The sequence below is a fragment of the Syzygium oleosum genome, unplaced genomic scaffold (assembly GCF_021117445.2).
Source record: "Syzygium oleosum isolate NSW1041296 unplaced genomic scaffold, Sole_v2.1 Sole_v2.15, whole genome shotgun sequence".
Taxonomy (NCBI): Eukaryota; Viridiplantae; Streptophyta; class Magnoliopsida; order Myrtales; family Myrtaceae; genus Syzygium; species Syzygium oleosum.
Window position 1 is genome coordinate 8,524,574 of NW_026607499.1, and position 60,949 is coordinate 8,585,522.

The 60,949-nt window shown below is 40.4% G+C and overlaps 7 protein-coding genes across 20 annotated transcripts in view; 3 read left to right on the top strand and 4 right to left on the bottom strand.

Annotated features, from left to right (window-relative positions):
• The window catches only part of LOC115675516 (probable methyltransferase PMT21), a 4,995-nt gene extending 4,061 nt beyond the window's left edge, over positions 1-934 (top strand). For all 4 annotated transcript variants that reach the window (XM_030598222.2, XM_056318404.1, XM_056318406.1 and 1 more), the window contains exon 8: positions 261-934. In XM_030598222.2, the coding sequence (XP_030454082.2) occupies positions 261-483 (223 nt within the window). In that variant the 3' untranslated portion in view covers positions 484-934. The remainder of the gene's footprint in view (positions 1-260) is intronic.
• Positions 935-3,454: 2,520 nt separating this feature from the next.
• On the bottom strand, positions 3,455-12,244 carry LOC115675517 (cyclin-dependent kinase F-4). Of its 6 annotated transcripts, none has more exons than XM_030598226.2 (19): positions 12,097-12,244; positions 9,804-10,059; positions 9,683-9,733; positions 9,020-9,584; positions 8,861-8,939; positions 8,702-8,770; positions 8,528-8,617; positions 8,297-8,435; positions 7,013-7,115; positions 6,848-6,900; positions 6,678-6,744; positions 6,346-6,454; positions 6,196-6,261; positions 5,964-6,032; positions 5,790-5,853; positions 5,571-5,681; positions 4,673-4,704; positions 4,132-4,210; positions 3,455-3,814 (listed from the first exon to the last, which is right to left on the bottom strand). In XM_030598226.2, the coding sequence occupies exons 4-19, from the start codon at positions 9,025-9,027 to the stop codon at positions 3,600-3,602; spliced, it is 1,353 nt and encodes a 450-aa protein (XP_030454086.2). In that variant the 5' UTR covers positions 9,028-9,584; positions 9,683-9,733; positions 9,804-10,059; positions 12,097-12,244; the 3' UTR covers positions 3,455-3,599. The 6 variants fall into 6 exon arrangements, with proteins under 6 accessions (XP_030454086.2, XP_056174278.1, XP_056174277.1 ...); XM_056318303.1 differs by having other exon boundaries at positions 5,559-5,681; XM_056318302.1 differs by having other exon boundaries at positions 4,132-4,207; positions 8,528-8,770.
• Positions 12,245-24,466: 12,222 nt separating this feature from the next.
• Positions 24,467-30,114, top strand: LOC115675574 (uncharacterized). Its single transcript, XM_030598298.2, has 5 exons — positions 24,467-25,329; positions 25,418-25,743; positions 25,975-26,124; positions 26,558-26,743; positions 29,560-30,114. The coding sequence occupies exons 1-5, from the start codon at positions 24,639-24,641 to the stop codon at positions 29,638-29,640; spliced, it is 1,434 nt and encodes a 477-aa protein (XP_030454158.2). The 5' UTR covers positions 24,467-24,638; the 3' UTR covers positions 29,641-30,114.
• An 878-nt stretch (positions 30,115-30,992) lies between these two features.
• Positions 30,993-37,288, bottom strand: LOC115675518 (protein BREVIS RADIX-like). Its single transcript, XM_030598227.2, has 7 exons — positions 36,863-37,288; positions 36,446-36,597; positions 34,624-34,780; positions 32,487-32,884; positions 32,182-32,311; positions 31,586-31,965; positions 30,993-31,425 (listed from the first exon to the last, which is right to left on the bottom strand). The coding sequence occupies exons 3-7, from the start codon at positions 34,747-34,749 to the stop codon at positions 31,347-31,349; spliced, it is 1,113 nt and encodes a 370-aa protein (XP_030454087.1). The 5' UTR covers positions 34,750-34,780; positions 36,446-36,597; positions 36,863-37,288; the 3' UTR covers positions 30,993-31,346.
• An 8,885-nt stretch (positions 37,289-46,173) lies between these two features.
• Positions 46,174-48,660, bottom strand: LOC115675651 (protein PAM68, chloroplastic). Its single transcript, XM_030598400.2, has 2 exons — positions 48,501-48,660; positions 46,174-47,086 (listed from the first exon to the last, which is right to left on the bottom strand). The coding sequence occupies exons 1-2, from the start codon at positions 48,531-48,533 to the stop codon at positions 46,454-46,456; spliced, it is 666 nt and encodes a 221-aa protein (XP_030454260.2). The 5' UTR covers positions 48,534-48,660; the 3' UTR covers positions 46,174-46,453.
• A 611-nt stretch (positions 48,661-49,271) lies between these two features.
• On the bottom strand, positions 49,272-51,699 carry LOC115675638 (uncharacterized). The gene is made up of 4 exons (XM_030598379.2): positions 51,288-51,699; positions 50,282-50,377; positions 50,137-50,185; positions 49,272-49,703 (listed from the first exon to the last, which is right to left on the bottom strand). The coding sequence occupies exons 1-4, from the start codon at positions 51,639-51,641 to the stop codon at positions 49,615-49,617; spliced, it is 588 nt and encodes a 195-aa protein (XP_030454239.2). The 5' UTR covers positions 51,642-51,699; the 3' UTR covers positions 49,272-49,614.
• A 4,138-nt stretch (positions 51,700-55,837) lies between these two features.
• Positions 55,838-60,360, top strand: LOC115675636 (cadmium-induced protein AS8). 6 transcript variants are annotated; one of them, XR_008818058.1, is made up of 6 exons: positions 55,838-55,967; positions 57,894-58,140; positions 58,369-58,635; positions 58,712-58,922; positions 59,015-59,294; positions 59,622-60,360. XR_008818058.1 is itself a non-coding variant. In XM_030598376.2 (5 exons), the coding sequence occupies exons 1-4, from the start codon at positions 55,965-55,967 to the stop codon at positions 59,246-59,248; spliced, it is 531 nt and encodes a 176-aa protein (XP_030454236.2). In that variant the 5' UTR covers positions 55,838-55,964; the 3' UTR covers positions 59,249-59,294; positions 59,622-60,360. The 6 variants fall into 6 exon arrangements, 1 of the variants encoding a protein (XP_030454236.2); XR_008818059.1 differs by having other exon boundaries at positions 58,712-59,307; XR_008818057.1 differs by having other exon boundaries at positions 58,712-59,294.
• The last annotated feature ends 589 nt before the right edge of the window (positions 60,361-60,949 follow it).

A 60,949-nucleotide genomic window follows, 5' to 3' on the forward strand; every position in this document is an offset into this window, starting at 1 on the left:
TCTTTCTGAAATTAATAAATTTTGTTGTTCATCGCTTAACCAGGCTGATCAGCTATAACTACAACAATTTAATCTATCAGCATTTCAAAATGGTCTGCGAAATATGATGAACAAATGATCTGTAGGATCTTGTCATTTCACAGTCTTGAGAATCTGTCAAACATTTAACTCGACATGACATATCTCTTCCTGCCAAAGCTATGCAGAGAGCTGATGAGCACTGTTTATCTTTTATGCGCTTACACCCCATACTTTTGCAGATGTGAGATGAAGTATGTGCTTCTGGAGATGGATCGGATCCTGCGTCCAGACGGTTATGCGATCATTCGGGAATCCAGCTACTTTGTGGATGGTATTGCGACACTAGCAAAGGGAATGAGATGGAGTTGCCGCAAAGAAGACACCGAATATGGAGTCGAGAAAGAGAAACTACTAATATGCCAAAAGAAACTCTGGTATTCATCTGACTCCAATTCAAGGTGAAGGTATCATGAAGTTTGATTGGAAGCAAATTGGCAATACTTCAATTAGGAGGGCCTGAGCGTTCTCACAAGGTTGAAGTGTTGAGGATATGAATCAATGCCATACACAGTATACAGTACACAGAGATTTAGATTATTCTTCTCACCGGTGAAGAACCCTTAACAGTCAAATTTTAAAGTCCAATAAATAGTCAACAAATCAATATTGTGATTTTGTTAATCTATAGTTGGCCCTTTACTATGGGAAATATATTTAAGAGGAATTTCGGCTTGTGTTTTTTGTCTTGCTAATTTTGCTCCCTTTTTATTTTCCCATCTTTTGATTCGCCGGTGAATAAATTTCCGTCCGCAATCGGAGGATAGTATAAACATGTGTAAAGGTTGAGAAATTCAACCTTATATAGCCTGTATGTTTTCAAGTACAATCAGTCATAAAATTTTATATTCCTTCATGAATTATGTTTATGTTGTCTATTTTGTTATGCTCTTCTTTATTGTAATACATCTCCTGGCTAGTTGATCTTCTGCCCCCTTTTTTCTCCCTTTTGTTTGGATGAGGAGTGTCTCAGTTTGTATATCCTTGAGATATTGTACCCCATCTTTACATAACTTAATATTCTTCCTCTTCCTCTTTCCTCTTTACCATCCTTTGATACACTATTTTAGATACATGGGATGTGAGGATAAGTAAAATTAGAAAAGGAAGTATGATGAATATCTTTTAGTTAAGGGTTGACTAATGGGTCGACCCAATTACAATTCCGTTCAAACCTAACTCAATCCACTCACTTATTGCCTGCTAGTGCATATATAAAATAGAGGAAGCAGGTCCCAAGGTGGTAGGGTATTCGCTCTATCCTCGAACTAGGGCTGTCAAATGGGGTAGGTCAGGTCGAAAACAGTCCAACCCATATTGACCCATTTATATGCTATACAAATTTAGTGACTTGTGCCCGACCCGACCCATTTACTAAAAAACTTTCATATTTAATCTAACCTATGAATAGCCGTATTCACCTAGTTAATCCACTTAAGATGTTAAAGAACTGACTTTCAACATTGCATAGATTTTTTTCATTTTTTAATATTGATTCACAATGAATAATAAGAGAAAGTTAGTACTTGGTAGTAAATTTATAAAAATTACAGCAACAAATAACGTGGATGAATTGAAATTTTAATTAAATGGAATGTGAGATATTGAAGAAGATGATTTATGTTGACCGTGGATTGCAATGACAAGAACTAATATTAGATAACAACGCCAAATGCAATCAAGGAAAGATATACTCAAATAACTAACAAAAGAAACTTATAAGATTAATAAAAACAAAAAAAAAGTAATGAGGGGCGGTCTTAATATTTTGAGATTGACCGGTATATGCCCCTGGTCAATGCTGAGACAGTGGGATAAGAGAAGCACTCGGTCGTATCTGCCCCAAAAAAGTGAAGCACTCATCAGATGAAAGGCAAAAGGCAAACATCATGTGCGGACAGTATGGTTTGATCTCTCGCTGTGATTGTAACGAGGTTTCAAAAAAAAAAACAGAATGGCAGATGAGGATGTTTTTTGAGCCTCTGGAATGTGTGTTACATTAGGTCATGCGCTTCATGCCAATCGTCTTCTAAGTGAATGGGTACAGAAGAGACTAATCTTCGGTATTAGCTCTTCTCAATTATCGAAATATCTTTGTGTAATGCCTTTTCTTTCTCATGTACCAGCTTTAGAAATTAATGGTTAAAGGATGGGAGTATTGATTGGCTTCATCATAGTTTGTATGAGGAGACAGGTGAAAGTTTTGGAATGATGATGTTGCATGCCAGAAAACTTCCCAGCACTGTGTACATCGTTTTTGACTTTCAATGATTCATAACATAGAATTTGAGGCTTCAATAAGAAGCTCCAACTTAGTATCCATTTTAACCCAGATACCACCATCTTTAGTACTGTCATTCTCATCTTGTCTGCTAAAAACCCAAATTGGAAGTGGAAGGTATATCAAGGCCATGTCTAGTTCCTCTATTTTGGGATTTTTGTCCCCTATCTCGCATCAAAGTTGATTATAGGAGACTACTAATCTCTGTTGCTAATAACATTATGGGCAAATCGACGCGTTATACTATGCCTTTGGGTTGTGGCAAACGAAAATTAGCGACGGAAACATCACATTCCTTGATGGATTAAAGAAATATGCATTGAAATACAAGGATGGCGAATCTGAGAATGGCTGCAGCGATAGACTTTCAATTAGTTAATACAATATAAGTACATGTCCAAGTCTCTATAGTTAATATCGACGGTTTTATCAGAAAAATTGGGGAAATTTGTTTAAAAGCCACTTGAAATTCAAGGGTTGAGATGAATAGGAAGAATTCCCGGTCACTGCTATAATATTTCGCCTTTTAGATGGTGGGTTAAAGTTATGGTTTAAATTATTCAAATACTTTCAACGATTTTCCATAACTAGCCCTTGATACGTCCATGACGTTAAAATGGGGTTGCCATAGATGCCATTAATTGAATAAGTGCAATTAATCTCAATGGGATGCGACTATAATTGGGCACACTCGTAAATATAGGAATCACTGATTAATAGTCGGCCACATTGTGGATAAAAATGTGATAAAAGCAATTAAGTTTTTGTTAAAAATAATATAGGGACTTAGTTTCGTGACAGCCATGTACTAAAATTAATTGTTCCCAAAAAGCAATAAGCATAATTCACTTTAGAAGCTTGTACATGTAGAAGCCACGTGTTAATAGCCAGTGAAAATCGAATCACCTGGAATCAATCAAAAACCCTAACCACATCCCCAGAGATCACCCCTTATCGTCGCATCGGTACATAATGGAATTAAGTTAACATAGATATGAACAGCTTATCACCCCCTCGTTGTTAGAAACACAATGGAAACTCGACAATAAACACTGGTGGTTAAGATACCCGGCCAGGCGAGAGAACATGCCAACATAAAGCAAGCGCAGTCAATTCATATATTATATAACCGAAGAAGCATTTGGTCAAATCATCAAACTCACAGAGCACAACCAGCGAAACATCTTTACTTTATTTGGATACCATCCACTGTTGAACACCCTAAAAAGAGCTAACCATCTTATCCTGTGACCTTCCGCGAAAAGGCACGCCCAGGTGGAATCTCGTTTGGCTTCCTGCGAAACATATCGCCAGGCTCACCACGCCATCCTCCGGCCTTCATAGGGTGCGGCACACGCGGTATGGCACCATCCTTTCGGGAACTGAGAGACATGTTTGCCATCTTTTGTGCTGCACCCACAACTGCACTTGCTGTTCCACCCTTGTTTATAGAGGCTGACATTTCAAGCGGCATCCAAAGTCAAGACTCAAAAAAAAAAACACCCGTTTATGGCAAGGCAACCTCACATCCATGTCATCATAGACAGCATGTCAAAGAAAACATCAGCATTTATTAGTTTATCGGTGATTATTGGACATACAACACCGTGCATTCTCAATAGCATGTCCGCCTATATTGATAAAACTCATGCTCACTCCTTACTGGACTAGCAAATGAAAAATACCAAGCAAAAGAAATCAAGTTTGCCTCTGAAAAATGCATGATAAGCGAAAGAACCAAAGAAGGAAAGGGCACCAAGAAAAATACTTACAAGGGCTGTTCTTCCCTGGTGGTCGATATTTTTGCTGTTTGATGAAGGTACTTGATGACTTGTTGTGATTTGCATCCTTCTAAACAAAAAAAAATAAAAGATGCTCAGATTTAAGTACAAATGAATCTGACTGACCAATATTCTTGGGACAATGTCTTTTTTAATATCGTAATTATCTACGTGTATCTTATGTTACAAAAGGGGGGAGAGAGAGAGAGAGAGAGAGAGAACATGGTTCAAAATTAACTTAAATATAACGAATGAACAAGAGCTACTTCTTCTTTACATTTTTCAGTGATCAGGCCTAGCTAAATGAAGCAAGTCTTAGTGGTCTCTTTAAGGTTGTCTGTACACACGTAGACTAAAAAAGGCCGTGCAGAACCCATGAATAAACCCCACAGGTAAAACTTAATAAGAGAGAGCCAAAGCATTTATCATCTCATAAGACTGCCTTTCCACTTCAGGAACTCTCAACCAGGGACACCGCCTTTAGCTTGATTGATTCTACATAAAAATTAAAACACAGGTAACAGACTCGCACCTCACTGCCCATGTTTAACTTCCTTTCAACACCTGCAATAACAAAGGCAATGAAATCAGATAATATATACTGTATCAGATCTAAACTAAAACAGAAGTGCATATTCATCTACATGAAAGATTGTTTATTCAAAACCGTTACGAGCAAAAATTCAGAGAACAAGCCTCCTAGAAATCAACTTTTTGTCCCTCTTTTATGGTAAGATAATAAACAACTACACGGATGGAAAGGAAAAAATAGATGAAACTGCCAGCATGTAAAAGGAGTTTTACATGACTTGAACAAGAGTCTTACATCAACACGGCTGATAATTGAAGCACAAGGATATTACCAAGTCCTACCATTCGAACAATTCACTGACAATGCCAAGCATCAAGCTATGCACGAACAGCTATGAGATTTAACTTTACATACCAAATGCACTAGAACCCCCTTGAGGCACTACTACCTAGTGGAACAAATATACGGAAGGCCAATTGCAGCTTTAAATTTGTTTCAAGTTCATGTTGTGTCAATAAATCCCATTGTTCAGTACCTACCTCACAGAACTCCATTTCGACTACAAAAATAGGAAAAGTTTCCCTCTAACATTTGAATGTCATTGAGAGATCTTGTATGAGTTCTAGTTTTTACCCTAATCTCCTGCATAAAAACTTATCATAGGGCCGTGAAACTAGAAAACCACAAAGATGGGCAAAGAAACAATAACAATCTTAGGTGGCAAAAATGCAATTTCTTTAAGCTTCATATATTTGAAAATCATAGCATTAACACACTGTTCTCTTCTGAGCCTGAATCAACACATAATATCATATGCAGGTGAACTGCAGTTGCTATACTCTATCTCATCATAACATTCCAGTCAAGAGGGCTAAATATAACTGACAAGTTATGCGACCTCTGATCACAGGCTGTTGTTTTGGTGATGAAAGGTTGCCAGAGAGCTTTGAATTGGCTACAACAGCTGTTCTTCTAGTATTTTGCTGCTGCAAAGGTGCTCTAGCTCCAACTGTGCCCATACAAGTAAATAACTCATGTACGGTGACAAAAGAGATATCCAAAGAGAACTTTCCTATCATGTCCAGTAAAATGATATTTTAGACAAAATAAAGAAAACCTGAAGGAGGTGTCCTCGGAACAGCTGCTCTCACACGAAGAGATGGTGGAACATAAAAGCAACTCTGGTACAAATACAAGTACACATAACAAAGAAGCCATAAGTTCAAAGATTGAAATTAATGCACATTATCTGATTTTTTTGAAGGAAAAAAAGGAAAAAAACAACTGTCACCTGAAAGAAAGGATGCTGCAATGCTTCAGCTGCTGTTGGCCTCTTGCAGGGATCCCATGAACAAAGTGACTGTCAATGAAACAAAAGCATGTTAAAGCGAATAGCAAACTAGATCAGTGACCAGTAAGGCTGCAAACTGTATTCTCTTCATAAAATACACACCGAAGGATAAACCAGCCAACTTCAGCTATTTAAAGCCATAATGCATTTCCGTAGTTTACAATTTGCTTACCTTTATAAGACTAATAGCATGTTCACTTGCAGGTGGTATCACCATAGAAAGATCAACACCAGAAAACTGCATCACAAAACTAATCCACCTCATAAATGCACACAAGAGAATATGATTATAAAAGGAAGCAGTAATCTAAAAACTTATTACCTGGGGGAACTGATAATTAATGGCCTTTGCAAGATGAAGACCTTCTGTCCAAGAGTCTCGGGTAGGACTACCTAATACACTGCATATTTTGTATATCTCATCTGCTTCACTGAAAGCATCACAGGTGAAGTGTCAATTACTTCTGCACTCGATACCAACTAGCGAGCAGAATCTAAAAGAGAGCAGTTGAGAAAGCTACAAAGCATACTAGTATGAACTATGTATAAATGGGCTCCATATACATCGTAATGAAGGAAGCAGAAAATTTTCAGACCAGAATAAATCCAATTGCATAGAGTTTTAAGAAGAAAGACCTACACAAGGACACATACCTGCTGCCTGGAAAAAGTGGACGCAGGTTGAACATTTCAGCCATGATGGCACCCATCGCCCACATATCTACACAAGCAAAGCAAAAAGAAAAGTTCGCCAATAATTATTACTCATAAGAACGTGTCTTTAAATAATCTAAGTAGACAGTTCATCGCCATTACACACTCACCAACTTTAGGACCATATGCAAATGACTGAAGCAAGACTTCGGGAGCTCGATACCTGTTTTTCATTTTATTAATTTTCGGGTAAAGACAACACAGCAGATTACAAAAAGAATGCTGATAATTGCTGAAATAATTTGAATTATAATAAGAGAGTTCATATCACTCACCAGCGTGTTGAGACATATTCAGTGTATGGTGGCCGTGAATTTACTTCACGAGCAAGGCCAAAATCAGCTATTTTAATTGTTTCTTTCGTAACTAACAAGTTTTCTGCAAGAGAGAGAGAGAGAGAGAGAGAGAGAGAGAGACTTAAAAGCTTAGGGATACCGAAAGATAAGATAGCAGGAAAAAACTATGTTATGGACCAGACATCTGCAACTCCATAAAATAAACCCCATTGCAGGTCATAATGATAGATGCACTAGACTTGTACATGTGCTGGAGATACAACAGAACATACAAAGGTAATTTAGCAAGCATCTCTTGCAGAAGGGGTTGGGAGGGAATGGGAGGGGCTATATTTTAGATGTAAGCCCAAATCTCAAGAAACTGTATCATAGACTTGGTAGACAAAGTAGGAAACCAACTTTTAGTGTCATGCTACTAACAGCTATAAAAAATAATCTACAAAATAGGAAAAGAACTATAAACGAAAGAAAAGCAATAAGGCAAAGAACTATATATGAAAGAAAAGCAGATGATTCCAAACTAGATTGAAAAGGTAACTCCCTAGGTACTAGCAAGTAGTTGCTCATGGTTCAGCAACTAGTTCTAAAGCTGATGTAGAACGTTTAGGGATGGTTAAGGGTTGAGGGAGATTTTCAATACATTGCATAGTTTCTGGGAAAGGCTGGTGTACTGCTTTATGTTAAACTATATAGACATAAGAAAATTTCTTCCGACATAAAAGTCCAGCTTGCCAAGATTATGCTGGTCTATACTTGTTTAGTTTTCCTCAGCGTGATTTAGTGTCTCCGCCCCAAATCCTTGTGAGTTACATATGAATTATTGCCACCCAACAAAGCCACATTAAAGAGTTTTTCCCTTAAAAGGAAAAAAGAACAACTTGCCTAGCTACTGAGCGATAGCACAGAATCATCAAGCTAACAATTCGACAGAAGATCTAGAGAGCATCTCCTGAAGTCAGAACACAGGGCATGTATTGAATATATGCTGATGAGAAGGCAACTACATCTATCTACAATACTAAAATACCAGGGATTCAGGACGATTCGACTCAAAGAAAGGTATGAATAGAATGACAACTACAAAGAGAGGTTCAGGGAATCAGTAATTAAATATCTAAAACTAGAATAATTTAATTTCTCAAACTAGAATTAGCCACCTTCCCTCGTTTGGCCATAAACCATGGGCTTTCTCTAATCATCATAAAGCTGATACTGAATCAAACATTAAATTTATGTTCTTAACTCAAGATTTGAAAAAATTACCTGGTTTAAGGTCACGGTGAAAGTACCCGCGCCGATGCATGTATGCAAGACCTTGAAATACTTGAAAGCACCAATTTCGGATTTCTGTTTCAGAAAAAAATATTTCTCTGTCTTTCATGAGCTGGTATAAGTTGAACTCCTGAAGCAGGAAGAATTAGTCAGCAATTATCTCGCAATTATGCCTAAAGTAGGACAAGCACTCACTCAATGAGAAGAAACACAAAAATGTACCATGTACTCAAACACGAAATATAAGATATCATTTTCCCGGATGACTTCCTTAAGCTTCACGATGTTTGGATGGTTCAACTTCCTCAATGACTGCCATAAAAAAGATATTCCAATTAATAACGGCATAGAAGTGTTGGATGAGTGGGTCAAAAGACAAGTACTATGCTGTAACACCTTCACTTCTCTCAAGTTTATGCACTCCTCCCATGAATAATATTTCTTCTTCATTTTCTTCACTGCAACCTGCATAAAGGAAATGGCGTGCTATACTGATTAGATAGCAGATCTCCAAACTACGTCTGCTATCAAAAAATACATTATAAACACACTTACAACTTCACCAGACAGCTTATTTATAGCTCGCCAAACACTTCCAAATGTTCCATCACCAACTTCTTTTATTAATTTGTACCTACAGCAACCGAAAACACATCATAAACAATCCACACATACAAGCATGTCAAAAATGAAGTGCGTGAAGAATGAAATTACCTCTCCATTCTTCCAGATGCGAAGCAACCGAAATAGATTAAGGCTCTTTCTTTATTCCAGAACGCAAAAATTAAACGAACTTCCCAGGAAGTATAACAATTACAAGCAGATGACACTTGATTAACTCTATATACTACAGATAAACACTGTTGCTCATCTAGCTGAATCCACCATTCGTACTGGAAGGCACAAGCCACAATTGTGCCACCTGAAGTACTCTGTCAGACAGATTTCCCAGCTTTATTAATTATTGAGCTGAAATGCTTGATACCCGTGACAATGCAATGGCAGAAAAGGACAGACACCTTCGAACATGCTGAACCGATGACACCCAACTAAAAGGATTGCCTCTCAATTGAGGGATACTGCATCTGGAAGTAGTATCCAAGAGCTCAACCACAGCGAGAGCTATCTCATCCACACAACCCCTTTGCAGATGTTCAATGACAAGTATCTGGTCAAACAAACCATCCTGCACTCTATAGGACTATCTTCTGTTCCAATACACCAACTTCCAGAAACGTTGCTCCCAAGAAGATATAGATTTTAGGTGCTGGATTCAGCCCTGTAAAGAAGAAATGGTGTTGCAAATGCAAAATGAGCACAGAATTCTACGAGGATATAGAATTAATATTTAGTATACAGAAGTGTCATGTCGTTCACCTATCATGACTTCTCTCAGAAATTTTCACATGAAGCTGAAATGGAAATGCACTGTCCAAATCAAAGTTGGTTAGAGAATATTTTCAGTCAGCACAATGGAAAAGAAGGAAGCGCCCCTTACCTGGTACAATGCACTGATGATCCGCCTCCTACGCTATAAAAACCTCGCATTATTCCTCTTCTACTATTCATCCAAAAAGCTGACAACTATGTGCAATTCACAAAGGATACCAGAAGAAAATCTCCAAGTACAAAAAACCGCCAATCAAGCATTTCCTGGAAAGAGAGAATCCAACACTTTGGGCGATTCAACCAAAACCGCAGCTGCTCCATATCTTATGAAATGAACACTGTTTTCAAATCCTATTGAGTGTAAACTGACACAAAGATTACAATGTTAGACCTTGAACCAAAGAAGTAGGACACATATTGTTAAATCAAGCTAGGTTGCATGATCTGTGGCAATAAGACAATATGCAAACAAGTACTAACATATACATTTTGAGAAGGTGATTCTCATCAAAGACTAGCTTAAACAAACTGATGCTACTGCCATTTTTTAAGTATGTGCCCAAATATTGACCCAAAAATGACGAAACAAGATCATCATTTCTTAAGCATATTAACAAGTTTCTTTTTATGGGGTCACAATATGTTAAATAAGGACAAAAAGAGAAACAGAGATCATAAACAACACTAGAAATTGGCATCCTATCAATTGCCAGGTCCCATGATTTCTTAAACAAGTCGCCATCCGATTCTGAAGCAAAAGTTTGTGTAATGTGTTTGCACCGGTGGGTATGCATGTGCAAACGTGCACACGTACATGCATTATTTTGTGATTCGAGAAAGTCAAGTGCTTTTACTTAAAATGGAAGCAGCAATAAAAGGTTGCAGCATCCCTGACGGCAAACAGAGAAAAACTCGCTTGCCACTTTTGCTACTTTTATGAGTCAAGATATTCCGAGCTGATCTACAACAATGACCCACTATTCTAAGCACAAAAAAGATGAAAATATACATAAAAGAGATAACTTCGGTTAAGCACCACGCGGAAACATGTTGTGTTAATATCAACAAAAAGATGTACACAAATGCGATCCAATTCCAAATGCTACGAATCAATACCAAATATCACAGCTTAAAGAAACTATTCGGAATCATCACTAGAAAACCTCTGCTAGTTTTCTTTGATCGTTAAAGAAAATGGTATTATCAGCACATACAAAACCATTAGGAACTAACGATATGTTCGGAGACAATTTTGAGGTGGAACGGAAAATGGGGGATTGAATTTGAGGATAATGAAATTGAAGGTAGAGATCGCTACTTTCTCTTTTGTTGCTTGGGAGAGATAAAATTTGGAAATGAAGAAAATGCGAGAGGAGTGCTCAACTTGTATAGAAAACCAAAGAAAATGGACGAAAGAAACTTTTCTTAGATGAAATAAGAATTAAGGACAACTATTTACAGCAACGAGAGTGTAGGGTCAAGTTGTAGGGTCAATTTGGTATTCTCAAAAAAGAGATTCGTAACTTGTTAGTACACAATCTTGTGTTGGATTGGGCTCAACTGAAACTCCAGCTGAAGCTCGAGCTGTCAAGGTGCAATGGAACAAAATATTAAGTTGTTCCGATCACACGCTCGCAAATCAGTCAATCGCGATTGCATGAAACTAAAACTTGAACTGTTTCGATACCCAAGCAACGCAAAGTCGCTCGGGCATTCGGCGAGTCAAGCTCGACTTTGAACTGATTTACCCTTAATAATCACTTAAAAGGGAGGAAAAGAATAAAAAAAAATGGAGTGACATGCAAACAGATGCAAACCAAAAGCAAACGCAGGTGATTCGAATTATGCATTTACAAAGCCCACAAAGCACGGCGACGGCACCAAACTAAAGAAATCGGGCAGAGCATTAACCATTGGCCCACATCCAAAACCCAAAGGATGTGAACCGATTCACTTCACATCAAAACCTTCAGGATTAGAAAATTTCCCAGGGGCATTACAGGCAAAGCCATCGATCTTAACCGCCAAATTCCTCTTAAGCAATTAGCAAGCCACCAAATCAGACCTCCACCCAATAGCTCGACCGGAGCGAAAATCCCGTCGCATCAATCGCCAACAAACGGAACCCTAGACCGCAGCAGGCCTTCCCCCAAACACCAATCCCGCACGAACGAAAACAAATATCCTCGGATCCGATCCGAGATCTCGCCGGATCTAACAAGGAAAGGCGCTCAATCGCCGGAAGCAGACCTCAAAAGGCACGGAGATCCGGCGATCCATCCTCCAGCCACACACACACATTTCCACATCGACGCGTGAACGCGACAAACTCCACGAGCTGCGATCGCCCGTATAGACAGACAGAGATAGAGATAGAGATAGAGAGAGATGGAGAGGGAGACCTGAGAGCCAAACGGCATGAATGACCGTCGCCGAGGACGGGAAAAGAGACGAGAGATGCTTCCTTCCCCGTCGCTCGAGCAATGTTTCGAGAGGGCAATCCGGTCGCCGTCCGATCTGGCCTGCGTGCGAGAAGCGAACACGAGAGGGGGTCGCTTCGCTGGTGCGCGTGCGTTTATATAGCCTTTATTACCCCATTTTGATTTCTCCCCTTTTTTTTTTGTTTTTTTTTTTTCGGGGTACTGGTGGCGGGACCGGTGGAGGGACGGAACGGAACCCCATATGATGCCTTCATTATTTTCCTGGGGGCATTTATTCTCCCCCCTCACAACAAATGAAAAGCAGTAAACGTGGGAGTTGGGATTTTGATGCCCCGTGCCGGTGCCTAAAGTAAAAGGCAAGATATCATCCGTCCATCGATTCCGTTGGCCCGATACCGTCGGACCGAAAGAAAGGAATGATTAGATTAGATTAGATTAGATTAGATTAGATTGTTGCGTGGATTATTACTCTAACGTACGCTTAAAGGATTCCGTTAACAAGTATCCTCAAAATGACCGTTCACGGTAAGACTGCAATCGTATGTATAATCAATACCTTGAAAATAGAAATATATCGATGGCGTTCAATAAATGCTTCAGGAACCATATGGAAACAAGAACCGTTTTTCTTTCAATTCCACCGTTCGCAACCGGTGCCGGTGGCGATGGAGCTTCAGGGAAAATCGCTTTTTGTAGTTGAGTTTTGATAGGTGAATTCTGTATTTTCTTAAAGAGAGAAGCAAAGTGGCTTGATTGCGATATGTAAGCGAAGCGGCGCTCGATTTCTCTTTATGAATCTATTTGTTTCGTGGGAAATAAATGATTTAGAAAGTATATTACAAAAAATGATCGCTTGTATGCTATAAATAATTAGTTAATCAAACATGTTTTCATTATCGACGGTAATTTATATTTAAACAATTTCGTGTACTGTTAAAATATTTCTCATTTATTCATATTTGTATGCAATTAAGGCTACAAATTATTTATTTTTCGCGAAATAAATGAAATCTAAATTCCGCCATTTTAGTTCTCAAATGACACGCCATTTGAATTACAAGGTTTGAAAAGACTAGACTTGGAAATTCGGAGCGCAAAACCATTTTAAAAGGGCAAATACGGAAAATTAGAGGGTGAAATGTGTAGCTTTTTTTGTAAGTCATTTTTATAAATCGTTGGATCTTAAAAATTAGATAACATAAAAAGGGTAGATTTAAAGGCAAAGAGAGAGGGAGAGACTCGTGAATCTTGGGATTCGCAAAAAGAACAATAAAAATAGCCGAGAAAAATCAATGCCTCCTTCAATTCGCACGATATATACTCGAAAAAATCCATAGAAAATATTTATTTACGATATGGCCTCAATGGGGGCAGCCTCTTCTAGGCTCGAATTGAATATGTCTATTTGATAACATTATCGGTTACAATTCAACACATGCCACGTAATAAATCAAATTTATAGACTTGTATTAACCTCAAATGGGGTAAAATGAAATCGAGTGGGGCGGTGATTTATTAACCTGGCAATGTATGGTTTACACTTTGATGATGGTGATAACGGGCGGTCGTGAGCCGATGGTGGGGCCGAGGGTGGGTCCATCCATCACGTGGCCACTTGGCAGCTAGTATGGAGGCCCATGACCTAATTTGTAATGCCTGCTTGCGTACCAAATCCGGGCCACCCGTCCTCTTTCACCGATTCTTCGTACGCTTCGATGATGGTTGCGCCCCCCCACCCCACCACCCACAAATCATTGACCGCAATAATACAGACCATCTAGAGTTACTTTTGAATCAAATGCTATGATGTGTTGTGCTTGTACGTCGCCTATTAAAATCGGGGCAAAAACCACCAAAAACCCTAATTGATATCCAATACGATACTATCATAAACTTTTTCTTATGACATAAAAACTCAAATTTGTGATTGTATGACACATTTAGCTTCGGTCAAAGTTATGTTTTAAAACAACTCGTGATTCTACTAGTGGTCAAAGTTCTATTAAAAATCTGCTCCTGTGAATGTCATAAAGCAAACGGTGCTAACATAACTTTAGTGAAATAAAACGACGCTGTTGTAGCTGAAAAATCATCTAACATTACCTTGACGGAGGAGAGTAAATGTGTACCATAGATACAAGTTTAGGGTCAATATGTCATAATGAGTATAATTTGTGATTTTATAGCTTTTTCGATTAAAACTACGACTCTATTTGTTTCGCGAATAATGTATGATTTTGAGCACATTTTCCTTAAGATGATCGCTGGTATCATTGAAATAATTAGTTAATGAATAATGTCTTCATTATCGATAACAATTTATGTCTAAACATTTTCATGGACAATGAAAATTTGTCCATCCGTTCATTTTTTTTAAACAATACAAGCGATTATTTTTTAGAAAGTGTTTTTTAAATCATTTACTTTTCGTAAAACAAACGCACCCTACATTATTGGTCTAAAATGGTTTGTGTCCATGTCGCAGCCAATTGTTTACAGAACCTGTTTACTCTCTACAAAAGCTCCTTTTCTTTTTTTCGGTATTTATTCTATACTATGTGTATTTTGGTGTTGAGAAATTCACTTATTAAGTTCAAATTGGATAGACTGTGATGATATATGATATGTATGATGTTGCAGTTCGAACTCGAATTCGGGACAAAATATACGAATAATAAAATAAACATATATAGATAGGGACGCATATAAATGAGATTTTTATTTTCGGAAGGCTTTTTCCAACTATAGTGTTTTAGGCAACCAACCAAATAATTGCTAGAAAGGGCGAATTTCCAATTGTTGTTGTGTCGCCATCTAAATGATGATATATATCCTTTGAAGGTACGAATTGTGCAGGTTGTGGGATATCACACTGTAATAATTAACTAGCCAACCCCTGGATCGATCCCAGTTATATATCGTGCTTGAGTTGACGTGGGATTGATCTCGGTTTCAATGTCGTGTTATTCCTTATTGATCATATTATCATTTACTGATGTGAAGCTTTTAGACAAGAAATTGTAATTATAAATGGTGCTCCCTCGCCGTGTTTTAATGTATGTCCGATGTTACGATTCTGTAAATAACACGTAATATACGGATGCATCTTGAGTATTTGTCATTGTACGATGTCTCGTGATACATTAAGTAAATCGAGTCGTTTCCCTTCTATTTCATGTTACTTCAAACGTGCCGTGATCTCTTGGTGAATGCATAGCTGTGCAGATCCTTGAATCGGGCTGCAATATTTCGTGCGAAGGTATGTCATCTTTGCACCTTATTGTGTAATCTAGGTAACGCATGATAAGTAATGCGTTTCTCACCGGGGGCATATTCATTGGCTGCGTATGTCTATTTTGCACATTTACGTAGTTGTTGTCATTTACTTTTATGTAACATGGATTGATTAAAATTATTTTAGTCTAGATATACAAGTTTGTTCTTTAATGCTTGTTTGTTTCACCGAAAACTTTGACATTTTTAGAAAAATATTTTCTAAAAAATCATTTTCTAGGAAAATGACGATATTATATGGTATAGAGCTGAGATCTTAAAATGAATTGAAAATTATTTTCCTTCGTTTGGAAAGAAAAATCTACTTTTATTTCAATAAAATAAACATGCGCTATTCTAGCGGTAGTCATTAGTAGTAGGGAAATCGGGCATGGGCACTAAGGCCTCTATAAACCGAGGCTCGAATCCATCATAGTTGGCCCTAGTTCATGGAGATCGGGCCGAGAATCCCGGTGCCTGTGCTCGGATCCATTGCGGCCAAGCCTAGGACACCGACACCTAGGCCCCAATTCATGGAGGCCAAGCCCGGGACCTGTAGTGCACGTGCTCAAGTTCGTGACGCCCGAGCCCATGTCCATCGAGGCATGGCCCAATCCTCATCAATGGACCCAGGCTCGAGCACCGAGGACACGAGTCTGAGCGTCAAAAACCCGGGCACGAGTATTGGGGACCTAGCTCGGTCTCCATAAACCCTAGCCCTAGCATCAGGGCATGGGCACCAACGTCATGGACCTGCCCTTGATGGATCTAGGCCTAGGCATCGGAGAGCCGAGTATGGGCACTGAAGTCCCGAGCTCAGCCTCTATGGATATGGATAAGGGCACTGAAGTGAGGAGCCCAATCTCCTTAAACCTAAGCCTAGTCTCGTTGGACTCGGGCCTAGCACTGGCCTTTAAACCCGTACTCGCTGCCAAGAATTCGGAGAGGGGCATTAGGGTTCCTACGCCCAAGCGCAGAGTTTGGGATCCAAGTGTTATCTAGTAATATTTTGGAAAAGTGATTCTTGATTTTAGAAAGAGAAAATCGTTTTCTTAAAAAAAAATTTGTCGTACATTTTCTTAAAATTAAGTATAGATTTTTTGTTGATCAGAATAAATTTTTTTCCGTTGACTCATTTTCCCAAGCATAAAAAAAAATTTGCGAAACCAATGAAACCTAAATTTATACTAGAATTAGGATGCTTTTGGCAATCATTCTGTTCTCGAAAACTGATTCTACTAAAAAATGATTCTTTTTTATTCCGTGCCCGGGAACAAATTCTAAGCATTTGAAGGCGTTTGGTAACTGTCCAAAATTTATATTATTGGAATAGAAAAAGAATAAAAATGTGTTTGATAACTGCACAAAATTTCTTTTTATTAATAATATTTTAAATTTTTTAATATTTCTTTCTTTTTTTTTCTTCCCCTTCCCCTTCCCCTTCCTTGGCCATGGCCGGGTCCCCGGCGCCGGCGACTGGCCACAGGCCAGGGTCGACAAGGGCGTCGCGGCCCTCGTCGCCTGGGCAAGGGTCGTGTGATATCCGGAAATTTCGTAATAATAAGTAATTGACGTTGGGAATTTTCTATGTTCGAAGATGATATTTGGATTATAAAGCTAAGTATTATTTAACTTAATATTCGTGTGGACGCGTAAAAATCGTTGTTGGATTGTAAATCGCGAAGCGCGGATTCGGAAACGTACTCGCCCCGAGCTCGTCGTAATTAATATCTTAAACGTTGTTGTGTGCGATAATCGTAGTACGGTATTAATTAATTTACCGTTGTTTTGGGAATTTAGTGAGCATTATTATTATTGGTTAATTTTGGATAAGTAGTGTTAGTCTTTTATTCTAATTTGCCGTTAAGGAAAGGGGGGAGATATTCTATCAAAAATATCTCTTTTGGACTCTTCTTCTCTCACGTGACTATTGAAGGAAAGGTTGACCGAATGCCATTTGTCCCCTAGAGCTAGACACCTAGCCTAAGTAATCATTTTCCTTGGCCAATACTCCTACGATTAAGCCGTTGATTTCTTTCACCTGGCCATGATGAAGAGATAAGGTGCCACATGTGAATACAATGAATTTACCCACCCCTTCGTATACTTCTCAATTTTCATCTTCGTCTGGGTAATTACCGAAGACAGTTTCACACAAACCTACACTCTCTCCTTCATTTTCTACTCTCACCACCACCGATCCAAAAATCTGTGGAAGAGTTTTAACCTTCTGGGTGTTCAGATTCTGCACAAGGTAAGTGAAAACTCTAGGTTTAAGCTAAGTAAGGCTGCGCATGACAACTTGCCAAACAGTGTTTGATTCTGTTCTTTTGTTCCTAGAATCAGTTTGGGAACAGAAATGCGTTTGTTTAATTTTTTGATTCTTGGCACAATTTTATCAAAAATTGTTCCCAGAATCAATTTTCAAGAATAAAAAAAAAGTAGCTTCTTGATTCTGGGAACAATTTTGAGAAATCAATTTTTTTTTTCTTCTTCCTTTTCTTGGTTTTTAATGTAGCTTTTAATGTCCGGCTCGAGGACCACCCTCGCTGGATCTGACGAGAATAAAATATTTTAATAAAAAATATTATTAAAATAAAAAATATTTTACCGGCCATGGTCGGCAACCAGACCATGGCCAAAAAAAAGAAAAAAATATATTTTTAAAAAAAATATTTTAATAAAAAAAATATTTTACCTGCCATGGCCGGTGACCAGGCCATGGCAAAAATATATATATATATATATATATATATATATATATATTAATAAAAAAATATTTTACCGGCCATGGCCAGCGACCAGGCCATGGCCAAAAAAAATAAAAATGTATATTTTTAATAAAAATATTTTAATAAAAAATATTATTAATAAAAAAAATATTTTACAGGCCATGGCCGGCGATCAGGCCATGGCCAAAAAAAGAAAAATATATATTTTTAATAAAAAAAAATATTTTACCAGCCATGACCGGCGACCAGGCCATGGCAAAAAAAAATAAAAATATATATTTTTAATAAAAAATATTATTAATAAAAAAAAAATTACGGCCATGGCCGACAGAACTATGGCCAAAAAATAAAAATGTATATTTTTAAAAATAAAAAAATATTATTAATATAAAAAAATATTTTCTGGCCATGGCCAAAAAAATAAAAATACATATTTTTAATAAAAATATTATTAATAAAAAAAATATTTTACCGGTCATGGCCGGCGACCAGGCCATGGCAAAAAAAAAGAAAAAATACTTTTAATAAAAATATTATTAATAAAAAAATAATTAACCGGTCACGGCCGGCGAGCAGGCCATGGCCAAGAAGGAGGAAAAGAAAAAAAGAAAATAAAGAAATATTAAAATATTTAAAAATATTATTAATAAAAAGAAATTTTGTGGCGTTACCAAACGCATTTCTGTTCTTTTTTTATTCCAGGGATGGAATTTTGGGCCGTTAACAAACGCCTTAAAATGCTCAGAATCAATTCCGGGCATAGAATAAAAAAGAATCATTTCTGAGCAGAATCTGTTCCCGAACACAGAATCGTTGTCATGCGCAGCCTAAATCTACTGATACTTTTAACTTGGTTGCTAGAGAAAGGTTATTTTGATGTGCAATAGTGAGGTTGTGATGATGGTTGAATCTGTTTTGCTAGTTCTGTGCATATTCAAATGGATGTGATTTGTTTCCTTAAAGTATGGTGAAAATCGGCAAGTGAAACGATTAAATTTGATCGTGTAAGTGTTATCTTTGAGGTGATTGTTGGATTCTTCTTATTGATTTATGTATGTTTAGAAAGGGTAGAAAATCGTTTTACCGAAAGTGGAGTATATTATGTGAGTATGAATGATGATTCTGTATATCTTTGAAACTGCTTAGATTTTACTGTCAAAATCTGGTTTTGTGTATCTTTGAAACTGCTTAGACTTTACTGTCAAAATCTGGTTTTGTGTACCTTTGAAACTCCTCAGACTTTACTATAAAAAATCTAGTTCTGTATACTTTTTAAACTGTTCAGACTTTACCTTCGTACTTTACCGCTCAAACTTTACTTCAGAGTTTACTGCCCAGACTTTACTGCTCGGACTTTTCGTTCAAACTTTACCTTTAGACTTTAGCCTTGTGAGTCTAAACTTGCTTGTGAGTCTGAACTCACTTCTGAGTCTGAACCCGCTTCTACGAGTCCGATGCAGATTCCGAGTCCGACGCCCGAGTGCGAACTCACTTTTGAGTCTGATTAAACCTCGAGTCCGAACCCGTTCCGAATCCGGAAATCGCTTACGAGTTTGAACCTGCTTTTGAGTCTGAATTCGCTTCTGATTCTGAACCCGCTTCTGCTTCTGAACTTCCTTCTGAGTCTGAACTTGCTTCTGATGACTCGAATTTTCTTCTGATGACCAATCCGATTTTGCTTCTGATGATCCGAACTTACCTCCAATGACCGAATTTGCTTCTGAACCCGAATTTACTTATGAGCTGAGTTTGCTTCTGAGTTTGAAATGTATTGCTTCATATTTAATTGCTCGGATGATGCATTTCATGGCTTTAAAGTACAAAACCGTGATGGCTCGGTATGGGACGGGCCAAAGCGGACTTTTGCATACAAATACTTGGTTGTCATGACTTGCATGAGAATAATATTAATTCCGTCGCCCATTTAGTGGTGTGTGACGATGCCCCGTGTGTCGGGATGCCCCGGGGAGTGTTTCAGGATGCCTCGGGAGTCGAGATGCCCCGTAGGTCGGGATGCCCCAGGTGTGTGCCGGGATGCCTCGGAATTGGGATGCCCCGTTGGTCGGGATGCCCCGGGAGTGTTCGGGAGGATAAAGTAATGAACCTAATCGCATGAGCATAAATGTTTTACATCATGCTTGCGTCTGAGTGAAAATATTATGATATGTTGCATTATTCAGATTTTGCGGCACATCCAGACGGAAAAGGTATAACTTGCATTCAAGTTCTATGCATATTGTTTGCTATGCATGCATATGTGTTTATGCCAGGTGAAGTGGTAAGCTGATTTTCCTAACTTAAAACTAGAGATTTCATTTACTGGGCTTCGGCTCATCCCATTATTTTTCAGACATGTAGGAATGGACAACTTGCTACCAATGCTTACTGGTTTTTCCCTAAATACTATGAATGCCAGTACGTTGATATCCTTGTCCCGAGGGCGGATATAGTTTGTACAAGATGTAGATCTACTATATGGGTTGATGCGGGATTTTGGTTGATATGAAGGCGACGACATCTACGACTCGTTGTAAAGTCTACTTTTGTGGTGGCCGTCTTTGGAGTAAATTGTAGTATGGAGATAGGCAACCTCGACCTATCTAGATGTTTGTTCTTTGTGATTTTATGATGTATTGTCTGGACTTGTAATTCTCACAAGTGTTGTTAATGAGAAGCAATAGTATTTTTGACAAAATTTGTTCAGACTTTGACTTCCGCTGGCCATTTTTTTAATAATATTAATTGGTACGTGTTGCGCGTGACATTCTAGGGCGTCACAGGTCGCCCACGTCAGATCCGGCGAGGGCCGCCCTCGCCTGTCATAGGCCAAGAAGAAGAATAAGAAGAAAAAGAAAAAAAAAATTCTTTTCCATTTCTGATTCTTGTTTCCAGAATCAAGAAGCAACTTTTTTTTTTTTATTCTGTTCCAAAACTGATTCAGGGAACAAATTTTTGTAAATTTGTGCTCGGGAACAAAAAATTTATTAAACAAATTTCTGTTCCAAAATTGATTTTTGAAACAAAATAATAGAATCAGTCGCTATTTGGCAAGTTGTCAAACGCAGCCTTAATGTGAGCTATACGCATGGTGTGCATTTTGAATATGAGTTTTTTAGGCGGCGAAAACTTTTTGATTTAAAAAAGAGCGGGGTATTTTTTTGTTTTCCACTCTTTTACAATTTTAGCGTTAGAAAAAATTTATTCTTAGAGAAAAGTGAAGAAATGTGGAGACAAAAATAGCTTTTCTTTGTCGATAGTCACTACCATAGCTACGCATTTTTTATCGTGAAGATAAAGGTATAGACAAAGACATTTCGATTTTCGAAACTTGCCCTCTTAAAAGAGTCATCTAAGGCTACGGGTCGTGATTACTTGCGGAGACTATGATATAAACTCGCCATATCAAAAAGGATTCTGAGCTACATATGCTTGCTAAACGTACTAATGATTTGAAATGCCTAATGCTTTTCACACGGGATTTGAAATGCCTACCTAAGGTTTTTTACTTAGAGCTTGAATGTCTAAAGTTTTTAACTAAGGTTTTGGAATGCCTAAGGTTTTCCACTTAAGGCTTGAATGTCTAAGGTATTTCACATCAAGCTTAAAATGACTAAAATTCCTTGTCTAGGATTTAGGACGCCTACGTTTACGAACCTATGACTTTAAAATGCCTAAGGTTCCATACTTAAGACTTGATATGCCTAAGATTACCCACCTAGAACTTCAAAATGCCTATGGTTCCATACCTAGGACTCGAGATACCTAAGGTTTCTCACTCATATCTTGAAATTTCTAAGATTTTTCACTTAGGGTTTGGAATACTTAGACTGCGTTTGGTTGTCCGGATTTCTAAATAGGATAGGACTGGATATGATAGGATAAGAAATCCTGGGATTTCTTCATATCATATCCACTGTTTGGTGGACTACGGATTTAAAGTCGGATAGGATAATTTTTTTTTTTGCTATTCACGGGTCCAGAGGAGTCGGTGAAGGAAAAAAAGCCGAGAAATTTTTTTGGTGAAAGCGCACAAGGTGTGGGGATGAAGATGACGGCGAGTGGAGCGTAGGGTTTCTGAAAAAATATGCATTAAAAATCCTATCCAGGTCTATCCCACCCCCCTCGGATTTTTTTATCCGGGCTATATCCGGTCTATATCCGACCTTGTCCTATCCTGGACCACCACCAAACACAGGATAGGATAAAACATATCCTATCCTGGCATTTATCCGGTCGACCAAACGCAGCCTTAAGGTTTTCACTTGGGTTTTGAAATGCCCAAGGTTTTTCACTTAGGTATGTAGGTTAAAAATACTCGGTGGTGGATGAGAGAGAGGTGTACAGATTAAAGAGTGACATTTGACTTAACTATATTGTTCCAAAGTAGATTTGATAATTTATCAAAATATTTAGTAAATCAGTATATAAACAAAGAAATTAATGTCCATTCTAAACATTGATAAATCTAAAAAATATTTCGCACCCACTAAAATGTTCCACGAAAGTTACCAACGATAGGAGAAACTCAACTTAGTAATTTTCTAACCTACCACTTATCCAATACGTAATCTCGAAGCATAACAAACTCCATTAACAACTAATGTGGCCATACATGTTTCATTACCACTCTAAATAGTCGACCCAATAGCAAATATTTACTAATTTAACCATAATGGAATCACTTTTCGAAAACTATGGACAAGGAGAATACAATTCAGACCTTCCTCTACTATAACGTTAATAATCCAACTTGAATTTCCACTCGTGACATTTGTCATCTTCATTTCCCACATATTATTAACTGATGTAAAAATTCTGGATGTCACATAGGACATTGACACCCAAGCCCCAATTCATGGAAGCCGAGCCACGAACCCCAGTGCCATGCCCAAGCCCACGATGGACCTAGGTTTAGGCATTGGGATCCCAAGCCTACCTTCGATGGATCCAAGCTCGAGCTTTGAGGACCGAAGTCTAAGCGTCAAAAACCTGGGCACAAGCACTAAAGACTCGGGCATCAGGGCATGGTTACGAGCGTTGTGGACCCGACCTTGATAGACCCATGCCCAGGCACCGGAGAACGAGGCAGGGGCTCTAAAAAGTTTCAAACTCAACCTCTATGGACCCCAGATACGGGCACTGAGGTCCCCGACCCAGTCTCTTTAGACCTAGGTCTGGCCTCGATGCACCCGGGCCTAGCCCCAATCTCTAGACCCAAGCGTAGAGTCTAGGATCTATGCTAATATCTAGTTGATTCCAAATTTTCGAAAGAGAAAATCATTTTTTTGAATTTAAGCATAGATTTTTCGTTAACTACAAAAAGATTTTTCCGTTGAATTTAAGCTAAAATATTTTTCATTTAAACGATTATATTTTATAAATAAATCATTCATTTTTTACGAACAAATGAGCCTAAAGAAAAGCATGAATCTATATCGAAGTGGAAAATATAAACATAGAATCTCATACCATCTAGGAGTGTACAAAATGGATCGCCCAAACCGGGAGCTGCCCGGACCGGACCGAACTGGCCGGCCGGTGCGGTTCCTGAGAGTGTTGATCTGGTTCACGTAGTCATGGCCATGGTTCGGAACCGGCGGTTCGGTTCGTGGCCACATATGAGCCGGCCGCGGTTCGGGCGGTTCCGATTAGGTCAGTGGTTCGATTCCGGTTCTGGTTAGGTTGTCTTTTTAATTTTAATTTTTAATTTATTTATTTATTTTTGCCTGTTGCCAAGGCTGCCTGAAGCCACGCAACGGCACGCAAGAGGCTGTAGACGTGCGAGGCCCTGCTGCAGTTTTCTGTTTTTTTTAAAAAAATTATTTATTTAAAAAATTTGGGCAGACCGTTGGCGGTTCCAAAATTGCTGGAGCCGGAATCGGGCCGTAGGCCACGGGCCAATTCTAGTTCGGCTGCTGGCACGTCACGGGCCGGGCCGGGTTTGCCGGCCGGGGTTTGCGGCAAACTAGCCCGTGGCCATGACTAGGTTCACGGACTCTAAAAGTGTAACCGGTATCCGGGCGGTCCGGCTTCTGGTTCTAGACTACATATATATATTTTTTATTTCTTCAAACAAATTTGTAATATATGAATTGAATCTTAAGTGAACTTCATTAAAAATATAGATTAATCCCTAAGTGATCGGTTTCATTGGACTGCAAAAGCGTCCAATCCGATTCACGGTCCTAGGATCAACCGGTCCGATTCTCGATTCCCAAAAATCAGGAACTATTTCGATTCCCAATTTTCGATTATACTTTGGGACTGGATCGGACTGGGAACCGATCACCCGTTATGCCACCCATAAAATATGGGTCGGATCGTTCTTGATGCTGGAAGCAGTGGTGTCTTTGGTGAGAGTCCCCGAAAGTACCCCAGAAACCGAACAGAGAGACTTATGAATGAATTATGAAACAATGATTCTTGCCGCTGCTCCCTGCTAAGCCCAGCAGCCCCGGCCAGATCCAAAGCCATTTTCTTTTCTTCTCCAATCTCCAAATGAGAGGAGCCATTGGAAGAAAGCTTCCTAACTCCTTCACCCCCTCCTCCTCCTCCTCCTCCTCCTCCCGACACTCCCTCATTCCCTTCTCCACCTCCTCCCCCTTCGGCGGCGGCGGCGGCGGCGGCGGAGGGAGAGGCCGTGGCCGCGGGAGTGGCGCCGACGGCGGCCCGTCGCCTTTCGACTCCGCTCCCGGCAGGCCCGCTTCTGGCGAGACGCCCGAGGCCGCGGAGCCCCCGCCGCCCCAGCCCCAGCCGCCTTCCTCTGGGCTCGGCCGCGGCCGGGGCAAGCCGCTCCCTTCGTCTCCGATCCTCCCCTCGTTCAACGCCTTCGTGTCGTCCATCGGCCGCGGCAGAGTCCCGTCGGCCTCGCCGCCCCCGCCGCCACCGGATTCGACCCGTCCCGGGAAGCCCATCTTCTTCCGGAAGGAAGACGGTCCTCCCCAGTGGGACCCCCCAAAACCTAGGTCGCCTTCTGAGTTTGCTGAGGCGGCGGGCGGCGGAAGTGGTGCCAGCGATCTCCCTTCCAGTATAAGGTCGGTTCTGCAGGGTGCCGGCCGCGGGAAGCCTGTGCCGAAGCCGGGCCCTCAATCCCCACCAGTGCAGGAAGAGAACCGGCACATCCGCGCACGGCCGCCCTCGCCCCCGTCCCCAAGGATGGGTCGGGAGGAGGCCGAGAGGAGGGCTTCAGGTGTCGCAATCATGTCATCCTCATGATTTGGCGATGACTAAACCTGTAGTCGTTAATTGTTTGCTAACTTGTGTTTTGGAAACTTCAGGCAGAGGAGACGGCGGTGGTCGCAGTGGAGGCAGAGGCGGCCGAGGCAGAGGGAGAGGGTTCCGGGGCGGCCGAGGCAGGGGCAGCTTCGGTGGAAGGGGATTTTTCAGGGACCGAGCAGAGAGAGGGCAGTTCCAGAAGGACTCCGACTCGGGCCACGGAGCTGGGCTTTATCTCGGGGACAATGCGGATGGAGAGAAGCTGGCCAATAGAATCGGCGCTGAGAACATGAACAAGCTGGTTGAGGCGTTCGAGGAAATGAGCGAGAGAGTGCTGCCTTCCCCAGCTCATGACATCTATTTGGATGCTTTCCATACCAATTTGTTGGTCTGTCACTTCTCTTTGCCCGATAGTTTCTTTGTTCTTAAATGCATTTTACAGAACACATATAACATTCCAGCTATATGTGCCCGTGGAAGTCAATTGTAATTGGAATGTTTGTGGCGGAAGTCTGCTACATGCGTTCACAAGAATTGCGAGCAACTCGTATGGACTGGAACTGAACTGGAACCGGTGTATCACTACTCATAACTCCTACCCTTTTGTTCTGGATTTCAGATTGAGTGTGAGCCAGAATACTTGATGGAAGAATTCGGTACAAACCCGGATATTGATGAGAAGCCGCCTATTCCTCTTAGAGATGCTCTTGAGAAGATGAAGCCATTCTTGATGTTATACGAGGGAATTCGGAGTCAAGAAGAGTGGGAGGTAATGGTGTTCTCCCTGTAATGGATATTTCTAAGTTGTATTGTGCATTATCGATGTTTGGATTTGCTGTTAGAGATGGGTTGTGCTGAGTTTTAGGAACTCAAGAGTTTCGAAGCTATTGGTTTTCAATATATGATCATAGACTATATGACAACTCTAAATAGGACGTGGACATAGGCTTGTGCTTTTGGTGATAAAGTTGGCTGTAAGATGCTTCAAGACAACAGATCTGCTTGGAACAAACCGGATAATGAATGTGGAGACTGAAGGTTGACTTGATACATTGTTTCAAACCCTGCATTATATTACCTACCTGCTGTCTGCATCCTTCTCTTCCTCATTGGTATCCGTTCACACAGCTCTCGATACTCTGAGAAAGGAAATGACTTATAAATTTATCGGCATCCTCAGTTTTTTTTTCTCTTGTTTGTAGGAAGTTATGAAGGAATTAATGGACCGAGTCCCATTGATGAAGGAGATCGTTGATTACTACAGTGGACCTGACAGGGTAACTGCCAAGAAACAGCAAGAAGAGTTAGAAAGAGTGGCCAAAACTCTTCCTCAGAGCGCTCCTGATTCTGTGAAACGGTTTACTGATCGTGCTGTTCGCTCTCTCCAGGTCAGGCTTTGCCATTGGTCATAATTCTATTTATGCCGCTGTACTGTGTTAATTACCATCTTGAATGCGTAGTCTTTTTCTCTTTTGTCAAGAATTTTGTGCTTGTTAGCCTTTTTATTCCAACAAAGCGAAATCATAGTGAATATTTCACAAAGTCCCCGAGCTTTGGGGGTTTTGCACATTTGTCCCTGAATTTTCGACCGTTGCATGTTACCCCCTAAACTTTCATTTTGTGTAGCGCTTAACCTCATCAATTTTTCTGCTTTTTCCAAGGGTAAAAATGTACTTTTCTTATGCTATGTGTGATGGTCTCACAAGATAGATTGAGTCGAGAATAAGAACAAAAGGAAATTAGATGAGAATAGAGTAGTTCATAGAGTAGAGTTGAGAAGAGAATTAGCTTGTCGCTATTTCATTCATCAGGTTGTGGAAAACAGATAGCCAAAGACAAGGACATAGGTTTGTCGAGCATTAGATCCCAAGTGTTATTTTTCTTCTGGAAGAGGTAACTTCTGGTATGTACAAAAAAAGCATATTTGCAGAAACTGAGTTAGGTGAAAATTCCATCGCAATGGAGATAGCAGCTAAAGAAACCATATATTGGATGAATTGAATGTGAATTTCTTGGGTTCTGTCTCCAGTCTTCATGTATGAGATGCTAGTTCTTCTACGATGTCAGATGTCTTTGGATTCCTTCGTACTTTCTTTATTTTTTTGACTTTGTTTAGATAGGATTGCGCTTTTAATTGATCTAGATTTTCTTTTTCCGGTTTTGCTGGTGCTCAAACCTTTAGACCCCTAGAACTAAGCCCCACTCCACCAATTACCACCAGGCTCACTGCCGTAATGTCTTGATTGTGATCCAATTGAAGTCTGCAAGTTCCTTACTAGTTTTTTACTTCAGATGTCTGAAAATCAATTTGACAAAGAAGATGATGTATATACATCAGATGGTGCACCTGCATGACGATAGACTCCTACAAAGGTCATTTTATGATCTTCAAAGCAGAAAGTGTTATGAGCTACATTCATAAAGGACATGTATCACGGCACCCTTGGCTTATGAGGAGATATGGAGGAATGCTTATTTAGTTTACAATGAATAGGCTTTAGCCAAAATACAGTGTTGTGCTGTACCTATATGACCTAGAAATGGATGAGCTCACTAGGCAGTGAATATTGTTCGATTTGTGCTTCTTTGGGATGATGTTGTCTTTGGATAAGACTGAAATTAAAATATAAACAAGAAGATTAAGTTGTGTTAGGATTTGTAATTACTAATTGCTTTACGCAAGGTGAAAGCCAAGAAACTAGATGCCAGCAGAGAAATAGGCAAGAATAAAGTAACTGTGAAAATTAAGGAGAAGATATTAGTATTTTAGCAATCTAGTATCTCAAGTTCATCTACAGATAGAGATGGAAGGTGATGGTTAACTTGGGTTGGTTATTAAGTTGAGGGACAGATAACGGAGTCGTGCCAGTAATTATGATTTTCTCATAAGACTGATTAAGTGTACCAAAATTTAAAAGGGACAGTATGATTACATCTTGCTTTCAGTTTCAGAGGACAAGTAAAATATTTAGGGTTTTCTCACTGAGCCGAAAATCTTATAAGTTCCAAGTTCTAAATGGAACCTACGGAACCTCACTTGATAAAGAGGGCTTCTTGGATCCTCCAATGTCTTTAACTCCAAAAGGCCCTATTGGAGACCAAGCGTACCAAAAAGGAGAGCACACCAGCCTGGCACTGCTGGATTCTTTTTGATCAAAGCGATAGTAAGAATATGAGGTGTGTGCTCCGAAGAATAATGAGATTGTGATTGGGAAAATTGGCTTCACCACATTTCAACGATGTCAGGGGAGTGTTTTGAGTTTTTTGGGCATGTAAACAATGAATGGCAGGAATTTCTGGTAAGGATGTGGCTGTCTGGTGGAGATCCAAATGAAAATAAGAAGAGCATACTTTGAAATGCTAATCCTGTCAAGATTTTCAGGAAGTCTAAGGACTTTATAATCTGAACTTTAAATGCATACCTTGAAATACCGTTCTTACAGATTATATGTTTCTTTAAGGTGTAAATTGGTGCTTATGAGGTGCAGTATCTTTAGCGCTGCCATATCTGTCCATCCAACACATTGTGCTACTCATATCGACAGTGCTCCTAAAACTGGCTAACTGGTCCTACCAAGAACCAAGCATTGGGCCGTTTCAGTTTTTTCACCATCTGAGCAGTCTCTTTGTTGAAAACGGTTCAGTCAGTTTTGAGTGCTATCTGTTCTAAATGGTGTTATAAGAGAAGGACTTAGATGATTATTCAATCCAAAACAAAGCTGAAATGTGGGCTTGGATCTGAATGTCTGACTAAGACTATTGTTTGGATCTTATGCATTTTACCAATTAATATTCTTTGGTTGGCAGCACGATTGTTGGGATCTAGAATGTAAATTAAATGCACATTTTTCCAAACACATGCATAACGTAACAGTGTGGAGTCACAGATGCACATATTTGACTGTGTGGTTCATGATTCTCGAAATAGAAGCTGTTTGCTGGTTTAGGTGAAAGGAAAGCACTGTTGAGTAGGGGAATAATTGAGGCAGTTCGTAGCTTGTATGGAGAGTTAGCATTTGGTTCCTTCTATGTTATTTTTATGTGTGGTCAACTGTCATTATGTGTATTATACGTTGGCAAGTCAAAAAAGTTCCGGTACACTGGAAACATTATTTGAATGTCCGTGCACACGCATTTCCACTTGAATGGTTTTAAAATGTCACGTGAAACGGTTCTGTTCTTCTGATGATCATCCGAAATGCAGAGTAATCCTGGGTGGGGATTCGACAAGAAATGCCAATTCATGGATAAGCTCGTGTGGGAGGCTTCTCAGCAGTACAAGTGACTCAAGAACACCGAGGCTTCTTCACTGCACTTGATTTCAGTCACTAAGTTGCATCAGTGCGAGTTCTTAGTCAAAGGATGGTTGACACATTAGCTCCAAAGTCAGGCTAAAAGCTCTATTTCAGGATCCACATAATGAGGATTTCTTTCGGAGTTGAATTCTTTTTCTCTCCTAGGTGGCATCATCTCCTTCACATACTCTTTAATGTTGGATTTCTTATATGGGTTAACTTTATTACACTTATTTTAAGTTGAGACCAAGGTTTAGAATAATAGCTGCAGTGTGGCCTCGGACAGGCATGAGGCACGGTGACTCTTCTTCTTTCCCTTCCGATTTATTTTGTTTGGGTAGCGTTGTATTACTTTCCTCATTTTGGAACACTATAAAATGATTACAACTGCTACTTTTGACAGCTTGTACTTCTCCGAATTAGTCCACCTCCCCTTTGGCTCTAGGATGCCATCTTTGCATGAACTTCTTCTGAGAATTGATCTCCTTGTGATTTCTGGAAACGAACTGTGTTTGTGACGAGGCGCGAAAAATCACACACGCGGTCCCATTTTGTATGGTTGTCGCTGTACTGAGTCTTTGACGGCAATTATGGACCGATAACATGGCCTTACCCCCGCCGCTAGTGCAGAGGCTCTTTCAGTGTGATGTGTTGAAGGATGAGATCGAAAGTAGACTCATATGCTTGGAGAAAGGAGTCGAGGTAATTACCAAAGATTCAAACGTTTCATGTGGGGATGTTTGGAAGACTGTCTTACTGGTAAATGTGCACTCGCGGGTGCCTAAGTTGATTGAACATCGGCAATGAAGCCGTCGACGTGTTCAGAGGAAGAAACGGGCTTTCACACGTACTGAGAAAATTGCAAATGGCCAGGTATTTCTGGCACGATACGACGATCTTGTCTGAGTGGAGAAGCTCATCGCGATAATTAGCGGGGATATAAAGAAGTGGATTTTCTCGGATGAACTTTACTAGCGTATGTTAATGTCGAAAGCCACGATGGACTCCTGCACTAGTTGGACATCTCTTTGTACCGTTGGAGATTCATCACGCGATACTCCGAAAGAACGCAAGATAACTCCACAGAGACCAGATGGATTGACACATCCTTATTCCTACTTCAGTCAATTTGGACAAAAGCTATAAATTGACTGAAAATTTCCGGTACAGTATGATTCAGAGAGGGAGAGCAACATATCATTTTACATGTCAATTTGTCCGAGTTCGTATCATTTGAACAAATGCCAATCTGCTTGAGTGTGCAGCGTTCAGATGATCACAGATAAGAAGACGGGCATATACAAAGGTCGCAAGACGAAAGAAATTCATGGACAGAAGAAAAGAATCTGAACAAATATGAAGATCAATTTCACTGAATTCTGTAGCATTCCCGAGTTACATTTCGTCCGCTGAAAACCTGCCCCCGCTGCAGAACAAAATTCTGATCATCGCCGAAAGAGAAAATGGCGGTCCGACTCTACAACTGTGTCGTTCCTTTCGACCACTAGAAAGGTTATGGTAATTCCATTTCGACATTAAATAACTCGATCGATGAAAAAGATAGAATCATAATCATAACTCTCAAGAAATATACCGAATGAAAGAATTTGAAATCCTGTGAGACTACTTCCGATTTCATCTTCGACTGCAACTAACTATAGAACTGTGTAGAAGGGAATAAAAAAATGACTGGATTTCATAGGTATTGAGCTTGTATTCTTTCCCTGTTCTCTTCCCACCACGTCTTCGCGCGAACTTCCCCGAACTGTTCACGGCTGCATAAGGAGTAAAGCATATCATTACCATCGAATAAGCGCAAATAAGAATATAATGAAGCTATGCTGTTTAGTTAATTCGATGGCGCTAACAGTCCGGGACATGAAACTAGTTAAGCTTCCAGTTAAAAAAAACAGCAATGGCCTGAATTTTTCTTACCTAAATCGTACTCGCCGCAGTTCCCTAGTTCCGTCGACAAGCTGCCTAATGGTAATGTACACGCCGGGCTCGTCTTCCTCAATCCACTCGGTCTCCACTTCACTGGCATTGCTGTAGGAAACCGATGCCTCGTCCCTCGATGAGGTTGTGGTGCGAGACGCCTCCATCTCACCCTTCCCACCACCTGCTGCCATCCCGTGAGCGCTGGACCCTGCGTTGTAGTGGCGACCACCTAGATCAGATGGCTCGGATGACGGGAAGTACCCTTTACTGCCGGCAGGCTTCTGGTGACTCCTTGGCATCCACTCTCGGGTCGCAGACGGAACCATCGGGCTTTCCATCGCAGATCCCATCCTCGAGTATGATGAATCTCTCTGAAACTGAGAAAATTGATCTCTTAGGACAAATATTTTCAATGTAGAAGCGAATTGGGTGGGACTCACACTCTTCTTCCAGCCTTATGCAATTGTAGATATGGAATGGAAAAGTTGACCAAACTAGAAATACCAGAAAAGATCGGTGTTCGCAGAATTTGTGCATTCGATAAATGGACAGCGTGCATTCTGATTATTCGAGTGTAGAGTAAAGTCCAGTACCTCGTCCTCAGATCGCGCCGGAGTGTTAAGAGCATGACGGTTGAATCTCTGGACGTTGTAGAGCTCCATGATCCGGTCGTAGTTCTCTGCCCACCATCGCTGAGCTTGCCACTTGTCGAACATGTCGCGACTAGAAAAATTTTGAAAATCCACGACAACGTTAATCTCCATTATCAGCAAAGAATACCAGTAGTTTTCCTAAAGCAAAAATCCAATCGAAGACGGTTTTCTGAGAAAATGTCCTAATTCTAACCCAAGCAAACCATCAACATCTGAAGCTTAAGCATTGCCCTGCACATCAATACCTGAAGCGGATTCGCTTTAGTTCATTGCCTCCATTAGGCAGAGACTCGAACGTTATGTGCACGCCGGGCTCGACCTGTGCCATCCACTCCTTGGACTCCTCTTCCTCCAACACCACGTCGGATTGCGCCGAGACGGATGCTTTCCCTGGGGTGCGGTCCCCGCCGAACCCCCCAGCAAATCTCGAGTCCATCCTCGAGGTTTGATGACGACCGGGGCCCGTGAAGTCCCAAGCCGGCGTCGAGCTGGAGCTCCCGCCTCCAATGAACGGATACGGGACGCCCTCCGAGACCGTATCGAAGTCCGGAAACGGCCGGTCGCCTTTCTTGTAGCTGGGAGAGCCCGTGCAGGGTTTGCACTGACGATAGGCGCCGGAGAACTTCAATGCCATATCCTTAATCTGCGGAACGCGGACCACATTAGAGGGGGACATACGCCGCGAAATTTAAATCATTCGATCCGACATGAACATGACCCTCAAATCTGTCTTTGATCTACTACTCATTTGACTGTCAAACAGTGACATGGAAGCGAATCCTGTTCTTGTTTCTTGTTGCGTTTCGAATTTAGTTTCACAAACGTGCCATGAACAAGAATTCTGATGTGGGTCACAGGAAAGAAAGCATAATGGGTGGAACCTCTTCCATCAAGACCCCACTTCGTTGTACAAAATCTGTCACCACTTTTGTCTCGCCAAAGTGCAGTCCATGCTTTGACCAACATGTTAGAATACACAATTACAATCCATATGATTCCTTATCATCCACCATGAATATAAATTTTCTTGAAAAGAATTAGTGGGTGAGTTGGATGGAACCATTACGAGATTCTGTTCCGGGAATTCAGGATTCGATTTGCCCCGCCCCTAAAAGAATCGAAGGGGGTCAGCATCGAATAAGAAAGTGGAGATTCTGCAAAAACCTAAGATTAGTGTGTCCTCCAATAGTGACGTCACTGACATACGCTTCTCGGGTCATCATGGGATCATGATGTTAGTACTGCAGATTTTGTTACTGTAGAACAAAGGTTGAGTTTTATTTTATTTTATTTTTTAAAATTTTTGTTTTTAATGCGAATCCCATCATTTTAATTTTGTTTTTACTCCAAATTAATGCAAAGTTTAGCTTACATGAAATCTGGCTCTTAGCTAAGCCATTTATACCCTGACTGCGGTTGCTATTTGCTAATTAATTGAGAGGGTGAACAGAAATTTTTGCAAATTAAACTAAGTCTACCCTTTCGATCTCCGGCACTTTTGCGACCATGGAAATCCATAAAGCGGTATTTCTAGACTAATGTGGTTCATACCCATGATTATATAAGTATATGGTCTAAAAATTTTACGCACTCGAATAAAAAAACACGTAAGAACAAAGATAATTTCTCCAAAAAAAAATTAAAGAGAAAAGGACTAAGAGGGCTAGCAAAATTCAAATTAAAGGGTCAATTGAAGTCAAAGGGGCTAGTTGGTACGTGACTATAGTACTAACTAAAATTATCAACCAGAAAAAAAGGGGAAAAAAAAAACTGTGGGGGCTCTGTCAAATTTTTGTTTTTGCTCGTTCTTTTTTTTCCCATTTTTTCCCAATCGGCCACGTGACAATAATGACACGTCAGCAGAACAAAAAAGGAATTGCACAGTGTACCACGCTCCTACAAGATCTACCCACGACCTAGAAATGCAAAAAAAATTAATTTCCACCAAACATTTGACATTTTGCACGTTTTTAAGGTAACAATAAAACACCAAAATAATGCCCCTAAGTCAGAACAGAAGTGTATATATTACAAGAAGGCATGCAAGGATGCCAAGCAGCGGGCCCCACATTCATCGGGCAAAAAACAAGAATCTCACCAAGTGTACCAAAAAAACGTGGCATAGTCACACTAATGAAATATATACTTATATTAGGTATCGACGACATTGGTATCAATGCGTAATGTGATACAAATGATTTTCCGTCGAACCATATTTTATGATGCGATCGCGAGAAAGGTAAATTATTGTTTTTACGGGGGATTAGAACACGGTCTATTTATATTATGAAAGAGGACAAAGAAGAAGAAGAAAGGGCAAGAACAAAGCATAAATCTTGCATTGAAGACAGAGGTAGGGAGAGAAGGAAGAAAGAAGAGAACCTGCGTGGTCAGGCTTTTGACGGCTTCTTTGGAATTCGGGGTGCCGCTGCCACGCGCCGCCGCACCTCCGCCCTCGTCGCCGTCGCCGTCCGCCATCTGCTTCGTGCAGGCTATGCACGTGAACATCTCCGCTCGCTTTCGCACAATCAATGGGGGCCTGCATGGTTGATTTTTTTTTTTTAATTTTATTTATTTAGCATTAGCTCTGCTTTTCTTTTATCCCTCCCCCCTCCGCTTAAAAAGAAGAGAGAGAGGGTTTCTGCTCTTTTTGCAGTTGGCCAAGATATGCGATCGGTGAAGAGATTTTAATGGGTGCCAAAAGCAGCAAAACACAGCAATTAGGGCGTACGAAATTTGGTCTTTTCGAGGAATTTGATGGTACTTTAAAGGGCAAAGGAAAAAAAATATGCAGCTGTTTGGCGTACGACAACGCCCTTCCGTGTTTCAAAGTGGAACATCGAAATTCTTGTCTTATGCGGGCTCTTTTTGACGAGACCGGTGCGAGAGCATTCTCATATATCAGATCGATGAAAGATCAAAAGCCAAACCCACCAAATTTGAACAAGAAAAAGCATATCATTTGTTCATTGGCTACCTAGCGCGCGAGACTGATCGAAATGGTCGCAGACGATTGAGGACTGGTTCAGAAAGGAAAGAGAAAAAAAAAAGGGGGTAATCTGAAAAGGGAAACCGATCAAACTGCGGAATTTATCGTATTTTCATGGCAAATCTCCCCCATTGAATTTAGCATGTTGCAGAGAGGCTGAACAAGAGGGGTGGGGGCAAAATGAGAATTTGAAAAAGAAGATGGGTGGATCAAAGGGGGGAACTGTGGAATTCAAAGGGTGGTGGTTGTGTTATCAAGGGGAACAGATGGGCAAATGGACAAAGTGTAAAGGGGGAGGGAACAAAAAGGAAAAGACTACTCGGGATCAGAGAAGGGGGACTACGAAAATGGGCTCTTTTTTAATAAGCGAAAAATTAGCTGGTCAATAATTGAATGAGAAAAGGCCAAAAGAAAACCACAAAAACAAAGCGAGTCATTAAGAGAGAGAGAGAGAGAGACAGAGAGGGGGTGCGTGCGTGCTTTTGTTTTAATTGAAGGGACACCCCAGTGAAAAAGAATCAAGCGCAGATAGAGAGAGACAGCGAGAGAGAGAGAGAGACTGTGTTAGCCAGGACTGGAGAGCCGAAGTTTCTGACATGCCAACGAAAGAATAGGAAAAGCAAGATTTTTGTTAATAAAGATTTGATTTTGATTCTTTTATCGAATCGACCCGTTTCTTTATTTTTTTTGCTCTTTCGCTTCCCCTCTTTCCACAAATGAACACAAATCTCAGCCCCCCCAAGAAATTGCAAAAGCGACAGATAGAGATAGAGAGAGAGAGAGAGAGAGGAGAGGGACATGAAAACAGAGGGATGAAGAGAAAGACAGAGAGAAGAGACGATAGAATCTCTTTTTCGTGTGGGGGGGGTTGTTTGATGATGGACCAGCGGAAAGCAATTTAGAGATTTAAAGAAATGGAAAAGGAGGAGGGAAAAAACATTTGGGGATGCAACAAAGAACTCAATGCGTGGGTTTGGCGTGTCGAGGACCGAAAGCAACCCATGAATACACAAGGAAGACACGGTGAGGGAAGGAAAATGTCCGAATCATTATTATTTGCAGGATGAAATGCATCAGACATAACGTGGGCAAAAGAAAAAACATGAGGAACGACCCAGTTCGATAATGTCTGGTTTAGGTGCTTTTTTTTTTAAAAATTTTGTAGATAGAAGAAAAGAAAGGGATTGCATCATTTACTATTCGAAAATGACTCACCGAAGCTAACAGCAACTGTTCCTGTCCTTTTCTCAGTCTCTCGCTTCTTTTTTCGTTTCTTCTTCTTCTTCTTCTTCGTCTTTTTTGCCTTTTCCTCTCTCTCGCTCGCTCGCTTCAATGCTCTTCTCTTCAATGGATCCAAATTTGGGAAGCTGAAAAACAGAACCGAAGCATGAGGGATGAAGTATATCAAGATCAGTGAACAAGCTCTCTCTCTCACCGCCCCCAAATAATTCACAGAAGCAAATTGCAAGAGAAGTAAAATCGTGGGAAACTCTCTTTCGAATCGGGGAAATGCGAAAATGAATACTGAAGCAGTAAATGGGTCCGAATCAAAATCGACGAAAGGACGCAAGAGAGCACATTATGCTAAACCCCTGTTTTTGGAGTGCCAAAACAGAGCAAGCGATTCTTTACCTTCAGCAGCACTCTTCAGAGCTCTTCTTCTTCGGTCCCTCTCAAATGAAAGATTCAAAAGCAACTCCAAAGTCCCAGTCGGATCAACGAAACGAAACCCCCGCCGAGACCACCACACACGCAGCACCGGGCAATCGAAAATCACCTTCGACGCTCTCGGTCTTCCACGAGCGCGCCCCCCAAGAAAACAGAGCAATCCAAAAACCACGAAGCGAAATAAGACAAAAATCCCAGAGCGAGATACGGGGACGTTTGTCTTTCGGATTTCGAATGAGATTGGAAAGGAAAGAAGTTTTCCTCGTTCTTCTTTTGTTTTCGGAAGCTCCGGATTTCTCGTGAGGAAGAGCCCTTAGAAAAACCAAAAAAGAAGAAGAAGAAGAAGAAGAAGAAGGAATTCTTGCACAGACTGAGAGAGTCTGAGAAGCAGAGATACAGAGAGAGAATGAGAACAAATCGGGGACGATTGAATTTATACAATGCAGGGGACGGGGACGCGACGGCGTCGCATCGGCCGCCGTTAAGTCCGACGGAAAAGCTCGCGCCGGTGGGGGGGAGTGCCGTGACGGAGTGGGGACGACGGCAGTTTTCGGTCTTGGACGAGGAGGACACGGCGGGTCCACATGTCTAGGCGATGTTCTGGTTGTTGAAACGGGGAGGGTTGGGGAGGGGTGGATCTCTTACGTGTGCGGGGAGTAGATGACGTGGCGATCTCCGGTTGGGCCCTGGGTGATCTGGCGGGGGGAATCGGACGGCCCTGATTGGGTTCCCGGAGTCTGGTGTTCCGTGGGTTTGACCTGACCAGGAACAATCCCATCCAGGGTCTGTTGTTTTTTTATCTGCTCTGGTGGGTGAAGCTTTTTAAAGGGGGAATGTTGCGATATGGTTGTAATTCTATACTTGGAAAAAAATTGGCATTAAATGCGTACTCGCATCAAAGTACATTTTGAAGAAATTTGAACCTAACTTTAATCAATATTTTAGGATTGCATTCAGGGACGGACGAGTCTATAATCCCTTTTTCCTAAAGGGATTATAGCTTAAAATTTTTAGTGTGAATTCATAAAATTTCAGCGGTTGAAACGAATATATTATTTATCTATGATTAAGGGGTTATCTAGAAACTCGTGAAGTATCCATGCAAACCCGATTAAGTTCAAGACTTCAATCATTGCAAGTGACCCTCGTTTGATTTGCATGTATTTAGTGAGATTTAAACACGCGACCCTTAATTTCTGAGCTATAAAATTCACGACGCCCTAATCAAATGCGTCAATCTTGAAGGGTCGATCAAACGTCTTATCCAAAAAACTATAAAACAAGTTGCTCCTCTAGTTTGCTTCTTGGCAATTTTGTTTGGATAGCTTTGTCAATTAGAAATATAGTGCGGAAGGAAACCAAACAAGGCCATCACTTCTCAAGATAGAAGCATGCTAGATCATTTCGAAACCGGGTGAACAATTCTTTGCACTGGGCTTGGCCTGGCTCAAGTCTAATCTGATTAGGTCGTGCATAATACTGAAAGGCCCTTGCTCGTGATCTTTTGGCCCATTAACCCAGAGCTTGTTCAGCATAATGTCCCGCCAGACTTATGATCGGATCTTTTGTCGCACTCCTACTTACGCAGAGGCTCATTGAAAACACGAATGATGCAAGCATTAATTGGGAAATACAATTCGAGAAAGCTATTTTGGGAACTTCTCGATTTCAATTCAAAGTGCACAGCTGGCATCTACATGCCATGGGTGGCAGAATATGGTGGCCTACCGATTTCAATTCGTTCTTGGCAGAGAAACACTCTGGCAGAATTAAGAAACATTACTTGTCTACCCACCTTTTTTAGCCATTACTGTCACATGATATATCTGTGGAATATCTATTCTTTTTTTTTTTCTTTTTGGCGAAATATCTCATGGATGGAGCTCTGCAGGTTGTTCCAGCTGCAGAATATATCTTGCTTTCTACGTGAAGCCCTAGACCAGAAGACTGCATGTATACAAGAGAATCGTTCTCTTTTGTGTTAGTTTACTTGTCATGCAATGCAAGGAAGGAACTTATAGCGTATCTCGAGGTTACCCTGGTAGCTTACTTAGTGAGATAATCTTTGATAACTCAAAACAAATCAAATAGGAAATAATGAGAAAGTGATTGTGTCGTGGCTAATGAGGAGAAAAATAACGTATAAGCTTCTTATTTTTTTTTCTTTTTTCGGCCTTTTTTCTTTGCCAAACTAGCATATAAATTTGAAAAGCTAACAAACGATCACGCCCAAAAGTAGGGATTGGGTTTTAGCTTATAATCACTCCCCTGAAGGGTTGAAATTTGGTTTGTAGCTTCCTCCTATCCTCATCAAAATTGACTTTGCTTGTGAAAATGGGTCTATCCAAACAGAACCCTAGATTGGTGTGGCGATGATCAACTTATAATTTAAGATATTTAAGTAAAAAGATGGCACGACTCCTGCCCCACATGAGTACGTAGCAATTAAGGAACTGAATTTTGCATGCATGTGGCATTGCGTGGTAAAGCTAACCCTAGCTAGCTAAGCTAAGCTACAAAACCTATCTTTTCTCCAGCCTAAATCGATGAAGACATGCAAATGACGGACCGTAATCTCTGTGTAACTTTTTAGCTGTCCTTTTGCTTGCTCTTTTGATTAGTGTTATTTTAACCTCCTTTTGCTTTTCTCCAAATTTTGGGGATAAAATCTTTGATCGGTTCTCTTCTCACATTTACAATCCTTTGTACCATCCAAGTCTCCGTTATCAACTTGTGTCGCGGACAAGCACGTGGGACATGGCTAAATCAGTCGTATGTTCAGTTCTATTTAGGGTAAAGTGGTCCTTGTGTCGTTCTTAGCTAAGCTTCACGAAAAGAATCCTTTTGTAGTTTCATGGGTGTCGAATCTCGATTTGTTTTTGGTCAGCAATATTAGCTGTGTTGAAGTTTCTATGCTTTTGACTCAAACAGTGGACATCTCTCTCTCTCTCTCTCTCTATGGTGGAGGCGGTGGCTCCCCTCGCTTCGCTCAACAACGGTCACCGAAACTTGGATCATGCCTAACGAAGGCCGGTGACTGCACCGGTGGATGGATGGAGGCCTATACCTATAGCCACCCTCCCAAATCTCTCTCTCTCCCAATAATCATGTCAGCGCTCATATAACGATCCATGTCAATATTTAATATGAATAAAAAAAAAAGGGATGTAATTGAACGTTCTAAAAGAGTTAGTGATACATATATTTCTTATTTTAATTTTACTTATTCATTGTAATTTAAGCTCGTCCTATTAATATCGCGTTTCGATCTCGTAGAAAAAAAAAAAAAAAAGCACAGTAGATCATGAAACCTTGCGCTTAATCTTCGCTGATTTCCTCCCAAATTCACTCATGTATCTCTGAACTCTCGCGTGATTAATTTTCTTTTTTCACGAAAAAGGGAAGCTTGCACTCTCTCTTCTTTTATGGTCATGAACACAGAAACTCCCTAGCAAATAGGAACACAGAAACTCTCCACGCCTGGCTAAGCACTGCTTTCTGTCCCCTCAAACATAAACTTCCATTACTTCAACTGACATTTATCATGTCTTGGTACGTACCAAAGTTCAAATGCAAAACTATCCTCAATGGAAGAGACACTTATACAGTACACTGAGTAGCCAAGGCCACGTTCCTCCCCAACTGGTCTCCTTTCAAAGTTCTTCTGTCATTTCTTTTCCTTATTTCTGATGTCAATTATGTCAAAAGTACATGCAATGGTCCAACACAGGGATAGGGAGAGCCAGAGAGAGAGATTATGAGGAATGGAGAAGGGTAAAAAAAAAACAGAAAAGTAGACACAAGTCTCTGAGAAAAAGGACCACGGTTCGTTTAAAGAGAGGAGCGAAATAACAAATATACCAATTTCGATCGATATCTAAGAATTTGTGCAATGCAAAATGGTCGGTAGACTGAATGGTCCAATCTGACTGCACGGGTGACCACCAACTATCCCGCAGGCGAGCGTGATGGAATCAACAAGACAAAACCGATCTGTCACAAATCCAAGTTGGATTTGTACCCCCAGATTCCCAAATCTCATCAATCAAAACATTAGTTCGCCACACACATAGAAGAATTATTTTTTTTTTTTTATTTTTTAGATTTTATAATTATTCTTGATTTTGAAAAGCTGTTACCCGATCCGGCCATTTTACTTTTAATGTATTGAGTTTAGAGTTATCAGTGAAACTAAATTCACAGGCATAAAAAGCAAACGTGATGTATGTATATAGAGGCTCAAGACACGTCAAAAGGGGAGGTCTAGACGACCACACATCCCGCGGATCCAGGCTTCCATACGATACCACTCATGCATATCAAAGCAATGTAGAACTAGTCCCTGTCCAAAGGTCTCATTTTCTTTTACAATTGCTAAATTAGGCACAAAAATCCAGTGTTGTCGGTGATGTTAAACTTACATGCTTGCGGGATGAGTTAATATGCTAAGTTGATTATAGTGTGAGATTTTGTAGAATTACCGCCAACTATTCTAAAAGCTTAAGCTGTTAGATAAAGACATGGTTTAATATTTAATTATTTTAATATTCTCCCTCATGCTTAGGCTGGTCTTTTTGCCTAGCACTAGGTGTGAACATATTTAAATGGGGAGACGATTGGAGCCTGGAAAGATTTGAACTCGAAACCTCCAGCTCTGATACCATATGAGATTTGGTGGGACTACAGTCAACTGTTCTAAAAGCTTAAACTATTAGATGAATGCATGATTTAATATTTAATTACTTTAACACATAGTTTGAAAAGCTGGTTAATGGTCCAACTCATTTCACATTGGTCAAACCCTTATAAGGAATACTTGTGTGAACCACCAGTGGTGACTCATTAATGATGGTTTGTACTTATAAATCACTTTGCAAAATATGGACTTTGAGGAGTCGCAGAGAGAATTGGATGATGTTATCCACCATTTGAAAATAGTTTATCAACTTTTAAATTTGGAAAAACACCATATCAAGAGTCAATCCTTCTTCAAAGAGATTAGACATTTCCAATGGTACCACGACTCTCATATCACCAAGTCCGCCGAATAAAAGAAAAACTCTTCAAAGTAGGAAAAACAAGTCCAATTCGCCCTTGATTTCAATAGCAAACGCACACTTGACATAGATATACTCGAATATGAACATATTTTCAATAGCGCGATCGATATTGTGAATAGGATGATGAAATTAGTAGGTACCCCATTCACATTACTCATCTAGTACATGTAACTTATCGTTATTGCACAAGTGTTGGGTAAACCAACATTGAATTCACTCTCTTTTTCGAGTCATGAAAAGTGTGAGATTTTATGAAACCACCGCCAACTATTCTAAAAGCTTAAACTGTTGGGTGAAGGCGTGATTTAATATTTAATTACTCTAATACTCCCCTTCACGCTTAATCTGGTCATTTTGCCTAATACTAAGGGTAGACATATTAATTAAGGAGGCAAATAGAGCCCGAAAAGATTTGAATTCGAAACTTTCAGCTCTAATATCATATGAAATTTTGTGAGATTACTGTTAACTATTTTAAAAGTTTAAATAAATATGTGATTAAATATTTAATTACTCTAATATAGAGCAAAACAAATTCCCGCGGTAATGATGGGTTGTATGAGCTTCATGTCCTTTGTTAACCCGCCTCTTTCACTTTTATCTACTATTCCAAGAAAACTCCATGCGCTTAATTTTTCTTTTCTCTCCCCTTTTCTTCTCCCACTGGCGTGAGGCTCTCGCCAGGCTAAGAAAGAGAGGTCGGCTGGGTGGTGCAACCCCGAGACAGTGGGTGCGGTACCGGTCAGAGAGCTCAGAGATAACATTAGTACGGTAACCAGACAGATTAGCCCCTTACTACCGGCTACGACCGGTGACTAAACGAGGGGTCTGCCTTGGGCAGTGTGGAGTTTCTCAGAGAGATGTTGTAGGTCGTTGTGGGTTGTCAGTGACCAAGCGAGCCAAATTGGCTTTGGCCAAAGATAGTGTGGGCAAAGCCCTTCCCCTTCATTGTGTGCTTCTGTGTTGCTTTTGGTAACTTTAAACCACGCACACACCGCTTGCTTTATTCCTGGGGCTAACCTGTCTTTAAGCAAAGAATGGTTGGGCAAAACAATTCAAGTCCCCCCTTCCCCCCTCTCTCTATCTCTCTAGAATTGCCACGTGTGAGGAGGATGAGGAAGCAAAGCTTTTGCAAAAGAGGGTTTTGTCATATAAGATCTTCCCAACCAAGAAAAGCACAGTCAAGGTCCAAAGCAATTCCCAACCCCCCACTCTCTTCTCTGATTTCTGGTTCTTTCTTTTTGTTTTTTCTTGGGTTGCCCCTCTTTTGGCTGATAGATGATGTATGGGAATAATACCCAATAATTCAAACACAAAACTTCTTTTTCCTGCATTTGTAACGCCTCTTTAGGCAATGTGGTAAAGAGCAAAAGAACCATTTCCGAAAGTGCTCTTTTGTCATAATTTATGACACATTATGAGCTGTAAGAGATGCAGTGCCATAATGCTGTCTTTGGGTTAATTTCTTTCTGTTTTATTCTTCCCCCTTTTCTGGCTCGTTGGGAGAAAAAAAGGGTCATTTATAAGTGCATCAAGATTACGATTTGGAAATATCCAGGACCTATATTGTCTAGAGCAGTTGTTTGTTATCTAAGGGACGGGTTAATTCCAAAAAAAAGCACCAACTTTAGGTCGAGAGACAATTCTGGCCCGAACTTTTTTTTGTTCCATAAAAAAACACCAACTTTAGGTCGAGGGACAATTTTGACCTGAACTTTTTTTTTGTCCCATAAAAAAGCACCAACTTTAGGTCGAGGGACAATTCTGGCCCGAACTTTTTTTTGTCTCGTAAAAAAGCACAAACTTTCATTTAAATCCCAAATTTGGCCCCCATTAACTTTCTGTCTGAAGTTACCCTTGTTTGAGAAAAAAAGTTATGGTGGTGAGCCTGGCGAATCTCTTCCACGGCGTCTGTCAACGGACAGTGGTCTATAGCTTCAGATTACGACAAAACGATGAAGTTTGGCCAGAAAGATTCAATCTGAAGATATTTTTGACTTATCGGTGAAGTGAAGGAGACGAACAGTTTCACCGTTATTCTTCAAGCTGTGGTTCAGAGAATAAGACAATGAATAATGCTTTAAATCCAGTCAGCAAGTCACGTGGATTTATTGCTAAGGTGGAATAGTCAAGTTGGAAAATCAATGGTTTTAAGTCAATAAGGGCCAGATTTGGGATTTAAGTGAAAGTTGGTGCTTTTTTACGAGACAAAAAAAAGTTCGGGCCAAAATTGTCTCTCAATCTAAAGTTGGTGCTTTTTTACGGGACAAAAAAAAGTTCGGACCATAATTATCTCTCGACCTAAAATTGATGTTTTTTTATGAAATAAAAAAAAGTTCGAGCTAAAATTGTCCCTCGACCTAAAATTGATGCTTTTTTTTTAGAATTAACCGTCTAAGGGAGAACAAATCATGATTGCATCTCAGCATCTAAGGGGATAGTTTGGCACCTAATGGCTTGACAAAGCTTTTAACCTATCGAAATACTTGGTTTTGGTTGTTTGTCAATCAAAGTCCCGAAGAAAATGACAAAAGTTGTTGTGGAGGGATGTTAGTTTTTGTCTGTAGGGGGGCCACAAGTCCAAGTTAGAGAAACTACACAGTACACACACTCACACACTCTCTCTCTGTCTAAAATTTGGATTGGGGTTGGTCAAGAAGCATGAAAGAGAAGGGGTTTGGATTAGACTTGTTTAAACGTTGGGAATGTTCTGTTTTGTCATAAATAATGACTGGTAACTTTAAAAAAGTGAATAAAAAGTCATTCAGCAATCAACCCTCTCCAAAGGTTGGCCCCAGGGAAAAAAAGAAGAAAGAAAGAAAGAAAATGAATCCTCCTCAAAGGAAAGGAGATCTAATCTCAATCCCCAAGTCCTTCCAACCTTTCCCCATTTCCAATGTTGGATTGTCCTTTTTTCATTACGCTTGCTTCTTTTGATTTCTTGTTCCGGATTTTGTTTCGAGGGGGATAAAAAAAAAACCAGACACCCCGTGCTTACCCATGTTAAAAGAAGAGACCAGGTGTATTCTTGCATGCAATCCAAGCTTTTTCCCCAACACAGCCGTACCACATCTTTATATGTTCGGATGGAATGAAGCTCCTATATATAAATACATCAGACTCAAACAGTGTATTCTTCTCCTTGTTGTTATTCAAATTAAAGGGCTTTTTGTCAACATCTGATTCGTGCGAGGGTACTTTAACGCCTTACCTAAGTGGATCCCTGTCGGCCTTAGCATAAGCAAAGATAAATACAAATTGAAAAGGATGGCAATGATCACAGACCATGAATTTTAAATCTTTTCTCTTTTTTCTTTTTTAACGAGTACCTCGTAACTCATAAGTTTAGCAACTAACAACGGCAAAAACATCTTTTGTCCATAAGCAACAGGAAGTAGGGAAAACAAAAGGGAAGTCAAACTCAAAACCTCAAAACTTTGTCTGCCAAATTCTGAACATCTCTTTTCTGGATCGATCAAATGTTCACAGGCACTGTGAAATATAGATTCCAGGGCCAGGAGGATCTAGGGAAGAATATGCGCGTTTTGATTTCACTTAAACGTTGATCAATTAGCCCAAGTTTGGCCCATTGGGCTCATGCTTGGGCCAGGCCCAGGCCAACCGGAAAGCTACTTATGTATAGAGGACTATCCTTTCTTCTTCATCAATGAATGTCCAAAATGTCTTCATACGCAATTAGGAAAACCTAAACTAGATCTCAAAGGAAGCGACACGGGTAACAAATCATTTGGAAGTTGCATAAGCAATGCCTAGGTAATAATCTTCACCATAGTTAGTGTATTCAAGCAGGTCGTAAGCTCTTGTTTTTATCACTGTATGTATGTCAGACATAGAAACGGCAACTCAATTTCAGGGTTTATCGTACCAGTAATTGTAGCCCCAGCTTAAAACATGTGGTTGAGACCCTCGAGAGCGAATAATTACGAGCGATCTCTTCCAACATACGCACTTTCCTCGCCTCATGATCCCATTCGGACCATCACGTGGTAATGGTCAATCTCGCATCGACAACACACAATCCAAAGGGCATAATTATGATGTCTCCGTATACCCAACATAACAAACCTAAGAATTTCTTCGAATAATTATTATAAACTGCGTCGCGACAAGTAATAAGCAACCGCTACAAAGGTCAGGGACCACGTATCTGCATGTCTAAGAGAGAGGGTAAGGAAGCAGAAGTAGTAAAAGAAGTAGCAAGCATGCGACTTTCAGCAGCTTTTCATATAAGATGAAGCATTAATGCATCGCTTTTGATTCGCTACTCAGTTTCCAACTTAGTATCAACTCTGTGGAAAAGGGACAGTCGAAACCAAAAGATTTCGAAGAGAAGAACACAATGGGCCAAAACAAAAAATGTGAAAGAGACTGCAGACTGAGATAAGGATAGTTACTTTGTGACACTTTATATATTACACACAAAAAGAGGAGCAGAGCAAAAGACCTTGACTCCAGAAAACTAAACCCTAACTCCCTACTTTTTCCCAGACCTACCTCCCCAAAGAGACTGCCAAAACACAGGCCAATTCTTCTGGGCCTCGTTCCAGCCCAGGAGAGAGCCTTCCCTGAGAGGGTCCCAACTGGAGGACACAATGCCATAGCTCACACCCAGAAGAGCTGACCCAAAGAAGAAGAAGGACACGATGAAAGGCACCCAGGTGGGGACATCGATCTTGAGCCCCACCTTGAGGTAGTAGAAGAATGGGAAGAACAAGAGCCCGACAAAGAGCGGGCCGCCGACCGAGACCCCCATCCGGTTCATCATCCTGTTGGTCACTACTTCCGGTATTACGCCTTGGTCTCTCGCGTCCTCTTCTTCGTCATCTTCGTCGTCCTCGTCTTCCTCATCGCTGTCATATTCTCCGTTTGGTTTATTCTTTGTCTTTTTGGCTTTCTTCAGAGAGGGTCCAAAGCCCTTCGGGCTCCTCAAGGTCGCGTGTAATCGTGGGGCGGCATGGGAGCGATTTCCTCTTGAGGGCAGCTTTTCGAAGGAACCAGGGAATTGACATGTTTGTTTGTCCATCTTTAGTCGTCTGTCCCGGCGGTTGGTTATTAGGAGAGTGCAAGGTTTCTGAATCACATTGAATTGTTCATAGCAGCCATCACTCTGCAATAGCAGCACATTATGAGCTTATCGCTAAGCATTGCCGGATAGTGTAGAGTTTATCATAGACTCATAGTTAGTCGGTTACAATCAATCCAAACAGCAAGCATCCGGGACTTGAACCGTGTTTTTAGATTGAAAGATTTTATAGGGCCACTGCCAACTGTTCTAAAAACTTAAGCTTTTAGATAAAGACATGATTTAATATTTAATTACTCTAACACTCCCCCTCATACTTAGTCTGGTCTTTTGCCTAGGTACTAAGCGTGGACATGTTTGATTAGGGAGGCAAATGGGACCAGGAAAGATCTGAACTCATGACCTCCAGCTCTGATACCATAATAGATTTTATGGGACCACTACCAACTGTTCTAAAAGCTTAAATTTTTAGATAAAGGCGTGATTTAATATTTAATTATTCTAACATAGATTACCAAATTAGTATTCCATATCACAAGACTAGGGAATACTGACATAATTGAAAGACCATGGCAGAGTTCTAAGACAGAATGTGGAAGTTATTTTCATCGTCATGAACACTACTTTCACTCATATTTCGTATAATCAGTTTTCAGTCGAAAGTTTCACAACATGATGCACAGTCCCTGGGAATAAAATGTTAACAAACTGCGCCAATGTAGAGGAACTAAATCTCAATTTAATAATGGACATAATATAATGGATCGCAGGTGTCACGTAAGTGAATATTGGACGACTTGCACATGATGTATGAAAGTGTGTCTAATATGTTCCCACTGATTAGACGATTAAATACGATTATTTTCTTGTGTGATGGATCTATACAATCCACCTTAATTGACAATCTTCGGCGCACACGTGAAGTTTGTTGCTCAAGCAAATATATATCTTATGTCTCAAGCGAACACTTGACATATAAGATAATTATAAGAAATTGCTTTAAATCACAGTGTGCAAATTTCATTTTGAAATGAAGAAATCAGAAAAAGAAAAAGAAAAACGAAGTAAAATCTCCCCATAGACAATCATTGGCAGAGCAATAGCAATTACCCTTAGCTAGCAGTGCCAAACCAACCATGTTGGAGGATGATGATGGGTACATATAGGAAACCATAAAAAGCGACTGGTCTTGATTATTAAGAAAGCCAAGAAAGTCAGGCTCTACGAGAAGAGAGTGAGGGAGGGTGAGTTTGAGAACAGCGACCAAGAACACGACCCCAAATACGGAGACTTAAGACTATTTCTTTAGCTCCTTTCTTATCCAGATCACACCTGCAATACCTGAGTGCGGATTTTCGGGGCTAGTAGATAAAAGCTGTTTTGGTGTTTTCCTTTTTCTGTATTTTTATTTTCAAGAGTTTCTCTGAAAGTTGGAGAGAGAGAGAGAGAGAGAGAGAGAGAGAGAGAGAGAGAGAGAGAGAGAGAGGCTCTTGAGTACCTTCGCTGCCCAGCAAATTGAAGGAGAGGCCATTTGACGTGCTTCTCGGATTCTCTTCTGATGAGAATTCTTCACCGCTCGGCCGATTGCTCCATGTCAGAGAGAGAGAGAGAGAGAGAGAGGGTGAGAGGGAGAGGAAGAGCACGAGGAAGATAAGGTGAGAGATTTTCAGCTGCTTTCGACATGGGCTGGGAAGCTTCTCTGATCAATGATGGACTCAAACCCAATCTGGCCCAATCGACACTCATTTTTTGGCCCAAAAAGGAAATGGCAATATTGTGTTATAATATGATAAAGCAATCCTCTTTTTTCAAATATAAAGAATTGTTGTTGTTTCTTTTTCTCTTTGGACATCTTAAGGAAGCCATCTTCAATTTTCTAGGATTCCTAAGTTTCTCGGCCCAAGAAGCTAAAAAAATGTCATCTTAAGAGATAATTCCAAAGTTTTCACCGCCTTCCTTGTGCAGGATAACCAGATCTAAAGTTTTCACCGCCTTAATCGGGTTGGGTTTCCATTCATTCCTAGGATCACAGCTGAAATCAGCATCGAAGAGGCAACTTTCATGGATTCACAGTCTCCCCCTCCACCATTTGCCAACCTCATGATACGTCAAGCGTCAAGACCGTGCCTTGTTAATCTATATCCCATGAACAACCGGTACTGGTTTGGTTGCTCAACAATTTAGGACGGACGAGAAATCTCATTGGGGGAAGTTGGCTCTCAGTATTTGTATTTACCAAAATACCAGCCAAATCATCGCCCATTGACCAAAGAATAGGAGGGTTCCATTCCATTGCTGCAATTAGCTCGATGCGTCCTGTCCTGCATCGTCTCTAGAAGCAATGCAAAGAGATCGAGTTTCGCTTGTTATGACACGAGTGCACCGACAGAGATGCTAAACAAATTACTTTGTCAAATCAAGATATACGGGGCCCTATTTAAGAAGATTCAATAGGTGGATTGCAGGTGGGTCAAAAGCAGGTAGGAGCTCCAGTTTTGCTATGTATGCTAATGCTGTGTAGCAGAGTTGTCCAAAGCAATTCACTCAAGACGGTGTCAGTGAATGGGTAGAGGATGGAGTTCACCGAAGCAAGTGGTGTCGATGAGTATCAACTAACTTGCGGAAACTCCAAGACGGTTGCGGAGGACATCGATGGCTTTATCAAAGGACTGCGAAAGCTCCGGGATGGATGTTTTGCACACTGAAAGCAGCGAAAATGTTAGTTTCCCCCCTTAAATTTTGTAATGCACTCCACGATGGCCACATAAATATGACTAGCATGATTGTTGAATCTATGCCTGTACATTATATGTCATAACAAATTGGACTAGAAGCCTTACATATGTAGGAAAAGCATGTTAGCATGCATTGAACAGGTAACCGAGCCATACGAGCTCTACAGAAACCAAAACCATGAGTACAGCTTGAATCTTTCCAGTATTTTGCTCTAACTACACAATGGTGGGACTGAGCTATGATTTCGTTGATAGAGGGATCATTCTTAATGGATTCGGATGATTATACAACCTAAGTTTTTCTGCAGAGCATATCGGATCTTGCTCTAGATGAGCAAGGGAAGGATGGTTTTCCAAAATAAAATGAAATTTAAGAGACAGGTCCCGAGATGATCATACCGTGAGATGTGCTGGTTTGAGCATCGTCCATGAATTCCACGAATGTCGCCTGAAAAGAACCATTCGTTTGCACATTTAGTCAGGAAAGGATATCAAGAAACTTCTGAATAAGATTGGATTGGAGTTGCTACATCGTTATAAGTACCTTCATAGCTTTTCGAGTTTCATTGATCTGCTCATATATCTTCTTATACTCCTTGTCCACTTCGTCCGTGACTTGTTGAATTGCCTGGGCATGGATCTGTGACATTCGATATAAAACATGAAATAAAGTGAGAAAATCAAACAAGGTTTCTGACATAGTATTCAGTACGACTCGAAGACAGAAAAATTTACGGAAACACAGTCTTGAAGAGCGTCCTTCCAACTGATAGAAAGATTACTCAAGCAGGCAACACAACTCTTTCAGGATCATTAATAAATCAAAATTAACTTCGATCTTGGGCTCTTTATCGGTGATAAACTTTTAGGCATGAATCCCAAAGATAAGATATCAGCGAGCAAAATTAACATTGATCACTACTGATCTTCATAGACACAGTGGAAAGTAATTCGTAAGTTCATGGTTGTGACAACTAAGCCAAAGCAGCTCAATAAGCAAACAGCTGGATCTATTTGCCTAAAGGAAACCAATGACACGATCGGTTGATGCATTTCCTCGATTCAGGATAGTCAAAATGTACAAGAGAAATGCTGGACTGCCTCGAGAGTTCGCCTACAATGCATCGATAACAGATTTGATGACAGTTCAGTCGAAAGATTTGCATCCAGAATGACGATCATCCTCGGAAATAATCAGATCTTATTTCTGAGGAACATATTCACTATGACTACAACAGTTTGGCCAATATTGACGGAAGATCTCCGTGATCGGAAGTAGAGATTCACAACAGCAGACCTAAGGATGCATCAAGAGTTACTGAAAGAGATTCTAACTCGCATCGTAAAAATCAAATATCCCTAACTCACAGATAAATGTATCCGATAGGAGGTTTTAGTTTGCAGAATACATCTGATTTGCTCCATTGATGCATCATCTCGAGGATTTTAAACTTACTCTTAACCAGAGCTCAGCAAGCATCAAGCAAATGCTATTCACTAAACTTTAAATCCTGCAGCAAATTAATCGGAAAAGGAAGTAGAAGAAAAACCTCGAAGCGCTTGTGGAGGCGGGAGCGAGAGGCGTCGACGTCCTTGGAGATCCCGGAGTGCGAGCGATCGAGGCGGCGCTTGAGATCCTCGAGCTGCGAGGAAGCAAAGTCCTTGAGATCGCCGATCGACGTCAGGCTCTTGCTCGCCGGAGGCAGAGCCGGAGCCGGGCCGGAGGTGTCGTCGACGTTGGTCCTGCGGTGGAGGCGGCCTCTGGTTTTGGACTTCCGCGACGACGATCCGGTGGCGATGATGTTGAAGATTGATTGCAGAGAATCGCGAGGCAGCGACAGCGAAGGCAGCGGCGACGGCGACGGCGACGCTTTCGGCTTGCGGGACGATGACCGCTTCCTCATCGCGACTGATCGCTGGCTCGCTCTCTCTCTCTCTCTCTCATGCCTAGTGGCGGGCTTTTCAAATATATCGAGAAAAATGTTTTATGCTCGGATTTATAATTTCATTTTTTATTTCAGTTTGACATTCATAGTTTATAGTTGCGCTATATGTAGTCACATTTTCAATTTCTCCCGATTATTATTTAATGAACCGAGATAATACATTTCATGCGCTTTTCTTAAATTGCCGTCGTAAATATCGAAAATATACTCATTCTAGCATTTATAGTGGCTATCAAAAATCAAATATTGATATCCATGATTCCATATTGTTCCCTATCTCTCAACTTTTACCTTTCGAAAAATATCAAAATCTATATTTCTAACCTTAATTTAGGCTTCCGTTGATTACTTTCATGTTTTGAAAGCTATTTTGATGATGTACTCTATATTTTTCTTGTTTTTTTTTTTTGCACCATTGTTTCAACTTTTTTTTTTCAGTGAACATAAGTGACCGTGACATAAAGTTTCGAGGGATCCGGGTTCATCGTTAATAAGCAGACTAGAATAGCAAAAAAGTGACAATTTACAAACGACACAAGTGTGTTGTTCAATGTTCATAGCTCGAAAACGGACTCGACTTATGTTGAGATTATTAATTTTGGGTTCTAGCTCAAAATTATAATTTTGAAATCCCAAACCCAACATATCGTTATGTTTATTTACATGCACAAATTTATAATTTTCAAATCCAATTACCCTATTGGTGCTACGCAATCTTTTCAAGCTCAAGGTCCATTCTATATCTTAAATATCGAAATCTAATTAGCTTGAACTTAAATATATGGTTAGTCGAGCAAGAGTAATTCGTAATAACTAGACTCTCACTATATGAAAAAATATTTCATATTCCCGCTAAACTAAGTAAAAGCACATATTAAGAGTGGTGAATGCAATCAAAATATTCATTTTTTTTATACTACGATTGATTTTGTCCATTAAGTCATTCAAATAAAGAAAAAGAAATATCACGTGCTCCTATAATATTAGGTAATTATTCGAATACAAAACTATATTATAAACTTCTTTTTTGTCACGAAGTCCCGAATCCGAAGGGCAGGCATAGGCAATGCACGCTACTGCCCGTTGCGTTGCGTACCCCATCGCTTCATCTTCACCTGTGGCAGCGCCAAAGTCGCCAAGCATCCAACCAGACGAAGGCAAGTCTCGTCAGTGGCGGAAGAAGACAGAGAGCATTCAAATCGACGCACCGTCTAGGCCACCGAATCGCTCTCCATCGCGCATTCCCATCTTCATCATTAACTTCTTTGACTGCAGAAACCAATGACACGACCCGTCCGCTCTATATACACGCAACCACACTCGGCGACTCCCCTCGCATGCGTTTCGCTTCATAAAAACCAAAACGAAACGCAGAGATAGAGATAGAGAGAGAGAGAGAGAGAGAGAGAGAGAGAGAGAGAGAGAGAGAGAGAGAGAGAGACCACTGACGACGATGGAGAGGGTGGTTCAGGTGCTTGTCAAAGCCGTCGTCAACAGGACGAAGAAGGTGGTCTCAGGAAGCATGAGCGTTTTTTCTATGGCGGAGGAAGTCGTTAAACGGCTGGTCGTCATCGGACCCGAGGTTCTTCTTTTCGGAGTTTTGAAATGCTTCATCGGTATGCATGCTTTTTGCCTTCTTCTTTCTTTTTTCTCCCACATTGTTTTTGGGTTTCATTCATGCATGGCATTTTCGCACCCGACCGATTTCTGAATGGAGAAAATAAGTATACTTCTCTCTGTTCACTCATCTTAATAACACGTATATACCTAGTCAAGAAAAAGGGAGAAACACGCACGTAGTGCAAAATCTACTCTTGTATGAATTTATACATGGCTAATGAGAACTTTTGACGTGTTGTGTTTGGTAAGGTGGATCTGGGAGGATGGCTTCTGTCACCATTTTTATTCTGGAGATCATCATCAACTTAAGGCCGTGGAAGAAGGATTAATCAGAAGAGATGATGGTACTGCTTGAGGGGAACTACTAAATTTTCTTTCTTTTCGGTGGCTTTGTTTCAGGCTCTATTGTTTTTATCTTGTGGTGTTTATACTGAATGTTTATGTTATATATGGTCTTCGCTATGGTAAGATAGCTTTGCATAACTTAAAGGACATGTTCACCATCGAATCTTTCTCCACGTTAAGTGAGAGTTAAGCCCTCGAAATAGAGAAAGATTAAACAAAACAAAGCGAAGAGTTAAGCGCTTGCTAAAGTTATTTCACCTCTGACCAAAAAAACAAAAATAAACAGTTATTTCACCGCTAGTTATCCAATTTCGACGTCTAGGATCTCGATCTCACGATGTAAGTCATAATTAAATGTGTGTGTATTTCGTTCTTGACACCCATCTAAACAAATCAAATTGTGTGATAATTTTCCTAGATGATATAATCAAACATTGAAGACTGATGTGGGATCGACACCTGTTTAGACTTTGCAATTAGGTATAAAATTGGTATGGGTGTGTTTGGAAGCATGGACATAGGTAACCAAAGTCGGGATAGCATCGAATCCTTCTCTCTTCATTTCTAGCTCTGAGGAACATATCCACATTCGCTTGTTCGGGATATATAAATACACTTGGGTTTGGACCTTGAATTGATCAATGAAGGTCAATACTTCGACTAATATGTTGCAATTTAATTATTTTCATGAATATTGTACATTATGTATGTACAAATGTTCTTATGTCGGTTCTTTAATCAAATATTTACAAGTGAGCATTTTATCGTGCATTTCAACTCTTGATAGGACTCTTGGGTTGAATACGGTGGTAAATAATTGTAACTAGAATGTAGATTAGCAAATAGTAGTTTTTAACCTCAAATTCGAAAGCCAGGCTCAAATCAATTTATTAAGCAAGGATCACTATACGAGGCAGATACATTTTGCCTCAAAAGAACATCATGGAGCCAATTATTTTTGTCCTTTAAATCGAGATATCGGAACTATCTAAATTTCCACAAAAGATAATAATGTGAGCCGGGTTTATTTACTTTTGAAAGAAGATATTACAGATTAATGAATTTGCCACAAAAAATGCCTCCTTGAGACAGATTTGTTTGCTCTTGGAAAAAGCTATAGAGGCATAAGAATTGCTGCTATGGTATGTTATTAATTAGAGGCAAAAGTCACGTTACCGTTTCCGATGCATGCCTGGGAAGTTGTTGCCCGAATTATCGGAAGCCAACGAAAATTAAAAGGCATTGTTCTTCGCTTAGCAGTAAACAATGCGCCGGTGCTAAAATTTAGGAGCCACATTGAACAAATCAAGAGCTCATAGACCATATTGCATATTGGGCTAAAGTTTACTGACTATTTATGTCATTATCCCAAATTAGTATAGTTGTGCACCTTCTTTCTCCCACGACACTCTTCAAACTCTATTAGGAAGCACGACCTATCACGCCAAACGAGTTTTCATTGACTTTGATTAAAACATGATCATCAATACGAATTCAAACTCCAAGAGATTCGTATCTTGTTCAAGTGGCGCCCTCATTTTCAGAAACAAAGTTCGAATCAATCGTTCTTTTCACGCAAAATTCCCTTCCATTAATGCTTCTTTATTTTCTTTTAGAGTTAATACTACGAAAAACCTTAAACTGGTACACTTATGACAAATTTACCCTCAGTTTGTTTCTGTTAAACTTAAACTGTTAAATTGCTTTGTTAAATGAAGTGCGGCAATTGAATGATGTGCCGGTTTTATGTTTTATCCTCTGTTTGTCACAGGTGTAGCAATTTGTGATTTTGTTTGTATTAATCCAATTTAACGGATACTAAAGGAGGGTAAATTTGTCACAAATGTACAAGTTTGAGATTTTTAATGGTTAAAATATTAGTTTGGGGTAAATTTGTCACGTGTATATCAGTTTGGGGTTTTTTGTGGTCAAAAAATTAGTTTGAGGTAAAATTATCACGGGTGTACCAGTTTTGGATTTTTCGTGGTATTAACCCTTTCTTTTATCAACAAATAACCAAATGAACGCTCATGATTATTAGGCGAAGCTCGCTCGGAACTCGGTACGCCGTTGGATCAACACATTTTTTTGGGCCCAAGTTCGTGGATGAAGTCTGGGCCCACCCAAGATAACACCCAGGCCCATCTTGGGTTAATTCGAATAATTATCAAATCGCGAAAATCATATTTTTTTATAGGAGGGGATTATTTTATCCATTTCCTGTGAGCCGTGGCCCTTCCATTCCATTCCATACCTTCGTATCCATCGGGCAGTAGTAGCTCGCTGAAGCTCGTTTCGAAGAAGAGGGACCCTTTGATGGTAATCAAACGCCATGTGTTTACGGATTAATTTTCTGTAATGTGTCCCCCGGAATAAGTAAGTCTCTGATCCTCGTTCACGTCCATGTATGTGTCGATCGTGTTTGGCGTCGTCCTCGTTTGATTCTTTCTCGTTCTGTCTTCGTTTCTCTGATGCTTCGAATTTGAGTCGATCGTGTTTCGGCGCATGTAGTTGTAAGCTTCATGGTAATGTGCTTTTGCGTTCTTGTTAATGAATGGCAAGAATTCAATTGGTTTCTCAGCTGGGTATTTGAATTGGTTGGTAATATTCTAGCGGATTTTGGCATTGAGAGAAATGATGAAATTGTGACGATGATGATGGTTCTCGAATCTTGGAGGAGGATCAACATTCAGTTCAAGGGTGGTACGTTTCATTGTTAGGGAGTACTTGTGGGTTATTGCTAATGAATAACAAGGGTGGTACGTTTCATTCAGTTCAAGGACGATTCTTTCTTGTTCGTCTTCGTTTCTCTGATGCTCGAATTTGAGTCGATGGTGTTTCGGCGCAAGTAGTTACAAGCAATTGGTTTCTCAGCTGGATGTTTGAATGGGTTGGTAATATTCTGGCGGATTTTTGCTTTGAGAGGAATGGTGAATTGGTGACGGTGATGATGATTCTCAGATCTTGGAGGAGGGTTAACATTCAGTTCAAGGGTGGTACCTTTCATTGTGTTAGGGAGTACTTGTGGGATCTTGTTAATGAATAACAAGGGTGGTACGTTTCATTCAGTTCAAGGATGATTCTTTCTTGTTCGTCTTTGTTTCTCTGCTGCTCGAATTTGAGTCGATGGCGTTTCGGCGCAAGTAGTTATAAGCTTCATGGTAATGGCCTTTTGGGTTCTTGTTAATGAAAGACAAGAATTCAAATGGTTTCTCAGCTGGGTGTTTGAAATGGTTGGTAATATTCTAGCGGATCTTGGCATTGAGAGGAATGGTGAAATGGTGACGGTGATGATGGTTCTCGAATCTTGGAGGAGGATCAGCATTCAGTTCAAGGGTGGTACGTTTCATTGTGTTAGGGAGTACTTGTGGGTTCTTGTTAATGAATGACAGGAGTGGTATGTTTCATTGTGTTACGTTTCATTCAGTTCAAGGATGATTCTTTCTTGTTCGTCTTCGTTTCTCTGATGCTCGAATTTGAGTCAGTGGTGTTTCGGCACTGTAGTTGAGCTTCGTGGGAATGAACTCTTGGGTTCTTGTTAATGAATGACAAGAATTCAATTGGTTTGTCAGCTGGATGTTTGAATTGCTTGGTAGTATTCTAGCGGATTTCACATTGAGAGGAATGGTGATGACGATGATTCTCAAATCTTGGACTAGGGTCAAATTTCAGTTCAAGGGTGGGACGTTTCATTGTGATGGAGAGTACTTGTGAATGGAAGAGCCTATCCCGCCTCGTAACTTGTTGGTTATTAAAAACTCAGCACTGCTTGGAATCTGTCTTGAGTATTTTTGCCATTCGTTTACGTCGACGGATTCTTTTCTGAATTCACTTCTACCAGAAGTTTTTGCTTTTAAAAGCATTGAGCAGGACATCTATCTCTCTGGAAAAGTTCGGTTGAGGACGTAGTAGAGCATCTGCGAGCTGAAGATCGGCGATTTTGGAGTTTGGAGTATATTTACAATGTCTACAAAAACTGCCTCAGTCATGCTTGTCAAGTTCGCACGATATATGAGAAATACAAGAGTCCAATTGCAGTTCGGCGAATATTTTTTGCCCACCTTTATTGCTTATTTTTTTATCCTTAGCATCTGGTGGAAGAAAGACTATATGTGGAGATTTGAGACCTGACATTTGCTGTCGCAATATGGAACACCAAATTGTCCAACCTTTCAAGCGATTGCCGTGTCACCTTAATGTTGTTTTATAATGAGTTCTCATGAACGAAATCATTTTTACTTGCAGGTAGGAATGATCATCAAAGGGTTGTTCAGAAGATATGAAAGATGGAACCCTGTGCATCCAACTTTCGGAGCCTTTTGGGGCATGGGATTTGGTTTAGGATGTGGTGTTGGATGGGGTCCTGGTTTTGGCCCTGAGGTGGTTGGCTATGTTGGAGCTGGCTGTGGTGTTGGGTTTAGCGTGGGCTTCACTGTGGCTGGCTTTGGCATTGGTCTTCCTGCCAATTACCTCTTTGAAGTGCCGTACAATGGTACAGGTTTTCAATTTGTAACTGCTATCATGCGCATTGGTTAAGCTCTAATATTCGGCGTATGTAGACTAAAGTGGTGGCTGTGGCATGAATGTTATATGTTGAAGCAATTCGCTTGTCTTGAACTTGCGATCTCTAATGCTTAGTTATGGATCAGTGGAGTGTCCAGAGAATGGTGGTTTTCTAATTTCTCTATCTGAAACTTTGTTATTGCATCCATTTGTGCAGTAGTTACGGCAGTCAGAAGTAATTCTTCAGAGCTCGGCCAATTTGGTGGTCTTATTTCAAGGAAAAGCATTGGTGGTGGTGGCTGGAATATTGCACCACATGTCTCGTTCTTCCCTACAGAAGCTGGCAGAAAGCTGTCTAGCTTTAGGAGAAAACATTTTCTTCAACCGACAGCCAACTTGTTTGACATGAATTTTCCGTTACAATCTGGGGATGTTTGGAAATGTCTCGGAGCATTTGGCAGTCGACTTGTTCATCCTCGTAAGGGTATGTATAAAAGAAGGCATTCTTGTAGCTTATTGAGATCAAGGGCTTGCTCCTTAACTACTTTAATATCTTGCAGTGCCACACCTTGGAAAATTATATTTCAACTATCTCCAGTTCTATTGCTTTCCTTGGCTTGCAGTTCTATATTTCTCATTTGTTTCCTACGTTTCCTACGGCAAGACAAACTGTGGCCAGTTGCACAATAGAAGTGCTTTTGGTTAAATCATGGATTGCACACATAGACAGCACAGTTACCTAGCTGTTTTGTTGAGTTGAACTGCATTCAGGTATGGATGTGCAGCTGATGTCGGAATACAGGGTTGAGAGTTCACCAGTTGACAAAAAGGAACTTGATCTAACTGGCTGCCTTGCCTTACAGGAGATGGGAGGATACTTTAAGCAAAATGAAACTGAAACTGATTCCGATACAAGGAAAACACAACTGCTTGGATTTTTTACATGTCGAGACTTGCTAGATGTTAACTACTTCTATGCTGTGGACGGATCTGACATTAAACGACTTGACGTTTATCATCCTTTTCACAATTTTTTATAGTTGGTTAGAAGATTACAAAGTGATTCATCTATGTCACCTGCAGGTTTGAAGGATTGATATCATAGAGATCTCCCAGCAGAAAATCATACATACTGTGGAAATGGTTAGCATCTAAAGTACAAGCGACTTCTCTCATTTTGGGTTACAGATTAACGGATCAACTTCTTGTTTCCTTTTTCCACACAACGATCTACTTTTGCCTTCTTGGTTTTATTTCTTTTTAGAAAATCAGTATTATTTGATTGGTATAATCAAAACAAGTAAGAGACAAGCTAGATAGTGTTGCACTCGTTTTCCTTTAAGTATATGATCTAGGATCTAATTGTTCCTACCGCAGCATAAATTATTTCAATGGCTGAGATGCATATACATAATGTTGGTTGATGATGGATGGATAAAAAATTAATTATTGTCTTGTACTCTGTTGTAGGCTCATGGTCACAAGATTCATTTTAGCATAGTGTGAACTATACATGTTGTTGGTGGGTGGCAACTGAAGTGAAGAGTGCGGCAAGATTGTATGTGTTGGTAGCGAAAGTGCAGAAAATTTCGAAGGCAAAGCTTTGGTTGAGCTTTCAATTATGATGCATATCCTTGAGATTCAATGAGTTGATGGGACACAAGGAACGGTGGAAGAGGAACGACGACACTAATTGGTAATTGTCGATGTTTCGAAGGGAAGAGACAGACACCTTGACATTTATTTCAGGTGCTCTCATTTATCCAGACCACCTCTTTGAGGCAAGGTTAATAGCTTCAACAAGTAAAGCCAGCCTTACTCAGTAATACCCTTTGTGAATCTCTCTCTCTCTCTCTCTCTCTGTCTGCCAATTGAACTCGGTAAATATTGGGTGAAATCAAACGAGTCAGGTTGACTCAGCAATTTTTCTTGTGGCTTGGCTTCTTCTTGGAAGGGTTATTAACTTTAAACAAGTTGCCATCGACACGGACATGAAGATTGACAATGAGATTGAGCTGAGAATAGTTGGCGTAGCCAACCTCCATTGTGAAAGCCGCGATATATTACACGGAAGGTGGTAAGCAGTTGTTGAATGAGGGTGGCATGGCATGTCATGAAAAAACACTAGACCTAAATACCTTAATTTGCTGAGGATCGATTTTCGTGCGAGTCCATCGAATCGTTTCTACATACTTGTTAAGGATCAGGATGACTTCGTATCTTTAGCTTTTCCCCCTTCCTTGTTGCCCAGAGCTTCGGATCGCAAGATCGAGACAATATCTTCCTATCCCCTGGAATCGAGTGAAACCGATGGGAGTAGATTTCCAAACTCCCATCACCAGAGAGCATGTCATTATCGCATGGCTATTCAGATTTGACTCCATCTCAAGTCCTTGTGGAAACGGTCGCATCCGACCATCCAGCTCTAATAATGCGAGCATTTGAATGGTGTGTTAGCACTATGATTCCGTTATCTAAAACATCACCATTCATCACAGTCAAATTCTCAATGACAACTCAAAGTAAGAGTTAGAACCAGCAGGAGAGTTTGAGCAAGCCACACAGCTAACTTCTCAAAATGCCTAAGCGAACTTCCTATCATGAACAATGATATCTTTATGCAAAATCTCCACATTATCATGTTCTAACTCTCTAGACATGAACCAAGATCGCGCAAAATTGCACACTCGAAATACCATTCAATTATTAATACATTTCCGATCAGCATTGAACAACATAAAGATGCATACAAGATTTCACCTGTAGCACAAAATCTCCATTCTCACGCAATGTCTAGA

Excerpts from the sequence above, each read along its gene's own strand:
- LOC115675638 (XM_030598379.2), bottom strand. The coding sequence starts at position 51,641 with ATGAGGAAGCGGTCATCGTCCCGCAAGCCGAAAGCGTCGCCGTCGCCG. Across the intron at positions 50,378-51,287 it reads GCCTCCACAAGCGCTTCGAG|ATCCATGCCCAGGCAATTCA; the intron begins GTTTTTCTTCTA and ends CGAATGTCACAG. Across the intron at positions 50,186-50,281 it reads AAACTCGAAAAGCTATGAAG|GCGACATTCGTGGAATTCAT; the intron begins GTACTTATAACG and ends GGTTCTTTTCAG.
- LOC115675636 (XM_030598376.2), top strand. Across the intron at positions 58,141-58,368 it reads CTTTGAAGTGCCGTACAATG|TAGTTACGGCAGTCAGAAGT; the intron begins GTACAGGTTTTC and ends CCATTTGTGCAG.
- LOC115675518 (XM_030598227.2), bottom strand. The coding sequence starts at position 34,749 with ATGTTCACGTGCATAGCCTGCACGAAGCAGATGGCGGACGGCGACGGC. Across the intron at positions 32,312-32,486 it reads CTAAAGCGAATCCGCTTCAG|TCGCGACATGTTCGACAAGT; the intron begins GTATTGATGTGC and ends AAATTTTTCTAG. Across the intron at positions 31,426-31,585 it reads CTGCGGCGAGTACGATTTAG|CCGTGAACAGTTCGGGGAAG; the intron begins GTAAGAAAAATT and ends CTCCTTATGCAG.
- LOC115675651 (XM_030598400.2), bottom strand. The coding sequence starts at position 48,533 with ATGGCCTCTCCTTCAATTTGCTGGGCAGCGAAG. Across the intron at positions 47,087-48,500 it reads CAATTTGCTGGGCAGCGAAG|AGTGATGGCTGCTATGAACA; the intron begins GTACTCAAGAGC and ends CTGCTATTGCAG.
- LOC115675517 (XM_056318300.1), bottom strand. Across the intron at positions 6,262-6,345 it reads TTAATTATCAGTTCCCCCAG|TTTTCTGGTGTTGATCTTTC; the intron begins GTAATAAGTTTT and ends TTTGTGATGCAG. Across the intron at positions 6,033-6,195 it reads ATGCTATTAGTCTTATAAAG|TCACTTTGTTCATGGGATCC; the intron begins GTAAGCAAATTG and ends TTTCATTGACAG.
- LOC115675574 (XM_030598298.2), top strand. The coding sequence starts at position 24,639 with ATGAGAGGAGCCATTGGAAGAAAGCTTCCTAACTCCTTCACCCCCTCC. Across the intron at positions 25,330-25,417 it reads GGCCGAGAGGAGGGCTTCAG|GCAGAGGAGACGGCGGTGGT; the intron begins GTGTCGCAATCA and ends TGGAAACTTCAG. Across the intron at positions 26,744-29,559 it reads GTGCTGTTCGCTCTCTCCAG|AGTAATCCTGGGTGGGGATT; the intron begins GTCAGGCTTTGC and ends TCCGAAATGCAG.